Consider the following 71,830-nt stretch of genomic DNA (forward strand, 5'->3'; position numbering starts at 1 on the left):
GGTATTTATTTCTCATGTTTCACTTCTATGTGGTTTTTTCTTTTCTTAAGGTTTTGCCCTATTGTATTACAGGGTTTTGTTTCATTTCCACTGGTACAACCTTTCAAGTTGACAATCCATCTTCTCTTTTCTTTTAATTACAATTTCGATTTCCTATGTTTATTTTTTCATGCTTGAGTTTTGAAGTTGTTATATATATATATATATATATATATATATATATATATATATATATATATATATATATATATATATATATATATATATAAACATTGCATTCCCTCTTCTTAAGGGTCTCTCATTTATAAGAAGAAGAAAACATGTGATGTTTTATTTCACATGTTTTTTTGTGGAATTGAGCGTTGGAATGCCATATTTTATATGAACGATTTTAATTTTATCCATTAGGCATGCATTAGTAACTTTAATGCCACCATTGGTGTACATGAGCATAAACGTGCTCATTTACCTGCTAAAAACCCTATGTTATAATTACTCTAGTAGTCAGACTCCAATAACCTAATTCACTTCCAATCATAGGAAGCAAGTTCACTTGGTCCAATGTCAGAAAAGGTAACTAATACACTAAAAAAATTGTATAGAGCCATCTACAATCAACTGTGTCTCTCTTCTCGTCACATCATTTCTTGTTCCAAAATTAGCAATGCACATGTTCCTCTATGTCAAATTTTTGAGAATATGGTCTCAACATAAACATTGTGTTAAAATCATTCAAAATGTCTAGAAAATCAAGTCTTTGGATCCACCATGTACATTCTTAGCAATCAACTAAAAATGTTGAAATGTGAGCTAAAAACTTGGGACAAAAATTGTTGTTGGATTGTTTTACAATAATGTGGCCAGAGCTACTGAAAAAATTGACCCCAATCAGATAAAATCAACATCAATGGTCCTAATGCCACAAGCAATGATCAAGAAAGACATGCCAAAATTGAACTTGATAAGGCTTATCGAAGGAAACAGAAAAAACTTCCACATAACTGCAATAATCAAGCAAGCATATAAGAAAATAGCTTCTTTAAGAGTCAATAATGCGATCATCTTTGATCCTACCCACAATGCAAACCATGTGGTCGACCATTCTTTAAGCCTTTTGCCAACTTAATCATTTGATTGGACAATGATATGATCGAGGATTCAATTTCAAATATCCTAAATGAGGACATCAATAACATGCTCACTTTCATGCCTTATAATGATGACATTCAAAGTGTTGTATTTGCTTTGTACAAGGATAGCTTCCCTAGTCCTAATGGCAATTAAGGCACTTTTTAAAAATGCTCTTGGTCTACAATCAAGAAGGATTTACAATATTGTCTTAGAATTATTTTCAACCAATATATTTCATTAAAATTTCAACTTCAATACGTGGTAGTTCTTCCAAAATCTTTTGATGATGACTCTTTCTCTCATTCCAGCTCAATTGCTAAGGCCAACTTCAAATTTAAAATTATTACCACGATTTTGGAAGATAGTCTAACACAAATTATTTCAATCACCATTTTAAAAGAGCAAAGAGAATTTATTCAAAATAGAAAAATAAAGGAAAATATTTTCCTAACTTCTAAGGTCATCATCTTGCTTCTCCACAAGTATTATCATAGTAATCTTGCTATCAAGGTTGATATTGAAAAATCTTTTGATACAATGGATTGACATTTCTTAATTTAATTTCTTAAAATTATTGGTTTTTTTTCCTGCTTTCTATGATTGGATTTCCACAGTTCACAAATAAACTATGCTTTCTATTTTAGTCAATGGTAAGTAGAAGGTCTTCTTTTCTTGATCTATAGAAGTTAGGCGATGAGATCTCAATTCCTTTTTTTTTTTGCAATTTTGAGGAAGTCGTACTAGAGGAATATCAAATTTGGTTGATTCAAGCATGCAAAAAACAATCAGAGGTACAACAATTATGAATGATCCATCTCATATTCTCTATGTCGATGATGTAATGTTGTATTGAACTAGCTTGCCTTCCAACATCTTTGTCTTATCTGACTTCTTTGCCAAGTATGATCATATTTTATTAGGGCTACATGTCAATCCTTACGCTGTATCCAAATGCCAGTCCATATTCAACCATATTGTTTTTTCCCTTGGATTAACCATAACCACCCTTCCTTTCATATACCTTAGAGTACTAATTTTTAAAAGGAGACCTAAAGCTTCCAATTTCTAATATATCATTGATAATATCAAGTCAAGCTTGATTATTGAAAAGTAACTCTTCTTTATTTTGATAGCTGACTGCAATTAATCAAGAGCATTATTCAAAACATGCTTATATGTTCCATCATAATTTACTCTTGTCATGTTAGTCTTCTTAAGGACCTTGACAAGATTTTGAGGAATTTCATAAGGATAGGAGATATGCATAGCAAAAAGCATGCCATAGTTGCTTGGAATACTGTGTCTACCCCTATTGGAGAAGAAAGGCTCGATTTGAGATTAATTTCTAAACTTAATAAAGTTTCTAAACTAAAACTGTGTTGGGAACTAATAAGTTCTTCAATGCTTTGGGGTGAGTTTTTAAGAAATAGAATCTTAAGAGAAAAATCTTGCATCAAATATCTCATTTTGTCTTCCATATGGAGAGGCATCAAACTATTATGGATAACTCTAGATGGTTAGTTGGCACGTGAAATATAATCAAATTCTGGCTTCATGATTGGGCTAATGGAAATCTTGACCTTCTTTTTAACTTACCTCGTGACATCCTCCGCAACATACATTCAAGAGTTCAAGACTACATTCTCAACTAAAAACGACAAGTATCCTCAAACCTTCAAATCTTGTTCTCTTTTCTCTCCTTCCACTATAACAAAGCATTGGAAAAAAATTATATGGAATAAGACAATTCATTCTTCTTGCTCTCCCATGGCGTGAAAGTTGATACATAAGAAAATCCCAGCATATGAGAACCTCGAGACCTTAGGTTACTACACGTCATCTATGTGCAGCCTATGCAATTGTAATGAAGAAATTTCTATCTATTTTTTATGCAATGTCATGTTGCATTCAAATTTTAGACTTTAATACAATCCGCCGTCAATAATACAATTGATCTCACATTAGTTATCTCCATTCTTTAAACTACCAAGTGAGACTGGAACCCTTAATGTTCATTTGCCACATCTGCCATCATCTTCATTATCAACAACATTAGAAAATATCAAAATGAAATCACGTTGTAAAATTCCAATTTCAACTTTAACCAACATCATTACCCCTACCTCCTGCATAGGTAGCATAACTAAGTTTTATTTGAGCTCTTCAATAGCTAATTTTATGATCCTTAAACGCTTCAAGGTAAATGTTCATCCCAAAGCTCCCAAAATAATTGAAATCATTTGACATCCTCCTTTCTTTAATTGGATCAAGTGCAACACAAATGATCTTACATATGGTTGACATGGGCATTCTTTTTGTGCAAGTATCTTCAAGAACAAAGAAGGTGATTCTATTGATTGTTTTGCATCTCCTCTTGGTATCCAAAATGCTTTATATGTGTGAGATATTGGATCGAACTCTAGTATGGTCGAAGGGTAGCTTCTTTATACTTATTTTGATGTGACGTGTAGAACTTTTCTATACACCTATACTTAGGGATGGCAAAAAAACCCATACCCACGGGTATCCGCTGATAAAATCCGTCACGGTCACGGGTTGGATAGCTTATCGGATATCCACGAGTATTATAAACGGATATTTAGTTACCCGTTTACTTACGGGTACGGATACGAATTTGATGGTATCCATATTCGCGGGTATCCATATCCGTTAATAGTGATTAAAATTACTTAATTATCCTTTTAAAATTAGTATACTTGAATATCTTTTTAATATCAATTAGTATACTTAAATATTCTTTTAACATTTTTTCACATTCTACATCAATGTTCATTATAAGATGCTTTTGAATTTAATATAGTAAATGTATAACACATACTTTTCTATTAATAAAAAGATAAATTTTCTATTCAATATATAGAAAATTAGTAAATTTCAATTAAAAAAAGTATCCATGGGTATCCATAAATACCCGCGGATATTTAAAATATCACGGATACCCACCCGGCAGATATCCACACGGGTATGGAGCGGATATGGATACCATTTTTATTAAACGGATGGGTAGCGGAAGACTAGTATCCGTATCCATGGGTATCCATTGCCATCCCTACCTATACTATTTTAATTTTTTTATCTAAGAATTTGTATCCATATTTTTTTTCTTAATACATTTATATTTCAAAAACAAAATTTTTTCAGCGGCTTTTCATGAACATGTAAGAAACTAATAAGAGTAGTAACAATTGTCTATTAAAATAGAAGGTCATAAGTATTTTTATAATTTAGTTTAAAGCTAAATAAATCATGATTAAGATTTGATTTACTTAAATTGTTTTTTTTAATTTTTTTTTAATTTTTAGGAGAATGAGGCCCTAGTAATTTAGAAATCGTGTCAAGAGGTACGAACATTGACCAAACATTATTCCTATAAGAAATCGAATTCGATATTCTTTAAACCGAACCTTCGTTCTTTAGCAGAAACTCGTTTACCACTACCACACAAATCCAAATTAATTTTTTTCAATAAGTTAAGCCCAATCATTTATTATTCAATCGTTTATATATTTGACAAAGTCATTCAATCATAAATCCTAAAACCAAACTAAAAATTAAACTTAGTATCTTTTAAAAAAAACTAATATTTACTTCAATTTATGTCACAGTATTGATCGGAAGAGTCAGAATAGTTGGGCCAGCATCAACGACGTGATCTTCGGTAGTGGTTGGAAAAAATAAGGTTGTATTTACGAGATACTCCGATGACAAAGTAAAAATGAGAACAAAGGTACAACCGAAAGTATAAGTTTGAGAGAAAGTTTTCAATTATCTTGTATTCTCGGTGGAGAGAGCTATTTATATGTTCTCCTTAGAGTTAACTATTGGGCCCGATATCTTGGACTAGAAGTGATTCTATGGGTGGATTGAGTCAATTCTGACATTGAGCTAGTCGAACAAGAAATTTTTTATATTAACCATAGAAAGTCAAACTAAAACATTAAATATATAATAATCATTTTTCATTTATTTTTAATTTTCATATTCACAATTTTTTTATTTATATCATTAAAAAATTTGTACTACAATTGTTATATTTAATCAACATCATTCATAATTATTTATTTTAATAATAAAAATACATAAAATAAATATTAAATAATTCAGATTACTTTGAACAAATTGTTTAAAAAACATCAAAATATATTTTATTTAAAATGTAAAAAATAAGTCAAAAGAAAAATAACGTGGAAAAACAAGATGTATTGTTTATAAATTATTTTTTTCAGTATAATAAATTAATAGTCAAAATTTTATTTTTCTAAAATTTCTTAGATATGGTAATGTTAATATTTTTTTAAAATACAAATAAGTAAAATGTCGTGAACGTTCCAACAATAATATTCATACATAGTTATCCATTCAATCAATTGGCTGAACCTAATAATTTTGTTAACAAACAAATTTTTATTCAATATATAGTAATTATCGAAAAAAGATAATAATTTAATTAAAAATATTTTAAATACGTAAAAAGTGACTAGATACGCACAATAAAATATTAAATTACCTCTTCAAGATTAAAAAATCAGAGAAACCGAAGAAGACGAAGAGATCGAGCAAAAACCAGCTTAAAAATGAGTAGAAATTCAAAAGCCCCTTCCCTCTCGAGTGAGAATTGGATTAAAAATATCACTATAAAAAGGAGAAAAAAAAACCTTATTATTACATAATTTTCAACTCAAAAAAAAAAAAAAAACTGAGAAAAAGAAAATGGCGCAGTTTCCCTGCGACTCTAATGGCGTTTGCATGGTATGCAAACAGAAGCCTCTAGAAACCGAAACTCTCCACTGCATAACATGCGTAACTCCATGGCATTTTACATGTTTACCCCTCGCTCCAACCACTATCGTCGATTGGGAATGTCCCGATTGCTCTCAACCGAACCTCGCCGCCGATTCGCTTGCTCCGTCCATCGCCGGCGATCTCGTTTCCTCAATTCGCGCCATCGAGAACGATCCGTCGCTCACCGATGAAGAGAAAGCGAAGAAACGCCAAGAACTCGTTGGTGGATCTTCTACTGAAAGTGAAACCATCAATAGAGGATGTAATGATTCTATTGATATCTTCGATGGAAGCCTCAATTGTTCCGTTTGCGTGCAGTTACTGGAGAGACCTGTCACTGTGAGTTTCTTTCGTTTCATGAGTTTTTTTTTTTGTTCTTTCTATTCACCGATTCAAATTACTAATTATTTTTCTCAATTTTGTTAAATTATTATTTGAAACTGAGTTTTTGTTTGTTGTTTTTGTTGTTGTTGTTGATGATGATGATGATGATGATAATGATGATGAAGACTCCGTGCGGGCACAATTTTTGTTTGAAGTGTTTTGAGAAATGTATTAGGCAAGGAAAGAACACCTGTTCGAATTGTAGGACTCCAATTCCGGCGAAGATGGCAAGTAATCCACGAATTAATTCACAGTTAGCGATAGCGATTCGTAATGCGAAGCTAGCGAGATCGGAGGGTGGTGTTGGAGGGAGTGGCGGTTCGAAAGTTTATCACACTGTTCATAATGATGAGCTTCCTGATACTGCTTACACTACGGAGAGAGCAAAGAAAACAGGGAAGGCGAATGCTTGTAGTGGGAAGATATTTGTGACGATTGCTAAAGATCATTTTGGGCCGATTGTTGCTGAGAATGATCCAACGAGGAACCGTGGGGTTCTTGTTGGTGATTCGTGGGAGGATAGGATGGAATGTAGGCAATGGGGGGCTCATTTACCTCATGTTGCTGGGATTGCAGGTCAGAGTAATCATGGTGCTCAATCCGTGGCTCTTTCTGGTGGATATGTTGATGATGAGGATCATGGTGAGTGGTTTCTTTATACTGGAAGTGGTGGAAGAGATCTCAGTGGTAACAAACGTACCAATAAGGATCAGTCTTTTGATCAGAAGTTTGAGAGTTATAATGAGGCTTTGAGAGTCAGTTGTCGAAAAGGTTATCCTGTTCGTGTTGTTAGGTCCGTTTTTGTTGATTGATTGATTCCTTATTTAATGTGATGTTTTGTCTTGGATTTTGTTTATGGATCTGTTTATTTGGTTCAGGTCCCACAAGGAGAAACGTTCCTCTTATGCACCTGAAAAAGGGGTGAGATACGACGGCGTTTATAGAATTGAGAAATGCTGGCGCAAAATTGGAATACAAGTAAGTATCATTATTGGTTTTAATAACCAATCATTGAATTTATTCAACTTAGTACACTGAGTTAGACCTAATCGAGCATCATTTGTTTAAACTTTATTATTGACTGGGATTCTTTCTGTGATAGGGTCATAAGGTTTGCAGGTATTTGTTTGTGAGGTGTGACAATGAGCCAGCTCCATGGACAAGGTTGGTTTTAGTTCCTCGATTTTTATATTTCCTTTTTTTTTTGTGTGTGTGTACTAATGCATGTGGGAGTATAGAACTTGACCACTTTCATTCATTTTGTTGATCTGCAGTGATTTATCTGGAGACCGTCCCCGTTCACTACCTATAATTGAGGAATTTAAGGGTGCAATTGATATTACTGAAAGAAAGGGTGATCCGTCATGGGACTTTGATGTAAGTTGTATATGTCTGTTTTTCTTAAAAATTTCTTGATGTGTTGGTGTTTCTTTCACTTTTGTTTATTACATTTGTTCATTGTTTTCTAGGCATTATTTTTCTACTTAGTAAGATATGATACTCACGATAATTAAGTCTAGATTTTGGGAAAATTATTTTTCTCCCTTCCAACTTTGCTGTTCTACAGATTTTGGAAGGTCTCAGTGTGTGTATTTGTCTAAATTTCAGGAGAAAAAGGGCTGCTGGTTGTGGAAGAAGGCCCCACCACTAAGTAAGAAAACAAGCAAAAGGGTGTCCTCCAAAAAAAGCAAGGATACGCTGTTAAAAGGTATATAATCCGTGATGATAACAATTAACCTTGCTTCCTTTTGTTAGATCATTGTTATTTGAAGCTGTTCTTGTTATAACACCATATAGAAGTGGACTCGTTAAGTTAATACAGTGTTGCCTCCGTGCTCAATATTTTTGCAGATTTTGGTTGCAATATATGTCACAAAGTGTTGTCTTCACCTCTTACTACTCCTTGTGCTCACAACTTCTGCAAAGCTTGCCTGGAGGATGCCTTTTCTGGCCAAAGCTATATCAGACAGAGGGCATCTCAAAGTGGACGCTCTTTGCGGACACGCAAGAACATTATGAAATGTCCTACTTGTTCAGCTGATATAGCTGATTATCTTCAGAATCCACAGGTACTATTGCACATTTGTTAAAATAGATGTTTATGAAGAAAACTGCTTGATTTCAGTGTGAAGTGAGTTTTCTTTGTGACCAAACTTTGTAGTGAGTGTTATTAGCCTTTTTATCTACTTTTGCATTTCATTGCTTAGCAGTAATGTGATCAATAATTATATTGTTATCAGGATTTATATTTGCTCAATGGATTATTATTCTCCAAATTGAACCCTCGAATTTCTTTTAACTGTATTCCTAATTTACTATGAAATGACTAGTATTCCTAATTTACCATGAAACTGTAATGTAATTCATTATGGAATTTAGTGTTTATTATGATGTTTTAGGTACTTAATATTGACAGTGTGTGTGCATTTGATATTGTTCAAAGTTTTGTTGCAAATCACTAGGTACTCTTAAAATATTATTGACAGTGTAGTGTCTATGCATTTGATAGTGTTTGTGATGTTTTGTTGCAAATATTCAGTGAAATAGACTAACAACTGTAATTGCAATTTATTCAATTTGAAGTGTTGTTTGCTCTAAGATAATAAGAGTCTTGTTTTGTTTATTTATGTTTTTTGATAGGTTAACAGGGAGATGATGGGTGTCATTGAATCACTCCAGCGACAGACTGAGCAGCAGATGGAGGAGAGTTCTGAAGAATTAAGTGCTAAAAGTGATGAAAATCTCACGCCGGATGAGGAGATGGAGGAGGTTTCAAATCCCTGTGATTCAGGTGAAAAAGTCTTGATGGAGATTAACAATGATTTGGATCCTCCAAAGAAGGAGAGGAAAGTTGCCGGTGGCAAGGTTGTGGTGAACTTGGAGGAACATATTGATGATGCAGTAGTAGAAAGCGAATCAATGGATTTTGATTAAAGGATGATGTTCTTTTAATACCAGTTTGGATGTCCATCAAGTCGATCAAAATCACGTTGAAAAACCACTTCAACTCAAAAGCTTCAAATAGTTGCTTCATTATATTCATTTTTCTTTTTGCATTGGGATGTGGTTTCTTAAACGTGATTTGGTAAATCCAAAACAAAGATGCTTATTTTAGTTTTTGGCTAACATGAAACTTACTAGTATTCGAGGCATGAAACTTACAAAAATGTTTTTCAGAACTGTTGAAAACTTGTATAAATGAAAATTACACATTTGTAAATGGTGTTCAATAGTCAGAGTTGTGTCATCACCGATTTCTTTTTCTTTATTGAAATTTCCTTCTTCACTGCCCTTTACTCCATTTTCAATGTCATTCTGATAATTATTTTAAAACTCTGAAGCATCAAACTCTCATTCATCTTATTGTTGTGACAATTCAAACATACATCCTCTTCAAAAATCACATCTTAGATAATAGTGATTTTTTTAGAAATTGGAACATGCAAGATGTAGCCTTTCATTCATTACTTACTCCCAACAAAACGTATTTCTTGTTATTGTCATCTAACTTAATTATTTTTTCTGGTTTGGAACATGTGCATGAATCACACATCTAAAAATATGAAAGCAATAAATTCTTGACAACACACCACTTCGGGCCTCTTGAGAAGTTTTATTTTGCACATTGGTGCTAAGACATCTATTGAGAATTGGGAGTATGGACACTCCATTTTACATTTTCATAGCCCCAACATTTTAGGACCCATTTCTCAGCCAACATAGAGCACACCGTCTTCATTATCATGCCAACTTAGAGCACACCGTGTTCATTATCATCATATTTTCCTTTTCATTAAGCCCGTTTTATTGAGGAGTGTATGTTGTAGTCAAATACCTTGCAATTTGAAAAATTATACAAATTCTTTGAACCACCTCGATCCGTCATCAAAGGAAAATGTAGTATATGCAGCAACCACATTTTCAAAACAAGCTTTAAAACTAGTGAACATTGCAAAAACATTTGTTGTTTCATGTAAGAAGTAAGTCCAAGTATTAAAGTAAAATCATCTACAAAACTTATTTCATGCTCTCTTCAAACATTTGTTTAGGCATAAAATCTCTGTTACTTTCCGGTCAAATATTTTGTATAAAATTTTATAAAATTTCAAGTGAAGATTATCTAGGGTGATCATAACCTAATTGAACATTAAACCCGTACAAGTATGAGTTCGAGATTTAAAAGTTTGATTGGATCGAACCCAGGTCAGACCGGTATGTAAATTTATATATAGAAATATACATTTTATAATAATTAAATAATTACTAAAGAAAAAGCAAGATAATATTATAACTTCAAACAGATAAAAATTAAACTTAATTATATAATATTCTTAAATTAACATATAAGATATCACTTTTTCAATTAAATAAAAAACTGTATAAAATTACATATATATTTTTCAGTTTTTTTCTCTTCAAGGTGAGAGTTTATAATCTTTTGTTATGAATTAATAAGTAATCAAAGTATTAAAATTATGTTGATAATATATATAAATATACTGAGGTGTCTGCCATATTTAAAAAAATATATTTAAAGTATCTACAATATAAGAAAGATTGATGGTCTGGAAATTCCAATTTTGCCCTGCTGTCTCACAAATGCTCCACGTGGATAGCTTTATCAAGTTTCCCTTCAATTTGCTTATGCCATATCCTCCACGTCTTCTAACTTTCGTTCCTCTTTTTTAATTTTGAAATTCAAATTTTGAATCTTGCTTCTTTAGCTTTTAGGGTTTCAAGTTTTCTTCTTTCTATATCCACTCTGTGTACTGTTCTTTCTCTTCTTCCAATCAAAAATCTCCAAATTAATTTTCTCTTTTCTCTTTTACGAACCTTTTCTCGAAACTTCTCCTGATTCTTCGTTTTTTCTCTTTTACTCATGTTTGTTCATTTTTGTTATTGAGTTTTGAACTGCTTCGATTTTGATTTAGTATTTGTTGTTTCAGGTTGATGATGTTGGCTCACACGGAAGAGGGAAGATTCGTCGGTGGTGGTGAGATTTACGGGTTTGGTTGACATCAGTGTTTATCTTCCTCGCAAACTTGTGGCGGTCTTTTTCTTCCTCACAAACTTAATCATCTTCTTTACAAGGTTTGTGATGTCAGATATGTACTTTTGTTCTCATTTTTTGTTTATATTAATTGATATTTTATTTGTGCAGATTTTAGGGTTCCTTCCTCTTTCACATTTGACCCACCAGGTGTTCGATAAAATTCTGCATTGAACGTAGAGAAACTACTTTGACACAAAATGGTTTATGTGTGACTTTCCCATTTAGGTTTTCTTATTAACTTATTCTCTTTTATTTGATCTGTTTAGGTTTTGAAATTTGGGAACAAACAACAACTATATATGCATGGTGATCATGTGATTTTTAATGTTGAAGAAAATTGGCAAATGGCTAAGTTTTATAGCAACAAGGTACTCTTGATGCTTTTTTATTTTCTTGGGCAACTTTCATGATAGTTCTTGCTTTAGTTTAAACCATATTTTCTTAAAATTCATAATAAGTTAAATAACCATGAAGTTAATAACCATGAGGTTGGATTGAATCAGAATATTTTTTATGTTTGAATATTTGATTTCCCCCCTTTTTCTTTGGGCAGGGACATACAGCTGGTCTTTTCAATTTGGGAAATACCCGTTATATGAACTCAACATTGTAATGCCTCTATTCTGGTCCAGTTTTCAAGTGTGGGATACCTGGATCGGTGTTTGTCTCTCTTTTCTCATGCTTTTTATTTTCAACAGGATCCTTACAAAGGCATATTAAGGGGTGAAAACTCTAATGCCGATAATTTCTTCTGATTTTCAAGAAATTCTAAGTTCAATGAAATTTGTTTATGGATATTGTTTTATGATTTCACCGTTTTTGTTGATTTGATGATTTGAAAATATTGATGTTGGCTTTGAATGGTTTGTTATTCCAGCGTGTGTGGAGCAACCGTAACATTGTAAACACCGTCGTGGATTGATGAAGAAGCACAACAGCTTTCTTATTGACAAAAGCATTTAGCTAACATTGTGCCTCTGGATTATTGGCCTTGACAAGAGTGGGAAGCCGAAGAGTCATCCATATATCAGCCGGTTTTATGATGTTCTTATATGTATTTGGTATGATAGACTAGAATCTCCGCACTATTTCATGATTTTACAATCTGTGCAACTTGATGCTTTTATTATCTTTACTTAATAATATCTCATGCTGCATAATTTCGCTTTGAATCAGGAAAATTTGGGGTCGTTTTTGCTTCTATACCTTTGCCAATCATAGCAACGTTATATTGTATATTTTTCGGTTACGTCTGTAAGTTATCTCGAATGAATTGTTTATGTCGTTAAGATTTACAATTATATGATTGTAAGCATATAAAACTTGACATTTAATAAGGATTTATATAACTTGGGAATGTGCAGCTTCAGCTGGTCTTTGTTTTCTCCAATTCTGCAACCTCAACAGTTTCTGAACCAAATTTGTGTTAGGCTTCTCATTGTTCCTTATGTGTAGGTTTTGAAAAGAGAAATTCATATCAACGAGCTTCAGTGGTAAGCGTATTGCATGTTCAAGACACTCGCGTGCTGCACAAAGAGGTAATTTTCCCACTTGGTTATTCTTTGCGACTTTGACTTATTGTTTGAAAAGTCCAATCTCAATTAATGTAGGGAGTCATCCATAGAGAAATCATGCTATGGCTGTGGATGTTTCTACTGCGGCGGCAGCTGATGCTGCAGTGGCTGCTGCACAGGTTGTTGTTGTTGTGATCCGTTTGACTTCTAGTACGAACGAGAGTTATAGAAGTATTGAAGATGCTGCTGCTGTTAAAATTCAATGCCTCTATCAATCACACTTATTAAGAAGTTAGTTTTATGGGTAATGATTTCCTTATTTCATAATTGGATTGTTGTTATAGTATTTGGCTTGTCTGTTTAACAATCCATATGCTTTAAACCTAATGTTTGGCACTCCTAGCATTAGGTTTGAATGATAGTTTTGAAACCAATAGAATAATGATTTGTTCCTCAGATTTGTGAGGTTCGGTGAGTCATTTGTCTTGCACTTTATATTTTCCACTTCATATTATTTGAACCTGATTATTAGTAACTATTATCTTCTTTAAAAGTGTGTGTTAGTAAATTTCGCCTACTATCAAATATCAAGCACAAAAATGGTTCGGTCAGTGTATCACTTCTGACTGAACACCGACGGAAAGTGTATCACTCTCAACCGCATTGGCGAACCTTAACCCTTCCTACTGCTAAGTTATTATATCAAACCTTTGATATCTTCATTGATATTTTTTTCTGAATTTTTGAGAATTTGATGTTTCAAGGATGAGAGATTTCGAAGGAGGAGAAGTATGAGGAGTCATCATATCATACTTTCTACAATTCTCGGTTAGGCAACGCAATTGCAGACTAAATAAAACGCCCATAGATGTCTCCGTAAAGACATGACAACCACAATTGCAACATCTGAATTATTACATTTGTACTAATAATACTTTTGCTTTGTTTGCTTCAGTCATTCGGTCCAAGAATCCAGAGTTTCTGATCCGTGAGAAGGTCGGTAAGAGTTCAAGTTGTAGCCAAACATACAACGATCGAGTTAACAGGACGAGTTAGGCCAGGTTTGCTGTAAGAAGTTTTATGTATTCTCACTGACCTCAAATGCAACGTCGTAGTGGCCGAAGTTTGGACTAACAATTCAAGAATGTCAGTAGTTTACATCACCGACGACGCGGCAGGATTGTCGATAGACAATCATGACCGCCATGCCAAAATTAACCATCTCCTACTAAATGTCTTGATAGTGCTTAGACCAAAATATTAGAAGCCTCAAACATTCTTTGACAGTCATCTCCAACTAATGCTTCTGGTGAGGGTACTGAAACAAAAAATCAATGACTCCTCCTCCATCATAGGGATGTTAGAAGAGTCTGAATATGAATTGACGCATTTGTGGTGATCATGGAGAATGAATATCACGGGCATGCTATTAAGCTTAGGTAACATCCTTCCTCCTCCTCATCAACGAAAACCATCTATAGCTCATCCTTCCTCCCGTATGGACCGACTAATACACTGGTAGTATATCATTACACTTAATATTTTGCACTTGCACCTTTTCCAGGCATCATAATATGTTTTTGAAGGACAAAATGTAGCCTTAATTTTTTGTAACCGTATAACTCTATTTATACTGATAGTACTATGACAATATACGGACTCATATTATCTGCTTCATGTGAACTACAAATAGATAATGACTTTATGTGGTAGGGTTTCTTCCTAACTTAATACTATGTCGTATTCCTTAATAAGAGACCTGTAAGAGTAACTACTTTTTAATGTTTACTAAGATGTTTAAAATATGGCTTAGTGTCAAAATAACATCATGTTTTCTTATAGTTTCAACTTTTCAAGAGATGCACACAATAAATTTCATGGATGAAGATAACACCAATTGATTTACTTCACAATAAATTTGGTTTTATGTATATTAAAAAGTATATGGGATGCTTGATGTTATGCTTATTATTGTCCAAGGATCAATGGACCTGTTGTGCATCTGGTATGTTTGTGGACTGTTATGACAGTTTTAGAAACTGATATAGGGCTTTCTTTGGATAGACACTACTTGCAGGTATGGTTTTGGTTTACACAGTTTATGTATTTGGCTTGTATGGTTTATAGGGCTGGTATGTAGTTTGTTGGATTGCTTTGTGGTACCTTATAATAACAAACACTCCTACACCCTCTTATTCGAAAGAGATTTTATTGCAATGTCTTTAGCTTTGAAAGACTAAAATGAAGCACAAGTTTAAGTTGCACTTGAGAGAGGCATTCCTGCCATATCAGCTCGGGTCGACTTAGCCGCGGCGTTTTGGTTTTGTGGAATGAAAGTCGCATTTTCTATTAATCCATTCTATTAGTTATTTATATTTTGATTTGGAACACTTTCAGGTTTGGCTATTGATGAAGTTTGAAATTTTAAGACTTTCAAAGTGCTTTTATAGAGTTATTTGTGTTGCCTGTTGAGATTTCAAATTGCTACTGAGATAGCCATTGGACTCCTTTTCCTTCACCTGACTAAACCTGAACCGATAAAGCACTGTAACTTGAAACCTGTAAACATTTTGCTTGACGGAAACTATGTGAGCAATATTGGTGATGCTGGTTTGTCAAGGATTGTTCCTCCTTCTGTCCAAGACAGTCACTTAGTATCGCATGAATTCTACAATTTCTACAAATCAAGTAAATCATTTGATTTAATTAGTTATATAATAATAATATAACATTGACAATATCAAATTAATATTGATACTTGGTTTCTGTATTTTTTTGTAGAAACCGTAGTAAGGTAACTACTAATATCTTCATGAACCACATCTCCAAACTTAGGCAAGTTACGACTATCGATGGCACGTTTACTCATATTCGCATTGGCGAGTTTGATCATGCGGGTAATTGTTCTGATTTTAACCATAGTTCTACATCTTTGAACCATGGAAGATTTGAGAGGATGGAACCATCTAATACAGTGAGAGTTGTTGATTTGAGTGTTGTTTCGGATTCGGGTTATCGTAATTCGGGTGTTCGTGTAAAGGCTTCAAGGCTTCAAGTGCAGTCTACATGTTTGTGAAATTGTCTTTCAAATGAAAATACTATTAAATTATAGGCAAACAGTTCATATGATGTTCTGCTTCCATTTCTATAAGGTTTTTGACCCACCTTGCTGCTGGTCTCAAGGTATATATTTATATCATAACCTTGGATTCGTTTGTGAGTGGTTAGTATTGGCTCAATCATATATATAGTTTAAATGTTTAAAAAGGTGTTTGCTTCAATTTCCTTTTAAACTGAATGTTGTTACTTACTTGCTTTTTAGAATAGAACTTTGCATCTTTTACCTCTCTCCTGAAATATTACATTGCCAGTTGGGAATCCACCTACACTGAAAGTATTACTTTACATCTTTTTGTTTCTGTGCTTGTCTTTCTTGGAACTTCAGGGTTTTTGGGAATCCACCTACACTGTTCACTAATTGTTTGATAGTTTTACATTGCCAATTGCCTAATATCAAGTTCAAGGAGTTGTTTTTGATCTTCCAGATGACATTGCTAAAGATTTACTTGAGAAGGACATACCATATGTAAATACAATTTCCAAAGCCGCTAAGGTAAATTAAAATTAAAAACGGTTACTAATATTTTAATTTGTTTGTGTGAATTGCATGTGTCATAATAGTGTTCTTCCCAACCAAAATATCCTTATTTGGCATCAATTAGTCGCATTACTGATTATATTAAAATGTGTTACATTTGGTACTTTGTATTCAGTTACCTCCTTTGTAAGATGATGGACCTCCAAGTAATTTCTACGGGATATTTTCTGATAGAGAACGAAGTAACCGAAGAGGTTCTTGGGATGGTATAGGTTTTAGATCCTCACGGTGATGGGGTGGAGGCGAAGCTCTAATGATGACTTTTGTGACTCAAGGAGGGGTGGCAGAGACGATACTTTGGTGAATTAAGGAGGGGTGGTAGAAGTAGTTTAAATCTGGCAACAGTTGGTCCAAACGAGAAAGAAGCATCCCGAATGATTGGCTAATTGGAGGCAACCAATCAAGCAGGTCTCTATCATCACCAAACAGGTTATAATAAATAATAATAATAATAATAATAATAATAATGATTCTTTTTATTGTTGTCTGTAATTTCTCTACCAATTTAAGCCACTTAATGAGCCTTATCTGCTTGATATCAAGTTTATGTTTAACCGGTCTGAATTTTAAAATGCATTGCAGAAGCTTTGGAGGGGTATTATCTATGCTTAATTTTATTGGAGGAAATGTTATGCTTCATTATCTGTTCTTTTTTTACCTTTTAACAATGTATAACTGATCTGTTATCTATGCTTGATTTTAACTTTTGTCGATTTTCTTATTTTCTAAGTTCTTTAACATACTTTAACTCTTTCCATTAATCATGAAGTAATGTGCACATTCCATAAATAATTCAAGTTTGTATTAAACTGATTGTTTAATCTTTAAAAAGTTGTAGCCCATTTGCATATCCTGAAAGCTAGGCAAATATGCTCGCCTCTCAAATAGAAGTGAAAAAACTCTAAAAGTGAGAGCAGCTGCTTTTTGCAAAAAATTGCAGTATTAAAGGTAATATTGTGATCATTGATCAATATATGGGTTGAGGAGGTGCTTTACAACTGAAATTGAATTTTTTCAGTTTACTTCTTATTTATCTTTTTCCTTTTATTTTTGTTTGATTTGAAGCTTGCCATTAACTCCTATGTTTGGTTGAACTTGAAAGAGATGCTAAGCTAGAGCAAGAAGGGATGCTTGAAGATGTATTTGGAATCACAAGAAACTCATTAAAGGACACAAATGTTTCTTCCATGAGATACTTATCCCTCACCCTCAATTAACATGTACATATTGCCTTTAATCAAGATGAATGCTCATGATGATGACAATTCTTCAGCATGTAAAACTGATGTTACGCCTTGAACTCCTGTTGGGATTTCTTTTCTTCCCTATATAATATGTTGTGAATGTTATATTCGTTTATTTTTATAGGTTGTTGTTATGTTACAAATGAGTGAGTGGAATGAGTGAAAGAATGTTTTTGTTGCCTATTTTTAGTCGTGGATGGTTTTCTTTCAATTCACTGTCAATTGTTTCATAACGTGCTATCCCATTGTTGGCTTAATAACTTATTCATTATCCATAGTAAAAATATATTTCTCATACCTTGAAATATGTAAGTACACTTAAATTTAAATAAGTTTTTATAATATCTTATAAATACAATTAATATTTTTAATTATGTGATATAAAACAATATTTTTAAGGCTTTGTTAATTTTTATTATTTTTTGTCTTGGATGGATAATTTATTAGTCATAACATGCTTAATCTCCCTTTTCACTCTAACCGTAATATAGTAGACTGCGAAGATAATAGTGATATTGATAAAAAAATAATTATATTGTTTTAATAAATATATAATATTTTATTTTTTTTGTTATTCTATTTATCTATATATAAATATAACTTATTATAAAGGAAATCTAATTTTACTATTTTTAACATGGGTCTATGGTTTGAGGTATATAAAGTGTACAATTGATTAAAATATTGATTATTAACGGGACAAAGTTAATGATCAAAATAATTTTTTATTAATTATACATTTAATTATTATTTCTTCACGGGTAACCAAATATATTTTTAAAAAAATATATATCTGAAACAAATGCGCGTCCCGTACCAGAACCCGTGCAGACGCACGGATATCTCAGCATGTGCAGCATTGTTAACAATAATTATAGTTGTCGCAACGTAACTTATCAAAACATTATTTCTCAGCTTCTCTGGATTGTCAACCCGTGCGACTACGACCACATGCAAAGGAAAATAAAACTCCAAATCTTCAGTAACCGTAAGTTTTCAACATCACGATTGCTATAAGAAGATGTTTCGGAATAGAAAACCTTACAATAACAACAACGCATCGACTGATATACGACTACGACTGAAGAAGATCGTACCTTGATTTGTTTGTCTTAACCGTAGCTGGAGATCGGTTGGATGTCATTTCTTTCAATGAGCCACTTGCGATTTTATTGTTTGCACAGGGACTGATGGAGTTATACCGATTATTATCTTTGTTTGCTCTTAAAAAAAACGTTTTCCAACTAATGAACGGTAAGTTTCCCAAGTCCTTCTCATAACTATTTTTTATTTCCAAATCATTTATTTAATTATAACCGCTTCTTAATTTTTTAGATATTTTTTTAACCACTTACTTAATAATTTTACTAATCTGTTATTATTATTATTTTTTGGGTAACCCTCACATTGTTATCACAAGTTATATTTATTTTAAATACTTCAATATATATATATATATATATATATATATATATATATATATATATATATATATATATATATATATAACTCCCCCATAATATCTGGTATGCAAGTATCATCTTTGGGACAGTGATTTTTTTACTCGATATTTACTTTTAAAAAATATCCAGCTTAACTGTTTTTTTACTTATACTATCAATTTTTTTGTTTTACTAATTTTTATATAATAAATATATTATAATATCAAGTGGGGACTTAAAATAAATGCGCGTCCCGTACCAGAACCCGTGCAAACGCACGGGTTAGTTACTAGTTAAACACAAAATATATCCAAAGAGAGCAGAAAGTGGTGAGTTGATCGCGAAAATGAAGAAAGAGAATGCAGAAGCAGTCCTCAATTGCATTGACTTCTCCAACGACAATATCCAACAATCCGTTAATTTACTCAAACAGGTATAAATCTAAAACAACTCATTACTCTTGTCTCCACTTCGATTTTATACATAAAAGAACCAATTCTCATAATTTTTTTCTTTTGTATTTTTCGCTCCAATTTTCAACTAAAAAGTCTTGCACCGATTCTGGGTTTTTCTATATTATCAACCATGGAATCAGCCAGGAGTTTATGGACCAGGTTTTTGATCAGAGCAAGAAATTTTTCAGTCTTCCACTCAACGAGAAGATGAAGGTTCTCCGAAACGATAAGAGTAGGGGATACACTCCTCTTCTCGATGAAATCCTTGACCCTCAGAACCAGTTACATGGTGATTTTAAAGAAGGTTATTATATTGGAGTTGAAGCTACTGATCCACTTGATCACAAACCTTTTCATGGCCCAAACTTATGGCCTGCATCAGGTGATAATTAGTTGATTCTATGTTTCTTTGGTTGAACAATAAATTTTTGGTTTCTCATCAATTATGATATGTCTATGTTCGGTTAGATGTTCTCCCGGGATGGAGGGAGACTATGGAAGAATACCAACGCCGAGCATTGTAAGTTTTGCTTTACTTGTGATTTAGATCAATTTATTTAGGGTCGATGTCATGTCTGGTGTTCGTATCTGTGTATGTGCTTTATAGCTTGTTATATTGGTTAACATCTTATTAAGTATTTGTTCATTCATTGTTTGTTTATGGTTTTTAATGAGGTATTTAGAGAAGTGGGGAAAGCAGTTGCAAAGATAATAGCTCTTGCACTTGATTTGGATGCTAATTTTTTCGATAAACCAGAAACCCTAGGAGACCCCATTGCAATTGTGCGTTTGCTACACTATCAAGGTATATTGAATTAACCGTTTTTGTGTGCCTTAATACATCGCAACTTCGACTACTGGATTCATGATTCATTGTTTGTTGTCATGTCATGAAGATAAGATCTCAGATCCGTCGCAAGGTTTATACGCAGCTGGAGCTCATACCGATTATGGTCTGATTACTTTGTTAGCAACCGATGATGTCCCGGGTCTTCAAGTAAGAATACAACACATTTTTCTGTTTCTGCTATAACACTAAAATTTCACCTATAATTGAAGACTATGTTTCGCAGATATGCAAAAATAAGGAAGCTGAACCTCAGATATGGGAGGATGTGAAACCACTAAAAGGGTTAGTCTTTATGATTGCTTCTTGCAACATATTCATTATTACTATTGACATTTCTCTTTTATAATATTGTCTCCATTGAAATTTTACATCATTTATACTGTATGTTTTGCAGAGCATTTATAGTTAATCTTGGAGACATGTTGGAGCGCTGGAGCAACTGTACTTTCAAGTGAGAAACTTTTTCAATGCAGCTATATTGCTATTCAGGGTTTTAAAAAACGGTCCGCAACCGCGAAAATGGTTGCGACAAAACGGTATAGGAAGGTGCTGATACCGATACCTTTATCATTGTTTCTATATTAAAGAACAAATTATGGTTAATTCACACTATAACGACCGCAATCATTGTCGCGACCACGACCGTTAAATATTAGTACTTTTTCAGTTCATCCTTTTTAATTTATAGTGTTCATTGCAAAATTCATAATTTACTTTACACTTAAACTCAGGTCAACATTGCACAGAGTTATAGGAAATGGTCAAGAGAGATATTCTGTAAGCTTGATTTTTAAGCCATCTCTTAAAACCGAGTTCAATTTTCTAATGCTACCTCTCCATGCTGCTTTCTACAATTTTTAACGTACTAAACTTGTAAAAACACAATGATGTTTTACTTGTTTCTGTATTGTTTATTTACAGATTGCATATTTCTTGGAGCCTGGTCATGATTGTCTAGTGGAATGCTTGCCAACCTGCAAATCAGATGCAAATCCTCCTAAGTAAATGAACACTATTGTCTGATTTAACAACATGTACAATGATCTTTCTTTTTAGCATTCTTTATGAGTCTTACTTACATCATTGCTTATATGTGTTTTCAGATTTGCTCCTATCTATTACCGGGACTACTTGAGTCAGCGCTATAAGGAAACACATGCTGATCTGCTGGTATATGATAAACAACAATCCTGAGCATATGTGATTGGGCACCAATTACATTTGAGCTGGTAGATTAGAGATGTTGATTAATCCTAAGAATAATAGGTCCACCATGTAGAGGGTGTTTAAGAGAAAGAAAAAGAGGGTCAAGGGGTATGAGAAAAGGGTGCTGCCTACTCTTGAGGTTGTTATAAGAAGTGAGTGGAGAGAATAATGGGTAATGTGGAATATTTTCAGTTGAAAATTTTAGACTCAAACATTATTCTATGTCTAGGCTGGGTCAGTCTTCTAGAGAGTCTATCTCAATATTTCACAATTCCATTTTGCTTTCACATTCTAATTTCAAATTTATGACCTCTTTCTCTATTCTATCGGTATGATTCATAATTTTAAAATTCAGACTATTTCAGTCGGTCCAACCGATAAAAACCATAAACTATGCTTATCACTAGTCTGGTTGTATTATTTGACCGTTTATTTAACTAAACTGGCTCTTAAACAGGCGGACTCGTGAAAACCAGTTGGTCATCTTAACATGAGGATATGTTCGGTCTCTGCCTCTTGTCTCCCGACCATTATAAGATGAGGCGGTACCCATTATTATTGTGATCATCGGTCATATTAGCGGTCTTACCGGATTGAAGAGGACACCCCTATAACAATAAATATGAGACTCTAATCATCTAATCATAATCCTAAAACACCATGCGTTTCGATCTTACCACATTGCTAGCATAACTCCTAACAAGGACCAATCCCTCTGATGTAACAAGAACATACAACTGAGAATATGACACGATCGATACCAATGGAAGAAAGCCAGGTCATATCCACAATTCTAGGCACAATTGACACATTATGATGCAATGGCGAGACCCTACAAACACAGGTAGAAGGAATCCAACAAGAACGGTTATTGAGGACAAATTTGACGACGGTCATCTTTTTTTAATAGAAGTTTAACGTCAGAGACTTACGCTAAAAGAAAACCAACCGTTAAATACTTCATCCAAAAAAAAATAAAATCTAAGGACTAAAACCAAAAATCAAAAGATTATTTAAGCCATGTTTGTTTTCATGGTATACTTTTAATTCAGAATCAATTTATCATATATAATATGGCTATTACACATGGTATGATAGGCCATGGTAAACCAAACCAAGTTGTCACTGCAAACAACTTTACATATATTGCTTTCTCAAGCCTTTTCTTTGGGGAATTTGTTACAAACATTAAAATGAAATAAGGATATCCATAATGGATAAAAAACATTGGTTCAAGTAAAGCATAATATCGTTTATTTTTGCACAAACATAAACAGACACGATACACAAAAACACCCTTAACAGACCCAAAAGCTTCAGAGTCAGTAGTAAATTGCTTCTGTTCATCGATAGTTGCGATATAAAGGCGAATACATGCAACTCTCGGCATACTTGACAAGATCCTGAGGACGAGGAAGATGCGTAGCCAAACCTGCAATGAAAGTTGCAGCAATTTTTTTTAGTTTAAAAGGAAAAAACATGTCTCCGACCGAGATATTTTAACTCGTGTGAATGAATAAGTTTGAGTTCAGACCTAGTTCATATGCCTTGGCCGCAACATTTGCAGCGATGTTGGCTGATATTTTTCTGATATTAGAGAAAGGTGGATAAGTCAAGCCCTTTTTGTAGTTCTCTTCGGTCACTTGCTTCGCCAACGCTTCGGCTGCACCATTAATGAGAACATTAATATTAAGAATACAAGTTTGTCGGATGTATCGTGAAAAATTTGTCTAATAACTTACATGCTGCTAGAAGCATGTCATCGTGTACTCGGATTGCTCCTGACATAACTAAACCCAAACCAAAGCCTGGGAAAATGTATGCATTGTTGGCCTGTATTGACAAGGAATGAATCATATATAAATGATTTGATTGAAATTTGAAAATGAGAAATTGTAATGAATGCGAAGGAGATTTTAGAACCTGGCCAGAATAATAAACTTTGCCTTTGTATTCAACAGGATCGAATGGACTCCCGCTAGCGAAGATTGCACGACCCTTTTTTCGTGAATGAGCAAACAGATTGTGAAAGTTAATATTGTAAATATATAAGAGCATATGAAGCATAACTTGGACCGACAAAAATATAGAGGAAAAAATACGGTCGTCTGCTATTTTACCTCGCTCCATTGGTATGCCTCTTCAGCTGTACACTCAGACTGTGAGGTTGGATTGGAAAGAGCCAAAATGAGAGGAATCTGCAAGCCACACATGATGGAGATATAGTTTAAAACTTTCTATTCGAAAGTTATATAAATAAATACTCGTTGTTATCAAAGCCGTCTCAAGTTTTTAAGGTTCCTGTGTAGGCTAGCTATAGTTCAACCATGACAGCAATTAGAGGCATTGTTTAACCATGTTTTAACAATGACAAAGATTTATGAGGCACTATTGAGATACGGTTTAAACGTGACAAATTTTAGGCCCTCAGATGGCCCTGCTCGTTCGTTATAATAGTGTGAAATAAGATTTTACCTTATTGTTTGCTGTCATAGCTTCAACTACTTCCTTTGTAAATGTTTTTCCTACTCCGGATGATCCAATCAGAACTGTAGGCTTGATCACCTGAAAGTGTATGATGATTATATAAGCTCGTGTCTAAACGAAACCTATTGTAAGTCACGAAAAAGACATGTTTTGATACCTTAACGGCCTCAATGAGAGTGCTAACAGGTTCATGTTCATGAGCCCAAGGCTTCTTGAAGTGTTGAAGTGAATTCGCCCGCGAACTAACAATTAAACCCTGTAAGAGAAGAAGTAAGAACTTTAGAACGAATGAATTTTCAAAATAATAAACTTATCGTGTTTTTCACTACCTTTGAATCTACTAGCCATATCTTCTTACGACTCTCTTCAATAGGTGCTTTAGTCTGCAGCAGAAATAATAGGAATAAATAGAAGAACATGACCGATTAAAATCTAAAATTAGCTTCATAATCTTGGATTACTAATATATAAACAATTAATAGTTGATTCACCTGCTTTGACATCTCAAGAGCGATTAGCTCTGCTATGCCAGTTCCTGCCTGAAAATGTAACCAAAACTGAGTTCGACAACTAATGTAGGGAAAACAGATTATAGTCTTACTTCAGAAGCTTGAATAACACTTATCAAGTACAACTAAGAGGAAAAACAGATTATGAATTTATGATCGTACTTCTCCAGCACCGAGGAAGAGGAATTTATGCTCAGGTAGGGTACCACCGATGAGCTTCAAGGCTGCTACAACTCCAGCTAGAACAACAGATGCAGTCCCCTAAGAAAAATGCATTACTTAATAGTAAAAGAAATCATAAAATTGAAGAAATACATGCTAGTTGTTGTGAAAAGTAATACCTGTATATCGTCGTTGAAAACTAGATGAGTTGTACCGTATTTTGCAAGCAACTCAAAAGCATTGTGATTTGCAAAATCTTCAAACTGAACCAATCATTCAAAATAATCAGACACACAAGAAGAAGAGAGTAAAATAGGTTCAATAGCTGCATAATCTAAGGTTGAAATATATAACAACCTGAACAAGAACTTTTTCGCCGTAGTTTTGCTTCACTGCAGACATGAACTCATGCAGAAGGTCATAGTACTCCTAAGAAGACACCAACAGAGTAGCCTCATAAAAATACAAGTTGAATAATGCAGATTATATATGCTAATACAATAAAACGATTTTAAGCCAACCTTCCCAGTTGCTCTCTTTTGTCTAAGGCCAATGTAAAACTCATCATTAAGTAATTTCTCGTTATTTGTCCCCACATCAATCGTAATCGGTAAACACTAGCCACCAGAAAGGAAAAAAAAGGATATTAAGAAGAATGAACAGCAAAAATGCAAGATACAATGATAAAGTGAAAAGAGAATTAGATCGAAAATGCTTACTGCTGAAGGACGAACTCCTCCTAGTGCCGAGTACAAAGCCAGTTTCCCAACAGGAATTCCCATACCCTGAAGCACATACAGCCCAATTAAATCTAGTTTACCATAAAATCACCGCGAATCACAAGGTCTTAAGAGTTTGATTTTAATCTTGTTGAGAAATACCTGGCATCCGAGATCGCCGAGTCCCAAAATCCGTTCACCATCTGTTACAACAATAACCTGAATACTCCTCTCTGGCCAGTTTTTCAAAACCTCAAGAATTTTTCCCCTGCAAAAAGTCAACAACAGATGTATATAAGCCTGCAATGAATGCCATCCTTAAAAATTGTATACAAACGGAAAAATGAAATCATACTTTTCTTTCAAACTAATGTAAAGACCCTGAGGACGCTTGAATATGCTCCCATATTTCTGGCAAGCCTCGCCAACAACCGGAGTATATACAATCGGGAGTAATTCTTCAACGTTGTCGATAAGAAGTTTATAAAACAATCTTTCATTCCTCTCCTGTTGACCACAACAACAACAACAACATGTTACATTTCAACTTTCATATCCTCATTTTATATAAGTATCGCAAGTCATCATGTATTCGCAATGATCATATATGTAAATACCATTACGCATTGCAGAGGATACGATCACATGAGTAATACTAATAGCACATGACGAACAAAACAATAACAAAAATGATGTTGTTAATATGATGCAACAATGATGAGTTGGAGAGTGAATGCATGCCTGAAGGTCCATCATGGCTTGGTACTTTTGCAAGGGAACCTCATATTGGCGGATGTTATGCATCAGTTTCTTCTCCTGTAAAAAATACACAATACAATTGAGAACCAAACAAAGGAAACGAAAACAAGATCTTCAAATGTAGAAAATGCAAATAAACAAAACCTGAAGTTGCTGGGAGCTAACAACAGGAGGTAAGAGGCCGCGCAAATAGTGTGCATCCCTCTCTTTCTCATTGAAAGCCAGCCCTTTATTGTATTGTGGATCTCTCAGCAAAGAGTACCCACTGCAGTGTAAACAAACACAGACACAAATTCAAAACAGACAAATGAACACATGTTTATAAGCGAAGACAGTCATCGTCCTACTATATTTCTTAACATGGTATCACAGTCAAAGTCAGGTTTAAGATCCACTGGACCACCTATTATCATCAGAGTCTCTCTAGTCCAAGAAATTATCATAATTTGAGGGTGTAAACGAGTTTATAAACTGTTTGACTAAATTTTATCATGGCTTAAAAGTCAATAATTATTATCATATAAGGTGAATAACGAACACAAGACTTAGTCCAGTAGAAGTAATTGAAGTTTAGAGTGATGATGAGTGTACCTGGCAACAGAGAAAGTCCAAGGGGTAACTAGTTGATCTTCGGTAGCACGATCCTCGCCGTAGATATCCTCAACACCACCACTTACGCAGGATCTTGGGCTGAGGTCCAGCACCGACTCACCATCTCTGAAGGACTTAAGCGTACTCTCCATCTTTGATCACAACACAACAATAGTTTCTGATATTTTCTTTGATCACAAAATTCACAATAATATATATTGCACTCCAATTATGAAAGCGAACCTAAAGTCAAGATATATAGATAGAGTTTCAAAGATAATATTGTTATTATTATGCAAGTGTGTCGTTTTCTATTTGAAGAAAAATCAACAAAGTGAGTGCACTACTAATCCACTTCGCTTTATTTGCATTATTAGATAATATTATAATACAATACTAATGATCGGTTAGAGCTTCTTATTTTAAAAAAAGAAAAAAAAGGCACGTAACGATGATTCATCTTCATCTGGCTGCTTCGGATGTAATGAGTGATGAGAGTTAAATATTAAAATATCCTTAAAAAAAAAGTTGGTCTGTTTATTGCGACAGATCAAAGAAAATATATATATATATATATATATATATATATATATATATATATATATATATATATATATATATATATATATATATATATATATATATATATATATATATATATATATATATATATATATATATATATATATATAGAGGAGGGATCAAATTACACCCGAAGAGTTACACCACGAGTTACACTCGTTCAATAACTACATCTCGAATTAATATTTTTTAAATTCAACCGTTGGATTCAAACATAATATCATATAGATCATACCTATAAAGTTTGAGCTTAATCTATAATGATTTACTATGTCATTGAATTACATCAAAATTAACGTTATATAAAAGCTCATTTTGACGTTAATCTTTGGATATCTTGATGATATAGTAAATCATTATAGATTAAGCTCAAACTTTATAGGTATGATCTATATGATATTATGTTTGAATCCAACGGTTGAATTTAAAAAATATTAATTTGAGATATAGTTATTAAACGAGTGTAACTCGTGGTGTAACTCTTCGGGTGTAATTTGATCCCTCCTCATATATATATATATATATATATATATATATATATATATATATATATATATATATATATATATATATATATATATATATATATATATATATATATATATATATATATATATATATATATAAAGGAAAATTATTACCTTTTCTAAAAATAAAAAAGAAAAGTTGAAAAGACACGAGGTTTGTCTCTATGTGCATATGTGTGTGTGGAAAGTGGCCTTATCTCCTCTATGCTGTCACCACCATACATTCAAAACACTCGTGATTGTTCTGTGTCGTGACCAGATAGTTAAAAAAACACGTTTTAATTTATGACTTTAGAATTGATAGAATGAAATAGATGATTAAAATGTGCGTAGAATTAATGTATTTCATATGGTCACTCTAAATTTACTAACATAGTGAACTTGTTGTTTAGATGAGACTCCACTTATAACATTCCAAGATGATTTCTTTTTTCTTCAACTAATTGTTATGAAGGGAAACTTTTTCCCTTATTTGTGGAATTATTAACTACTTTACTAATGTAAACAATTCAGTTTGCTCTTATTCGATTGCATTTGTACTGGCCAAACCCTTCCTCGCACCACTAAAAAAATGGTATTTACTGTCGGCCATTTTCCAATGCTACATCAAGTTCAACATCGACTTAGCGTTGGTGTTGGGGGCAGCTAAATGACTCGAAGGTAACACGTTAGCGTCGGTAAAAGAAAGTCTTGCCTAAGGTAGCCATGATCAAATTGAGACTAACTTGAAGCCAACGCTAAAAAGGAAAATAAAAAATCAACAAAAATTTAATAGTGTGGGTAAGGCTGAGACTAAAGTCAAACTTCAAAAGTCAACAAATCATATTTAACGGAGATTTAACCGACGCTAAAGTAAAATTATTCGTAATAATAGTAACATGTTTTTCATTATTTTATTTTATTATGACATTTACTTCTATTCAATGTGTTTACTTATTTCAATAATTTCCACGCCTAGCGAGTATTGCAATTTTAATAAGTGTGTTGTTTTTCATTAAAAAAATACTCCTCCCGTTTTTTATTATAAGTCGTTTTGGAAAAAATATTTGTATTTAAATATAAGTCGCTTTACAATTCCAATGAATAATTAATGCTATTTTTCCTATTATATCCTTAAATATTTATTATTCTCTCCTTTCAATTATATAAATTTACCTTCCATATGTCATTAATGAAGGGTAATTTTGTAAAAACCTTCGTAATTTCTCATTTTTATACAACAATTATTATTTTTCTTAAACTGTGTGAAAAGTCTAAAACGACTTATAATAAAAAACGGAGGGAGTAACACATATCAAAATAAGTAAAATTAATTTAACTATTTCCCCAATTATTTCAATGAATACACTTATTTGTTTTTTTCTCACACTTATTTGTTACTTAAGTTTCCCTTATTCAACAATTTCATGCTAAATTTATAAGGTCTTGCTAACGAGTGCTCATAGAGCACTCTTTAAGCATATTAAATAAAGAAAATATTCTTTATAAAAGTTATGATTTCAATTTTCAATGCATTGAGTGCACACATTTTTAAAAAAATTTACCACTTTAATCACTTAAAAAGTGCCTCAAGAACACTGGTTAGCATTTTCCAATTTATAATTGGAATTAAGTAAGTAATCCTTATAATTTTTTTTTATCACAAGTAATCTTTATTTTTTTTGTTGGATCATATAATTTAATGGTCAGAAATCATTTTTTTAAAAATGAATATTTGATGTTTCTGCATATCTACCAACTGAATTGTTTACGAAATATATCTATATAATTTTATGGTGACTATTTATGAAAATGGTTCATTAGAATTTTTTTTGTTACATTATAAAAAAAATTATGGTGTAACATTATTGTTTTTAATATCTTGTCAATAAATGAAGGTAACAATACATTTTTGAGTTTGTCAAGAAATTAAAAGGAAAAAAAGAAAGAAACAGAAATTAAAGGGTGAGAGGAACTAGGAGTAAACGTTTATTTGTAACATAATATATTTTAAAATAATGGTGTCCAATCCTTGGGCAAGCAGAAACAAATTGATTCAATGCACTTTTTGGAATAAGGAGGGAGACACCAATTAGATGGACAATCTATGTCTCTTGTACAATCCCAATCTGCCAAGTCAAATAACAATAAAGAAATATTATAAAATTTTAATAAAATATTGTATATGCTAAAAAAAATGAAGAAAAACAAGGTTCAAAATTACTTACCATTATAAAATTTTAATGAAATATTGTATATGCTAAAAAAAAATGAAGAAAAACAAGGTTCAAAATTACTTACCAACGCTCTTTACAATAAGAAATAGAGATAGAAAAATTATCAAAAGAAAATTAAATTTGAAAATTTGATCCATATTTTTCCTTTTTTACTTGTAATACTAATAATTAAATCTTCTTTCAACACTTTATATGTAAAATTTGTCATTTTTTAATTTCAATTGAATACCTTTTAGCTCTTAAGAGTTGTGAGAAATCATATATAAATTAGAGATTTTGTTAAATGTCTCTAAGATATATATAAAAGTGTTTTATTTATTCTTTATATGGGTTAGATATTCACTTAACCTATATAAATATCTCAAATAAGAATCTTGATGCTCATCAAAGATTCATTTATTTTTAATTTTTAATTTTTATATTATCTTTTCATGATAGACAAAGACAAAAATCTTAAAATAATAATAATATAGATAAATAATGGAAAGATATTTAAGAAAAACAAATCACATTTACACGTAAGGTAAGAGTTCCATAATAAATTTATTTGATGGAAAAACTATAGGATCAAATTGTAACACCCTAAACCTTAAAATATAATACTTGATATTTGTAGTTGATTATTGAAGTTAATTTAAGAATAACAATACAATTTTTAAAAATATTTTAATTAACGTAAAAATATCAGAAATTTATACAAAACTTAAAATCAAGTGTTTAGAAAAATTCACAATAATAAAAATTGACTTTGTACTTGAAAAAAATACAATATTGTGACCTCGCCTATGTAGGATAAACAAATTTCCTATCTGTATAAATATGAGAATACGTGAATGGACTGTTTTGACCATTGGCTTGCGTAGTTATAGTCATTAGGCTTGCTTTGGCCATCGAACTTTCGTTACGTAGTTATTGCCCTTAAATATCTTGTCTTTTTCATATATGAGACTTGATTGCGAATCAAACTTTCATGGTGCCTTATTGTTATGTTAGTTATGTAATCATGGTTGTTACTATTATGTTGTTATGTCAGCGACTCAACCTCTAACAAATAAAAATATTTTCTTATGATGTTGAATTTTTTGTTCAGAAAAGAATTTCCTTTTTCTAAAATGGAAATATTTTCTTTTTGTTCGGAAACTTCTTTCTCTAGCTTACCATACTCTTCAACTTCATATTCATGAACCTTCTGAAGGTTCTTGAATTTTTGTTGAAGCCTCTGATACCCATTCAGAGATTTAGATACATAATTCTAATTCAGCACGAGAAAGTTCAGAGAATACCTATTCTGAGTCAGACTCGGTTTCTGTTGTATATCAATCTGATGTTGTAGCCATGAATGCTACATTGGCATGCTCCTCAAGAGTTATGAGAGAGCTGGCCAGCTCCTCAAGAGTTATGTTGTTCAGATCCTTAGATATCTTCAGTGCAGTAACCATAGGTCTCCATTTCTTGGGTAGACTTCGGATGATCTTCTTAGCATGATCATCAGCAGTATAACATTTGTCCATAACCTTGAGTCATTCTACCAAGGTTTGAAACTTTGAGAACATATTCTCAACAGTTTCTTCTTCTTCCATCTTAAAAGAATCGTATTTCTGAATTAAGGTCAGAGCCTTAGTTTCCTTAACTTGAGCATTGACTTCATGTGTCATTCTTAAATAATCAAGAATGTCTTTTGTTGTATCTTTCTTAGTGATTTTCTCATACTCATTGTAAGATATAACATTGAGAATGATGGTTCTAACTTTGTGATGATTCTTGAACTCACGTTTCTGTTTATCATCCATTCTGTTTCTAGGAATGGGAATACCAATAGCAGAAACAGGTTCTTCATAACCATTCATGACAATCTCCCAGAGATCTATATCATAGTCTAGAAAGAAACTTTCTAGTCTATCTTTCCAACAGTCAATTCTCTCTCCATCAAAGACAGGAAGTTTAGCATTGTAACTATATCTTTCGTTTGTGTGTGCAGTGGCAGCCATAGAAGTTTTTTTCACACCTGACCTCTCTACACGGTTAAGTGTTTGATTAGAAAATCAATAATAAAGTCGGAGCTCTGATATCAATGGAAGGTTGAGAAAAACACAAGAAATGGGGGGTTTGAATTGGATTTTCTAAAAAACTTTTTCTTTTAGATAAACTATTCACCAAAACCAATGAGATAGACAAGATAAGAAAGATGATTGACACTTTTACTTTATACAAGTTCACCTTAGAAAAGGTTAATCTTGTTCACCCACCAAGGTGATTTCACCTTCAAAAAGTACTTAATCCACTAATATTATAGATTACAAATAACCTCTAAGAGTCTAGAAAGACACTTTAGACCTCTCAAGTATTCAGACTAACAACCTAGTCACTTGAGGAAAACAAATCTCAACAAATTTACAATAGAAAGTGTTTACAAATAATGCTTCTAGATAAGCAAATGAAACAAAGTTTAAGAACAAATGTTAGCACAAATAATAAGAATTGCTATTGTTCTCTAGAGATTCTCTTAAAAATAGATTTCTGACAATAGAATGTTTAGAATAGTATCTCTCAAAATTTCTTTCTCTTTCTTTTCTTTTCTTTCATGTTGAAGTTATGTAGCAGTGGTTTAGCAGCTTGAGTAACGATTGAACTTTTTAATAATATTTACTCAAAGGTGAGTGTCCCTCTATATATAGTCTCAAAAGTAGACTGTTGAGAAGGACAAGATGTCGCTTTCTTTGCCAACTGATGTAACGACTCAAATATGATCGTGGGGGACAAAGAACACATAAAAATTGGGTTCGTATATACGTCCTTGAAGTAGTGGTGAAGGTAGTGTACTATTGTACCATTATGCTTCTAGTGCAAGTTTCTGATCTTTTCTTTAAAAAAATATACTTCTAATCTAAAGTAATAATAACATAGAAGAGATCAAGTAACGTGATTATCCCAAGAGTATTTGAGTCTTCAGAGTCAAAACTTAGTGTTCAGAGTTTGAACGCATCAGCTTATCTGAATGACAAATATTACTTTCTAAGTTGGAAGCAAAAGCTTATATGAGCTTGAAATCTTAACTTCTGATCTGGAAAAGTAGCTTATCTTAGAAACACTTGAAAATCCTTTTATGGTGAACATTCAACATTCTTCAGAACTGCTGATGTTACTTTTAGAAAGGATGAATAGTTCTTCTGAGGTGTGCTAGCGTTGATTATGATGATCTTCTTAGATATCATTCCAAAATTAATCAAAATATTTTATCTGCACACTTAAAAAACTATTATAGTACAAAATTGTTACATATAAAATATATACGTTGTAATCATCAAAACTAGAGATTAAATGCATAACCAAATCTTGTTTTGACACTCTATTCCTGGGCAACAAGTATAATTCGGTCAAATAGAGTTTGTGAGTTGTATTAGTGTTTTATCCTTTTGCCTTGTAATTGGTCAAAAACTTGGGTAAGTTCTCGAGGGAAAGTGACAGGGGTCTTAGATTTATGGGGAGTGTTAAATTGAAATTCATGTGTTTTATTATGAAAAAAGACATTGAACTAAGAGAGTTCAAATTATACCAATTTGTACTTTTGACTATTAAGAGTGAATTTCCTTTCATTAGATTGATGTCCTCTAGATATAGGTGATGTTGCACTGAACTGGGTTACTAGTTCTTGTGTTATTTACTTTCTTAACTTTATCTTTCCTGTTACACATACTTATTATCATACAGATTATTCCAATATTGTGTCTGACATCTTGTCGTCAACAAAACAGAAATACATTCATGATTGATCTATTATTTTTTTAAGCAATTCCATTTTGCTGAATAGTGTATGGTGGCACTACTTCATGAACTATTCCTTCTTGATCATAAAATATACCATAATCATTTTAGACATATTCACCTCTACCATTTGTCCTAAATGTTTTTATTTTGTGATCACTTTGTCTCTCTACCATGGACTCAAATCTTTTGAACACTTCTAACACTTTATTTTTTCTTTTTAATCAGATATGTCCATAATTTTCTACTGAAATCATCAATAAAGGTGATAAAGTATCTTTTACCTCCAACTAGATCCACCTGCATAGGTCCACATACATTAGAGTACACCACCTCAAGTTGACACTTAAATTTGCTTTTCGCATATTTTCTAAAATTGTGTCTATGTTGTTTAGCTTGCACATATTCTTCATACACTTCTTATGACATATGAAACCTTGGTAATTACGAGACCATGCCATTTCTCTGCATAACATTAGAATCTATGAAATTGAGATATCAAAGCCTATAGTGCCAAATCCATTTCTCTCTACTAGTATTTGTTGTTAAGTACTTAAGCTCCATCACATTGTGCTCAATCTTGAAAGTTCTATTATTTTACATGGGAGCTTTAAGAATCAAACTACTATTTGAATTTAGAACTTTCAACATCTTTTCTTTCATATAATTCTTGTAATTCTTTTCAAGTAATGATCTATGATTAACATATTACATTTAATTCCAAGAATGCACGACACATCTAAAACTAATGAATGCTCACCATTCTTTCTTTTTATTGATACATCACCAATTCCCTTAACTTCTAGAATACTATTGTCTGCAAATTTCACCATGTTTTTAATAGCATGATTGATTTTCTCAAACCAATTTTTCTTTCAGTCATGTGAGTTGAGAACCTTGAGTCAAGATACCATTGATCACCATATTCTACTACTTCTTTGGTAGTCACCATCACGATTGTGTTTTCAACATCATTTTCTTGTCTTGCAAGTTTTGTTTCATCTTCTTGTGAATCCTTCTTGTTAGCATAGCATTTATCAACAAAATGCCCATACTATTGTCAATTGTAACACTGGATATTACTTTTGTCAAAAAATTTCTTGCCTCCACTTTCTCTATAGCTTCTACCACCTCTGTAGCCATTATTTAATCCACCACAGTTACTATTCATGCTTTAACTCTTTTGAATTGTTGACTCGTTGAGATTTTGAGATTCCCTTTCACCATTTTTGTGATAGTTCCCTCTGCCTCTATTTTCATACCACTTCCCCTTTCCTTTCTTATATTTGTTATTGAACTGTCTTTGTATTGCAATCACTTCTGCTTTTTCCTTATCAGTACTTCTATCATCCGTTCTTTGTTCACCTGCTTCAAAAAAAGTTTGCAATTCTTCTTTGCTCTTCTTTGAAAGATATTTAGATTCTTCTATTGCCATATAAGAGTGTTATCAAATCTTGGTCTTAGAGACCTCATAATTTTGCCAACCACATTTTGCTAATTGACTAATTCTTCACAGGTCTTGATTTGATTCATGAATATTGTGGTTCTTGTTACAAAGCCGTTGATAATTTCTTTCTCCTCCATTTGAATCAATTCCAGTTCTCTTTTATGAGTTTGTAGCCTCACCACTCTGGCTTTATCTACTCCTGCATTTGATTTCTCCTGAATTTTTCAGGCTTGTTATGAAGATTCATAATCTCCAACCGTCTCAAAATTATCTGCATTAACACATTGATGAATCGAATACAAAGCCTTGAAATCTATTGCCTTGGCTTCCTTTTGCACAACCTTCTGTCTATCAGTGGCATCATTACCAATTAGATCAACATCGTCCCTGATCACTTCAAGAACATCATAGTAACCAAACCCCCATTTGAAATTGAAATCATCGGTGCACAAGATTGGAATTTCAAACCAAACTCTTTGTGCCAAATGTTAGAATAAGAGTCAGTTTTTCACACACTAATCGAATACTCTTCGAGAACGAGAGAAGCAGAGTAGAGAATGAAGGATTGGTGTAAGAATTAATTTTCCTCTAATTGCATTATAAATGATATGTGATTATATATAGTACTTTATTACAAACTTACACACATCAAGTAACTAATTGGACAAAAACAAAATTATAATAAACTAATTCTAAGACTCTTAACTAACATAGCAAATAACTAATTGCTTTTTATGCAAGCTACACTTCCACAATCATACTTGAATTAAACTCACAACAGATAGCAAGGAAAAAATATTACTATGCAAGTGGAAATTAAGAAAAATAATTAATTGTATGGTGACTCATAAGTAGCTGTTGATCTGTTTTTGTCTATTGAGTTGTTTATAGAAGTTTGTTAATGAATTCTTCAGCTGCCATGTCCACTTGATAGCTGTCTACTTCATCTTGGACCAGATAAGGCGAATCAGTAACTCTTAGTTCTCTCCCATTAGGGTTCTTTCCAAAACCAGGCAATGTATCCAAAGAAGAATTTTTCACAACCTCCACCTTTTCATTGTTATTATTATTATTCATGATGAAAAGATCTTTGTATCGCCGGCGCGGCTAGAGTGGTGGAGAGGGTTGACAGGAGTGTTGCTGCAGCTGAATTCGTATTCGAATGGAGAGATGAATGAGTCGTTGTCGGAGCGACATGTGAAGGAGGAATAATATAATTGGCGATTCATCATGAGAGTATTGATGAAGTCTTTCCCAGCAAGTTTTCCACGTTTGAGAATCAAATTGAGATGCATCATTGTTTTTGTCTTGGCTATCATAAACAATAATACACGTACCATTTTCCATAGCTTTTTTGCTACCTCCCTTTGCCTTGCTTCAATTTACATATAGAATGTTTTTTTGGTATTGATGGAGTTTGAGGGAAGTTGGAAGCTATTTATATTTTAATTTAATTTGTTAAATAATATTTAAAATACTTTTTTAGAAGAATATATATTTGTATATTAAGGGACGAGGAATAAGTGGTTGAAATTGTGTTAAGCATTATTACATGGAAGTTGAGTTGCATTGTTGTAGAAGGTCTCTATGAATTGATGGTACCTCATATTTAATTTCTAAATCAATAGGTTGTTAGTATAATTAATAATTGGGAAGATGATTTGGGTGGTGCTATGCTCTTGAGGTCAAGGATTAACATTTGCCGTATAGAACAAGCAACTAAATGATTCATATAAATATAATCACAACCACCTAATATTAACTTACCCGCCATTTTCATAATCCACATTTTTACTGATAAATACAAAGATTTTGAGGTAAACGTGACCACTAACACAAAAAAATTGTAAACGTGACAATACATTTAAAATTTAAAAATTCATAAATTTGAGCTGAAAATATATAAATAAAGCTTTGTTCTAGACTGCTTATAAGGTATTATGAAAAGGTTTAACTAATAAGAGGAATAGGTTTTTTTTTTATAAGCAAATAAGAGGATTAGGTATTCCCTCTTTCTTACCTACAACAAGCAAATTTTCATCAAAAAATATCATTCACCATTTAAATCGATTACCATTTAAATCGATTAGATGATTGTTTGTATAATACGTCACACTCAACGTAGATGGATCTAACCACTCCCATTATGTAAGGGAGAAAACACATCATTCTTAAATATTCGAATTCATTCTCACTCTCACATTTTTATTCATTTTTTCATTAACTTGAGTGTTAGAGTGCTAATTTTATAAATGAATCATTTTTCACAGTACCGAAAGCAAGCCCACCAAAACAAAATAGTACTTTATTTTTTATTCCATCAAAATAATTAAATTATTTTTCATTAAAATTAATTAAATTATTTTATATTCATTAAAATTTTATTTTTTATTTTTTGAGTAAAAATCATAAATCAATTTTTAAAAAACATCAAAATAATAAATCAATTTTTAAAAAACATCAAAATAATGAATATTATTAAATGTTATTTTGTGATAACCGTTAATTGATTTTGAATTGTCTTTTAAAAATTGAACAAAATCGCACGTGTATATTGTAATATTTATTTATTTTATTATTAGTATAATATATTATATTAATCTATTATTCATTGGGTTTAATTTATTTTAATAATATTTATTAATTTAATTTATTTTTATTTTTTATTTTGTTATTTGATTCAAACATATTTGATAGTTGGTATTTTGTAATATTAATTTTAATATATTATATTAAAAATACTATTTTACCACACTTTATGATATTAATATTAACAAAAATATTTTTTAATTTAAAAATTGAAAAACAAATTTAAATTAAGTCAAATCAAATTAAATTAACTCGTTTAATTGCTCTTTTTGAATAATTTTTATTATATTAAATATGAATAGAAATTCAAATTAATCATTCAAAACTAAACTGCAAATGCAAATATACTATTATTTATATTAGATATTAGATAAGGAGCATTCCGATACTTTAAATTTAATTAATTATCGGTACCCTCGTTAAATTAAATCAAATTATTTATTGTATATTATTTTTAAAATTATAATATAATTAAATTTTTTAATTAATTTAGACTAAAATACTTGTACCCAATTTCTTATCAAGAATTTGTCTAAAATCTAAATATTAACCTAAAAACTGATAACAACTAATGTAGCGCAAATACCTCCTATTTAGAATTGTGTTGTGCATTACATGGAAGTAGAGTTGCATTGTATTTGAATGACGAGTCCTCATATTTAATTACTAAACCAATCAATTGTTAGTATAACTAATCATTAGAGAAATGATTTGGATGGTGCCTCGCTCTTGCGGTCATGTATATTTCATCATAAATGGCACAGTTTTAAACAGATTTGATGCCTCAAATAACAAGAGAACCGTAATCATCTTGCAATCTCTTTCACTACAATCCTAAGAGAGACATGACGATTCCAACCAAAATAATTAATTGTATCCAACCAAAAAACTATAACTTCTTGCTTGTCGCATGTTTGTTTGTTGTGCACCACTGGATTTTGATTATCCTTAGAAAAAACACACATTCAAGCCCATCCTATCCCAAGTCCCAAGTTGTATATTAATGCATCGTGTATCATTATCATTATCATACAGTTGCAAGCACTCCATTCCAAATAGAATATTTAGGTATTTACTTTCACAACATAGTTGTAATCATGAATCATAAAAATAGCAATGACTACTTTTATCAACGTGGCATTCTCATATAGTATTTTATACGTATTAGGAAGATCCTAAAGTCCCACATTGGTTGGAGATAAAGCATTGAAAGAGTATATATAGAGGGACACTCCTTACCTTACCAACCGATTTAAATCGATTTTTTAAGAATGAGTTAGCTCAAACTCTAATAATACGAATTAGTCAAACATAAATCATATTCACCTATCTAGGTCGTTATGTCACTTGTTACATCTTTAGTAATAAGAGTTAATAATTTATATTCATATTATTGGTTGTAATGGTACATTTTTTAGCTTTCAATTCATTTTCATTTATTTTATATTATTATATTTCTTTTGTAAACAAAACTATCATCTTTCATCATCTCTAAAAATGAAGAAATTAGAAAGAAAAAAATCAATTATAATCAACCACCTCTTTCTACCATTAAAATTGAAGATTTTCCTCGTTCTCTTTTGATTATATGAATCTCTCTTAGTATTGAGCTATAGACACTTCTCCTTGCTTTTCATTCTCAATCTTGCTCTATTTCTACTTTGAATGTCTTAAACTACTTCTCTTCCTCGTTGTCAATAACATGTTCAATTAATCAACTTAATATAATCAACACTAGTAGTAAAATTAATTGATTATCATTATTCTGATTCTGATTTTGATTTTGATTGAGAGAGAGAGAGAGTCTCCCTCGGAGGCTATATATGTCTTGACCATTGGAGAAGGAACCAGCGATGAGGATTAGGGAGCTAGCAAGGGGAAGCGAAAATACATTTCCGCTATCACTAGAGGGGCACCCCGTGGTGAATATCTCGTCCAAGGGAACAATGAAGAGAAATATTGATGAGATGCTAGGCGTCCATAAGAAGGATGGGTGCACGCCAACCGAAAACCCCTAACAGATCAATGCTAGGGTTCTGGGACTGCAAGAAGATCGAAAGAACTGCTACGATTGGGCTTTTCTTTATTTCTCGAATTTTGATCGACGGTGGTAGCTCATGCGACAAAATGTACTCCAAATTGTTTGAGAAGATGGGCCCCGATAGGAGAAATTTGTAGTCGTGTGAAGGGTCATATTTTGAGGCGCTTAACAGTACAACGACCGGACCGTCAGCTCGAATAATGTAGGTTTTGTCTAACGCAAGGTGCATGTTCTATATTAGTAAGGTGGGATGGGATAATTGTAATATCCAATTGCTAAAACATTGGGTCAAACTTAACTAAACAAATTATAATAAGATTATATACATTTAGAAGCAGGGGTTCGGAATTATCCATACGATGGATTAGAATAATTAGTTATTCACCCATCTGATAATATCCGAGAATTGTATTGGATACAATTGAAAGAAGTTCCTACCTAAATAACTGAGTTTTGTGTAATCATCCTAACGCTGACTTAAAGCGAAGTGAAATATGGAGTACATTGAGTAGATGAAATTTATATAAGAGGGATGGGACGTTCGTACCGTCAGCTCGAAATTCCTTTTGATCCCTTGCAAAAGTGTTTACAATTACATCCTTGAAAAAACTCTTCGTAGCCACCATGGAGGATGTGGCCTCACTGGTCTACCTGAAGCTCAAATTCCATAACCTTCATGGAGAATCGACCACAACCAATGATGATCTGGAAGGGGTAAAAGGATAAATCAAACACTCCAGCAAGACCAATGAGAGAGAAATTCCATGGAAATCAATGTAGCATGCTTAATCGGTCAGCTCTGAAGCTTGAACATCAGACCTCCCAAAAGTGGCTGATCCAAAAAGAAGAAGGAGAACGAGAATAAGCGGCGATTATCCCACCTGGTTATGTTTTCAAATTTGCATTTGATGTACTCTTTGGAATAATTAATTTGGCTACAACTTCGAATTTGCATTTAATGTTGCTTTTAGGATAATCAATTTTCTCACAAATGTATAACGAACTCCCAATTATAATGAAGAAATTGCAAATTTTGAATACATATTTCCTTTGTGGTTGTGTAAGGGATCGAGTCACAACACAAAAACTAAAGGGTGTTATCGTAAACTCCACGAGCGTGCGACCACAACATTCAAAATCCCATAGCAAAACACAATAAAAGAAAGTGGAAAAACCACTAAAAATAAAAATAAAGATCAACCCCCTCTAGTATCTAGCCACTATAGAGGCCACAATGGATTGGCCAATCACCGATCTCTGACCACATTTTCACCTGGGCGAGGGTACCGACCTTTGGGCGAGTATGGCCGCATAGACGTCCAAAAAACTTTGAGGGAATATCTCAAAAGTTCGCTCATAATCCGAAGTAAGGTACTTAGGATTAAATGAATATGCCATAAACAGGTAAAAATAACACCATATATATTTCATTTCAATTATACTTTACAACAAAAAAGGGGAAGGATTGCTAGCCCATAAGGGATAAGACCTTCCCACCTATGAGCATCTGGTCCGATCGAATTTGATCCCTTTAATGCACCGAGGATGGTGAAAATACTCTACTTTCTATAAACCATTCTCAAAGGACTCCAAACTAGCGGCGACATTAGACGTAGAGCACTTAGTTAAATGTTGAACCAGAGAGGCATTCTCAAGATGCATTGCTTCTGGATCTCTCTAAACCGTGGAAAGGGACGCCTAAATAAATGATAAAGTAGCCTAGTTAGAAGCTATATATTTATCCTTCATTGATGCACCCCTCACCAAAAGAGTTATCTAGCCGATGAGAGATCCAAGAAAATCGAGAGTGCGTAAATCATCACCTACCCCGGAAAGAGAAGCGGAAGCTTTCTGTATTTCTTTCAGGTACGTATCCCACTAGAGCATCAAGCTACCTAGCAGTTGTTTCTATTTGTTTTTTATTCAAACAAGAAAGCGTCCCAACGGTCGGCCCCATTAATGGTCAGAGCAACAGATGCAAGCCGAGTATAATGCACCAAAGTCGATAATTCCTCCTCAAGATCACGCCTGGTCAGGTTGTCTAAGTAGGAAAAATCTTCTTCTAAGGGAGATGCCTGGTGTTCTTTAGGAGAGCGGGGGCGTGGCTTTGTCAAATGCGCAGGAGTCGGAGGACCCGAAGCATGCAACATCCTCTAAGGATCAATCAAAACAACAACATTATGAAAGTACAACATTATGAGAGTCATTATGAAAGTGACTCCTCGAGAATCATATGATGACTTACTAAAGAAATTAAGCCATATCAACACTTCAGATCATGTATGCAAAACACTCAAGTGTTTCAGTTTCCAAATGTCATTATGAGAGTACCTTTGAAAAGACATTTAAACCACGGGGCGCATTAAAAGCGCAAATTACCAAGAAGGGGAAACGTCTTCTCTTAGTTTTCCAAGCAAGCTAAAAAAGTCATCGGCGAAAGAGACAAATACGACAAACCCTTGCACTTTCATACGGGGACAAGGGCTTGGGGATAATTGTTTCAGGCCGACTGAATTTACCATCGGCCGACCACTTAAAAGGAGTTATCATTCTTCTGAATTGCTCGCAATGTAGGAGGACTACCATGAGGATGAGTACATGCGATACAAATCCAAGATGCATTTCACGACTCCCTACATCACACGCCTAGCAAATAGCATTTCTTATAACCACCCCCTCTATATAAAGGATACACGCGAAGAATTTAGGTACACAATTTTAATTTCAAATTGCATTCACTCTTCTCCTTCATTTACTGACTGGAGTGTTGAAATGTTAACCTTACACGTCAGCTCCTCTTCCTCCATATCAGAAGCTCAAATCTACCATTACTCACTGCAACCACCATTCTCCATTTGTTTCTACTTCCGCAACAACCACCATTCTCCGATCGTTTCTACTTCTGCAACGGAACACACAGACAGTATCCTTTGCAAGAGTATTACAATTGACAAAAAAAAATCCTCACAAAATTTCACCCTAGTGCATATCCAGAGCTATATTCAAATATAGAACATGTGGTTCCTCGATAAATGAGATAACATAACATGATAGTAACGGATATATGCTTAAAGAACAATGTTCATTTTTAATCTCACTACACATGAAATTATTATAAACTTAAAAAGTAACTTCCACTTCAAAGTTATTTAAATCACATACCCACCTGATATCACTAAGGACAAGTGATCAATCAGTGTGAAGCTTAACTGATAGCAAAGAAAATTATTACTATGCAAGTGGAAATTAAGAAAATTATTTAATTGTATCATGACTCATAAGTAGCTATTGATCTGTTTTGTCTATTGAGTTGTTTATAGAAATTGTTAATGAATTCTTCAGCTGCCATGTCCACTTGATTGCTGTCCCCTTTATCTTGGACCAGAAAAGGCGAATCAGTAACTCTTAGTTGTCTCCCAACAGGGTTCTTTCCAAAACCAGGAAATGTATCCAAAGAAGAATTTTTCACAGCCTCCACCTTCTCATTATTCAACATCATGTCATTATTATTATTCATGATGAAAACATCTCCATATCGCTGACGCGGCCTCGAGAAGCGGCGGCTAGAGTGGTGGAGAGGAGTGTTGCTGCAGCTGAATTCGAATTCCAATGGAGATATGAAGGAGTTACCGTTGCCGCAGGAGCGACAAGTGAAGGAGGAATAATATAATTGGCGGTTCATGATGAGAGTGTTGATGAAGTCTTTCCCAGCAAGTTTTCCACGTTTGAGAATCAAGTTAAGATGTATCTTGGCTATGCCTTTTGTTATCATGAAGAATAATACACGTACCATTTTCCATAGCTTTTTTGCTACAACCCCTTTCCTTGCTTCAATTTCCATATTCTAAGACTACGATGATGATGAGAATGGTTATAGAATGTGTTTTGGTATTCGATGGGGTTTGAGGGGAGTTGGAAGCTATTTATATATTAAATTACTAAATAATCTTCAAAACACTCATTAGAAGAACATTTGTATTATAAAATACATGGTGGAAATTGTGTTGTTAATTACATTGAAGTTGAGTTGCATTGTAGTAGAAGGTCTCCACGAATTGATGGTTCCTTATATTGAATCAATTGTTAGTATAATTAATTAATTTTGGTGGTGATGCGGTCAAGGATTAGCATTTGCCGTATAGACTAAGGTATAGCATTTGCGGTCAAGGAATAGCCCATATAATCTCAGCCGCGTAACCTTAAGTTACCCATCAATTTCCTTAGCATATGATGATAATAGTATCCAAAGAATTTTGAGGTAAATGTAGGAAAATGCCAAAAGTGTTACGTCACTGCATTAAAATTTTAAAAAACGATAGTTTTGCAGGTATTTTAAAATGACAATTAGAAATTGATTCTAAGTCGATGCTTGGATAGTGTATAAGATCAGTTTTGTATTTCTAAGCACTCTTCAAATTGTTTGAGTCTATATGTAAAAATATTTAGGATAATTAAGTTTATTTCGAGTTTGCGGAAGACATATGAAAATTCGGATGTAGGAAAAAATAAATTTGTAATAAACAACGAAAGAGATAAATAACTGCCAACCCCTACCATTTGGGCGAGTTTTGGGTTTCCCCCTATTAAATTTTTTTTTAAGGTTGCCCCCTTATAAAACTCAGATTACAAACCCACTAACCCCTAAACTCATGTTTCGCTAACTTGGTCCAGTATAATCCCTGTTGACATTTTATTATTTGTTGACATGGAAATAATTTGTTTAGTTTTGTTGCCAAGTCATACAGATTTCAAAGTTTCCAATATACATTCAGATTTCCCCCCGTGAATGTTAGGGTTACTATTTCGTGGAAGAATGCGATTTGGGGACCACGGCGATTTGGGTTCCGGTTTGCCGAAGACGACGAGGAAGACGATGTAGAAGAAGACGGAGACAATGCAGAAGAAGACGGAGACAATGCAGAAGAAGACGAAGACGACGCAGAAGAAGAAAACGAAGACGAAAGTGAAGACGATGGCTGAGAACGGCGGTGACGATGGGGAACACAGTCAGGTTAGTTTCAATATCTTGTTATACTGGATATTGAAGTGCCTATGAGTGGGCATTTGTTACCTACTTGGACTATGGATAAAAAATTTCAAGTCACACACTCCTATAGCAAACAACAGTTTATTGTAGATATAGCTAGAAAGTCTTGTACTTGTAACTTCTGGGAGTTAGTAGGCATACCTTGTAGGTTGTTGCAGCACTAAGCTTTAGACAACAGAATCCAGAATTGTTTGTAAATGAATGCTACTCTAGGGATAAATATGCTCAATCTTATGGGTTTGCTGTGAGCCCTATTAATGGACAGGAAATGTGGCCTGAGGTTGATACTGAGGATCTTTTACCCCCAAACTACAAGAAAGGTCCAGGCAGACCTAGGAAGCTGAGGATTAGGGAAACTGGTGAGGAAGGGGCTAGAAGAAGATTGCCTGGTGTATCTTATAGATGCACTAAATGTGATAAGGTTGGACACAATGTGAAATCTTGCAAGAGCAAGAAACAGCATCCTATTGGTTTGAAGAGAAAGGTAATGTAAATGATGTCTGGTGATTATTATATTTCTGATGAGTTTAAATTGTTTCTAATGCTTAGTGTTTTCATTGCATGTAGCAGAAGAAGGTTAAGTCTGGTGTAAGTGCAGCTGAAACAAGTGCTAGTGTTGATGTCCCAAGTCAAACTGAAGCTGAAACTGGTGTAGACGCAGCTGAAACAGGTGCAAGTGTTGATGTCCCAAGTCAAAATGAACATGTCCCAAGTCAAACTGAACCTGTGCCAAGTCAAATTGAACCTGTCCCAAGTCAAACTGAACCTGTCCCAAGTCAAACTGAAGTTATCCCAAGTGAAAATCATGCAACATAGACTACCTATTCTGCCGATGTATTTGGAGACATCACTGATGAGATGCTTTCAAGTATACTAGACATCAGTCAAAATGTGTAAACAAGCTCTGGCAAAAGTGTACCAAACAAGATCAAGAAGGGCAAAGCTAAGATCAAGCAAGATTCCATCCCAAAGAGAAAGAGACAAAGTGAAAGGGTCAAACTTTTCTGGTTTAAAAAACCAATCATTGGACCAGGTGCAAAGGATCAACCTATCACTTTAAGTGAAGAAGAGGATTGCAATGGAACTCAAGGTGCAAGGAAGTTTGCTAAGAAGACTAAGAAGAAGTCTATTTATGATCTTTAGTGATTACTAGTAACTTTTTATTTATTGGCTGTTATTTTGGTGCACACTTTTGGTGCATTATTTTGAATTGCACACTTTTGAATTGCACACTTTTGGTGCATTATTTTGTAATGACAATATCTAGCTTTTGGTGCAATATTTTGTAATGACAATTGCACACTTTTGGTGCACTAATTAATGAATATGTATAATCTTCAGTTTAATACCAGTCATCAAATGTTTCATCAACTTTGGTTACAACATAAATCAACAATTTCATTCATCAAATTGTAACTAAACTCGTACATCAAATGTTTGACAGATGAAAGTAAATAAACTTCAACCTACATAAAATTGACAATTACATCAACGTGTACATAAATGCAAAAAACAACCAAGAAAAAACAAGTGCCATCTTCAGCTTAACAGCAGTCTTCATCTCTACTTTAACCTTCAATTTTGCCTTCAATAATTTCTTCAAAACTTTTTGTAACTCCTTTTCTGTTTTGTCACAGATTTTACAAACCCCTTGAATATTAGCATTCCATTTTAGTGAGTCTCCATATTCATCATCCCATATAAACAAACCGCAACTATTCTCATTCTGCATAAACTAAAAACCCAACACCCAGTGATTATCAACATTCGGGAGAAGAAAGAAACAGGTTAAAGAAATCTGGAAATTCAAACTCAAACTTACCCCAGCATTGCGACACTTCCAGAACTTCCGATTTAGGTTTTGAGCTGTCGACGAAATCCACATCTTCATAGCTAGGTCACAGCCGCATCTGGGTGGACCCGTAAATGTATTGCTTGTGCTGCTTCTAATCGATTTTCTACAAGACATGATCCTTTGAACAATGATGGCTGCAGTTGGGACAATGGAGAAGAGCAAGAAAGCTGAAGTACAACAATTGAAGCATGCAAGAACGATGAAGAAGAAAATTTTGGGAAATCTGTAACCTAATTTTCCAATTAACAAAGTTATATAATTTAATTCCATGTCACCAAATAATTAAAATGCCAACAGGGATCATACTTGGCCAAGTCAGCATAACATGAGTTTAGGGGTTAGTGGTATTGACATCTGAGTTTTTTAAGGGGGCAACCTTTAAAAAAAAATTAATAGGGGGGAAACCCAAAACTCGCCCAAATGGCAGGGGGTGACAACTATTTATCCTGCAATGAAAAGGAGAGTTTAAACTACATTTTTTCTGAATCCAAAAGTCTATTTATAGATTAAATTGTGTAGTTTCAATTGAGCAAACAAAGTATCCAATTGGGATGAATTTGATCAAATAAAGTGGAGAGATGCTTAAAACATGACAGTTGATGATAAGAATATCTCTCTTGAAGTTTAAACCATTTAGCTTTCAAGAATAATCAATTGACTCAAGGTCGGTCCTCAAAACCCTAGCTTTAGGAGATGTGTGGATGCACTTTATTCAAATTCAACCACCTATAATGCACAAAGTTTTAAGAGAGAAAGATATCTTTTGTATTTTTGATAGTGTATCATAACAAAGAAGTATTCAAAAATTTAAACAACCATGGGTGCAAACACGGTAGAAATATTAAGCAAACAAAGTATACAATTGTTAGGGTTTGAGACCAGCAAATAAGAAAGTGTTATAATCGTACCCAGAAATAAAGGAGAGAAAATTGGAGGAGAGATTGTAAAGGTTGAAGGAAGCTCGTACATAAGTTAAAGGAGAGTGTGTAGCTGAAGGAAGCTTGAGAAACAAATCTTGCACAAGAGAGGAAAGAGAAGCTCATCTGATTGCGTACACGGTAGAGTTTGGGGAAAGAATCGAGAAGAAGAAGGAGGAGAAAGAAGCCTGGGCGACAATTGCGTACACAAAGTAGGGTTTTTTTCTATTTCCAAATTATCACAATCGGAGTCTAGACATCCACTGCATGGAATACACTTAACAGATTTACAATAATCTTTCTCAATGATTCATTTTTCTCGGTTACTACTCTATATAAGTCTAGAACTCGGGACAAGCACGAATGGAGGTTATTCCCGAATACACGATTGGTTCATCAGTTCCCATGTGGCTACATCACAACCTTCATGGAATTATACACCATTTCATGTGACTATCACAAATCATAATATATTACTAAGTGTTTCCATACAAGTTATAGTTCAATTCACAATTAGATCATCGTTAACATTTCATGCCATCCGACATTTTTTGTAAATGGGACAATCCATTTCTAGCAACTACTCGCTCATGAATGCACACCGAAGCACCTCTTACATTTGAACATTGCAACCTAAGTCATTTTCATAACCTAAGTTATATTTCTAATTCATCCACCTAGTTATACACTTAGGTTTTCCTCACTCATCATGTTAAATTTTTTATCATAATATCACATAATCAACACATCCAATAAATCATATTATAGTTCACAACATGCACAAACACATCTTAATATAGTTCATAAACATACATAATAGTTTATCACCAAAATCCTACCAATAATTGGGATACTAACCACTAATTGTTTGTGTTATGCATGAATAAGTATGTGAATGATTAAATATTGATAATTGTTAGTTGGTACTATTGTATGCTACTAACTATATGTTGATTGGGTACATGCATGACTAAGTTTATGAATAATTGCATGATTGTCTGTTTGATTTAGAGCAACTGAATTGATTATGTGTAGGCATCTGTTCTAATGCTACTGACTTCTGCTGGTGCTTAACTCTGGTGATTATAAGATGGTTGTTGTTGTTGTTATTGATTGTATGCTTTGATAAGTCTGGTGCTTTTAGTGGTTGTCACTTGTTCTGGTCTGAATAAGTTCTATATCTTGAAGAGTTGTTTTTCCACAATTTGCCAAAGGGGGAGATTGAAGTTCCTTGTGGATTAGCTCTTTTGATTGCTGCATTTTACAAAACAACAACATAGAGAAGTGTTCAAAGAGTTCAATATTATGCGAGATTGCTTAAGTTGTATGGAGGTGTAGAAGGGACACATGTTGGACACGATGACACAGCATGTTGGTACGACATTTAGGCCTTGCGTAACAGGTCAATATTGTTGTGTTTTGGAAGATTCTCTAGTCAAAGTTTAGATCATATTTTATTGCAATTGGTTTACCAATATGATTAGGTGATTTATTTGACAACTGGAAGAATATTAATTCATATTTAAATGGATATTTAAATTTGAATTTAAATTGAAACAAAACATATCTTATTGGAGAGATTTATGGAATAAATAATATCCAACCGATTTAGCGTTATTTCTTGACGAAATCAAATTAAATATCCATGAAGAAAAGCCCATAATCATTATGATATATAAGGAGCTCAGACCTGCAATAGAATTCAAGCATTCACGTTGAAGATTTTAGCGTGTTGGGTTTACAAGAGTCCTTGTTATTTTATGTACACCGCACTATGTTTCAGTAACTTGGCATAGTTATAGGTTTGTCTAGTTGAGTTGCAAGATTAAACATCACTAATAGTTTTGATTGAAGTTGATCATTAGGGGTTAGCGTTTGAGAGAAAAAGAAAGTGAGAGGGTGTATAATATTTAGGGAGAGTCCTAAATAGAAAGTTATTGGGTAGTGTTAGGAAAAGGAATTGAACAACATAAGGTTTATTGTTGCTTGTAAGACTAATTATACTAAACTACTAATATCGAATTTCCTTTCTGGGTTGGAAGTCAATATTCCAAACAAAGGTGCAGGTTGCATTGAATTGGGTTACCAACTGATGGTTTTATTTATTGTTTTTCTGCTCCATCATCTTGTACAAGTTAATTATGGTGATTCTAGTTTAACTTGCCGAACTAGTTTCCAGGACATCGTGTGCGATATATGTCCTCTGAATAACAGATTTTCAGGAAGGAATATGTCTCCTTGTGCCATCTCTCAACAAAGATTGTCAATAACTGGCCATTGAGCATGGTAAGCAAACAGTCCACCGGTGGAAGGAGAACGCACTCCTCAACTATCGCCTTCACTTCTAGTGGCATCACGACATCAGAGAACTTCTTTAGCTTCAACCCATGGGTGGGCACCTTAAGCGGAATATTGTCTTGTAACAAACTAAGTAAAAAAGGATAAGTTAATTTCAAAGTATCACTAATAAATAAAGTCACATCATCGGCATATCATATACATACATCTCCCTGCCATAATTTGAAGGTCACGTGATCCGCCTATTTTTTTAGTACACAAGTGTCATTGGGGCCACCAAGAAAACCTCCATCTGTGTGTACATAAGATTCTGTTGAAGCATGAGCAGTGACATATGCCTCAATAATAGAAGTAACCTTCATATCATCAATAGTTAGCGCCTTAATAGCCGTATGCGGAGCACGTGCCTTAATAATTGTCTCCGGAGTAACCTCTATAGTAGTTATTGCCCCTACCTTAGAGGGATGGGGCACCTCTGCCATCTTAGAAGTATGGGGAACCTCTGTCTCTAGCAGATTGGGCACATCTGTATCTGTCACCATCTACACATCTTAAACCGATGCCTGAACATCAACCGACTCATCCCCATCATCTCTCATCCATCAAAAGCAAATCTAGATCCTCTACATCAGATAATGCAAGGTGTATGAAACTAAGCTTTATCAGCCAGCCACCTCCTGTGAGAACCGATCAGTGGCTCTCTTCTGCCTGGAGATGTGAGTCCTCAAAGTTTCCTCCCCTCTCTCGAGCCCTCACAACAACACCTTTATCACGTTGTCGACCAGCAATCGTATCATTTATGCCTCTGGTCTTCACTGAAAAAATAAAACAATTTTTTTAGCCTACCAGATTTTTCAAAAAATTTAGAAATTATTAACTTTGCGGATTTTTCCCAAATATGCGGTAACCTCTGTCTCTGTCGTCTCAAAAGTATGAGGGAATCTCTGTCTCTGTCGGATGAGGCACATCTGTATCTGCCACCATTTGTGTGTCATCCTAAACTGGTTCCTGAACATTAATTGGTTCATCCTCGTCATCTCTCGTCCATCAGAAGCAAATCTAGATCCTCTACATCGGATAATGTGTGGTGTACTAAACTAAGCTTGATCCGCCTGCCACCTCATGTGAGAACCGGTCGGTGCCTCTCTCCTTACCCGGAGATGCGAGTCTTCAAAGTCTCCTCCCCTTTCTCGAGCCCTCGCAGAAACACCTCTATCACGTTGTCGACCAGCAATCGTACCGTTTGTGCCTTTGATTTCCACTGAAAAAATAAAAGAAAAAAAATTAACCTACCTGATTTTTCAAAAAATCCAGAAATTATGAACTCTTTGGATTTTTCCAAATATGCGGCAATGAAACATACCTTACCGTATTTTTCAAAAAATATTGTAAAACAATTTCCGGATTTTTGAAATGTCCGGTTGAACGTATGCAATTTTACCAGTTTTTTGAAAAATTCGAAAACATTTATGCATTTTTACTACATTTTTCAAAAAAAAAATCAAAAAAGTTATGCGTTTTTACCAGATCATTTGAAAAATCTGGTTGAACGTATGAATTTTTATCAAATTTTTGCAAATATGTGGTAAAACATCATGAAAATTCGAAAAAAAATCTTTTAAAATAAGGTTAAAAAATCATACTTGCTTATCAACAATAGCAAATATTTTTTTGTATCTTAAATATCAGAAAAATTATAGAGTTTTTGTAAAGATTCAAAATTCTCCAATATTTTTTATGAAAGAAAATATAAAATTGTGCAGGACTAATATAATAAAAACATAGGAATTGTGGGAGTGTCAAATATAATTTAGAGGAGAGTAAGAAGAAACCTCGAAAAAATGACCTGTCGGCCCACCATCCGGCTCAAGTACCTAGTAAGGCCAAAAACAATTTTTTTTTATAACAAAAAAGTTGATGGTTTATAAGTACCACCAACTTGTTTACAAAGCAACCTACACCCGTTCAACCAACAAGTGTCAACTGAGCTACCCCACCCACCTCAAGCCAAAAACAATATTTGCATAGAAAAATCTCTAATGACAATGTAAACGACAATATTCTGTATTATTATCAAAAATAAATAAAATTTTATTTTTTATTATAAAAAAATACCAAAAATACTACTTTAAAATGGTGATTAAGATTTTAAGTTGAAAAAAGTAGAAAGACCAACATTTAAACTTTTAAAATAATAAAAAGAGTTGAGCAGAATTTATTTTGATGATCCGTCCAATACTCTTCCCTTCAAACCAACTTATAATTTAGAAAATACACATATATTTGAACATTGAGAAGATCATTGGAAGGTGACGAGCTGAATAATTAAGAGTTTTTGTATAAGGGGCGAGGAATTTAAAAGTAGTTGAAATTGTGTTGTGCATTACATGGAAATTGAGTTGCATTGTAGTAGGGAGGTCTCCATGAATTGATAGGAGCTCATATTTATTCAATAAATCTAGAAGTAAACATTTCTAAACCGAGTATATTTCTACATAAATGCTCCAATTAAACAGAATTTATGAATCAAAGGACAAGAGATCCATAATCATCTTACAATCCATTTCTTTCACTACAATACTAAGAGAGACATGTTAATCAATCATCATTCACAAACTGCATTTTCATTTCCATTTTCATCTCTTTTCTTTCTTTGCTCCTTAGTTTCAGTTTGCTAGATTGCTTTGGGTCCCCTAGTTTAAACCGCAACATGTTCCAAAATAATTGAAAAACTGACTCAAACATTGTCAATCAACATAAACTACCACACATTTGAACCAGACGAACCATAAAACTTGGCAAAATCTCAGTGCAGTTGCATTTCTATGCCAAAGTAAACTCTAAACTCTCAACAGTTTATCAGAGGTTCAATAACATGTTGTATTGTATTAACTTATTAAATATTACAGGTAGAATTACAGGAATAAGTTAAAATAACATGTCATACAACACATGTCCTGAGTCCTGACCAATAAATGAAAAAATATTCCAGCAGACTCCTCAGAAATACCTAGTGATTCTGAACATCAGAAGTAAGCATCCAAGAAATTGAAATTCAAAGAAAATCAGAAACACTTAGAGTTAGCTTGAACTTCAATGATAAGACTAAAACATGTTCAGGGACTTGTAATTGTTGTTGAAATCGTCTTCGAAGTGATGAGGGGTCCCTGATGATGGGTGATAGTGATCCGTAGTCTTAGAAGATGTTCCTGGGGCTGTGTAATACGGCATGGATGATTTAGCTGATGATCCGTATGATATATCCATGGCATTGGAGGAGTTGGTTCAGACAGTGGATGCTGTTACCCTAACCATTTTTTCAATCACTTTCTATGTCTGACTCATCACGTCTTGAAGTTTTTCGAGCTGTTCTAGCACCAATCATTATATTTGCCAATTCTTGAATAGAACATGATGTACTCTGTCTCATCTTATTCGCAAGAATTTCAATGTTATCCAAAAGCCCTAAGCCCAAGAGCCGATTCCTTAGCATTTCGATGGTAGTAACATAAGGTGGTATTCCTTCATCAACCATCATCTCAAAGTACTTACATGCCTCCTCTAGCTTTCCATTCTTCTTACAAAGACCATGAATCATAACGGAGTATGTCGAGACAGAAGGATAAAATTTCCTATCCCCCATGGTTTCCCAAACTTCAGTTGCCTTGTCAAACCTTCCTATCCTAATCAGTAACTTCAGCACCATGTTATATGTGTGCCGGTCAGGAAGACAATCATCTTTTTCCATTCTAGATATCAACTTTAGAGCCCTATTGACCTCACAATTATCACAATGGTAGGCTTGTATTGCATTATAACTCCAAGTGTCGGGTTTTAATCCGCTATAAATCATTTCATCCAACAACTGATACGCTTCTTCCAGCTTTTTATTCTTACAAAGCCGCTTTATAAGATAGTTATATGTAAACACGTTTGGAAAAAGGTTACATCTTCTCATTTTATCAAGAGCCCCAAAAGCCAAATGCACATTATCTGCATCACAGTATGCACGAATGAATATCGAGTAAGTAAACGCATCTGGCTCAACACTCTTCGACAACACATTGTTAAAAAAATCCATAGCTTCATCCACATGGCCTCCCTTGCAAAGGGCATCTAACATATTATTATAAGCAAGCAAATCCACATCACATCCTTGCTCAAGCATTTCTTCAAACAGCTCGCGGGCCTTCCCCGAATCACCAACCTTACCCCATCCAGAAATCAGAATGCTGTAAGTTTTAGCTGTTAACGAGAACCGGCTCTTGGTTTGATCGAAAAACTGTTGAGCCTGCTTGACATGTTTCTTCTTGCATAAAGTGAACAAAAGCAAATCAAAATCAATAATACTAGGCTTGATTCCAAATTCATCCATTCTAGCAAAAGACCGAATAGCACCGTCGGGCAAATCAGCTCGGCTATACGCAGTGAAAACAATCCAGAAAATCTCATTAGTGATTTCACAACTAGAAGACTCTCTCATTTCCAAAAGAAAATCCCAAAGTATAGCAAATTGTTTAGACCTTCCTAAGATTTCTACCAAAATATGGAAGCTTTCGACACTATGTTCGAAACCCGGAATTGATTTAGCCCAAAGAAAGAATCTGTGGGCTGAAAAGCCAAGGTGGTTGCATCTTTTCAAAACCTGTTCAACTAAATCAGTGGAAACATGTGATGAAAATGGAGTGAGGGAGTGGTGTAGATCATTGTGAGGGTGACGGTGATCACTGACTATACGAGATATCTCATTGACGAGTTCAGGTAGTATTGGGGTAGAAACTTGTGGGGTTGGGAAAGATTGAAGGAACTTGTGTTGAATAAGAGGGAAAATGTAAGAGGTTAAGGTTTTATGCTTAGAGAAGAGTGATTGAAAAGCCATTTTGGAGATTATTGATTACGGAACTGTGAAGGATTCGTTCAGTACTTTGTTCAAACAGCTTCAGTGCGATATTAGTTGTTGGTGAAAATGTGGAGTTGGAAGAAGTGAAAGTTGAAAACTTAGAACTAAAATGAAACACATGAGTTTAAGATTTAGGTTTCGTTTGAGTCATAGATTACAATGGTTTGAGAAATACTGACCTTTATTATTAGCTCCATACATTGTCGCCATTCTCGAGAACCTCTTTAGAGGAGTGAAATGTGGACTCAAATTCTTCTTTTTCCACTCAAAATAGATGGAATAGAATATTCAATTTTTGAATTTGTGTCCATTGGCCAATTTGGTTTTCCAATTCACCTTTTCGGGGATAACTTTTCTACCCATCACAAAAAGTTGGGTAGTGTACTTTCAACCAATCATATGATTCCATCTCATTTAACATATTTAATTATTTATTAAAATACTATAAATGTTTGTTGTTTTCAAAGCATTTTACAAAGGAGGTAACCTTATCCAACTTTTTGAGTTGGATAGATAAGAATTCACCTTTTCAAAATAGCTTTAAAAATCTCTCAATTTGCTTAGGTATGATTGGATTTGATAGAAAACGATGAAATAGACTGTATATAATTAGATTTGTCTTATTTTTTGTTTTAGCCTCTATATTTTTTTGATAGACATTATTTTTATTTGATTTTATAGTATACAACTCTCTGTTGCGAAAATACTAACATGACAAACGTTGCTACTGTGATTTTATTTTTTTTCTAGTTTAAATTAATGAATCAAATAGTAACGTGGATTATGTAGTTGGGTGGTATTAAAAAAAAAGGATAAAATCCAAAAGAAATTGTTATTTCAAAATCATATTCTTCTTTCTCATTCTTTCATTTATGCACTTTCTTCTTCTTTCCTCCATTTTTGCACATTGAAGCATGTTTAACTCCTCTGTTGGGAATTTAATCTTGTTTTAAATCCTAGAATGTGCTTGAAATAGATCAATCCGGATGTTCATGTCCAACTCCAATGAAAACTCTAAAAGGAGATATTGTTAATGTGCAAATTCGAGGATAAGTTTGAGTTCAACTTAGGATTTGCTGGGATGTTTTAAATTCGGAGGAATCCTGGGCTTCTATTCTTCATCGTCGGATTTTTATAAATAACAGGGTCCGAAAATCTCATATATCCTCTTCTTTATGGACTAGTGCCAAAGGGGAATATGCAAACTTATCTGATAATTCTATCTGGCTGCTTGGCAACGGGAAGGATATCCGGTTTTGGTTCGACATCTGGTGCGGCACCACCCCTCTGTTCTTAGATTCTGTCCACTCCTCTTTTAATGACAAGCTTATGGTGAAGGATTTTATAGAGAACAACTCCTGGAATCTCTCTTCTTGCCCTATTTCGGATGCTGTTAAAGTTAGAATTCTCAATACCCATATACCTTTCGATATACGGCCGGACAAGCGTATTTGGAAGCACGACTCGTCGGGTGTTTTGACTCTTAAACCTGCTTACTCTTTCAAAAGGTCAGTCGGGGTTAAGGTAGATTGGCATCAGTTTTTGTGGTCCAAATATATTCCTCCGTCCAAATCTTTTACTGCTTGGAGATTATTACTGCGGAAGCTGCCTACGGATGAACAGCTCATGAAATGCAATTTTTCCATGTCGTCGAAGTGCTCTCTGTGTGGTATTGTTGATGAGTCAGATCAACACTTGTTTTTTGATTGTCTATACGCAGCTACTCTTTGGTCTTGGTTGCGGACTGCTCTACAAACGAACTCTACCATCTCTTGCTGGAGTGACATATGGAGAATATCCAATTTTCATTGGTCTAAAAGCTGTAAGTTTGTTTTTAATGTGGCAACTCTGTTTATCATCAATGCGATTTGGTTAGCTCGGAACAACACTAGATTCAAAGAGAAATTTATCACTGTTTCTTCTTCAATTGCTTATATTTCGTCTGCTGTTTCTATTGCCGGAGAAATCTTTTCCGAGCTCGGTCATATTAGCATAACAGATTTTGTGTTACTTAAGTTGTTCAAAATCAATATCAAGCCTCCGAACGCTCCAAAGATTATTGAAGTTTTCTGGAAGTCGCCTCCTCGCAATTGGATTAAGATTAATTGTGATGGTGCGTCTATTGTTAATCCTGGTCCATCGGCTTGTGGTGGTATAGTTAGGAACCACGAGGGTAACTTTTTGGGAGCTTTCGCTTATTTTTTGGGTTTTTCCAACTCTCTCATTGCCGAACTTACAGGTGATATGTGTGCAATTGAGTTCGCCAATGAGAAGGGTTGGAACCATCTCTGGTTGGAAACAGATTCTACGGCGGTGGTCTGTGCTTTCAATCCTCCTTTTGCGGTCCCCTGGCAAATTCGTAATAGGTGGCTTAACTGTGTCCATATTACTAGTAATATGTCTTTTGTAGTCTCTCACATATACAGAGAAGGGAATAGCTGTGCAGACTCCCTTGCTAACTTAGGTCTTACTATCACTGACTCGGCTTATTATAGCTCGATTCCTCTATTCTTGAGGGCAGATTTTGTAAAGAATAGGCTTGGTCTGCCTTTCTTTAGGTTCTCTTCTTGATCAAGAGGGTTTTGGTTCGGTCCCCCCTCTCTCGTTTTGTACTGTTTCTTTTTCATTAATATAATCTTATTTAAAAAAAATTATTGTATATTGTTCAGGTAATTTTCTTTGTCCAAATTTATAGGCAGTGTGAGTTGTTGTAAGCTCTTTATATGGGATGATGAACTTGAGGTCATCCTTCATATGTTTGCAACATATCAAGTGAATCCATAATCTCAATTGCTTGCAATTGCTCAGAGGTTTTTGGACATTTAAAAGAACAGGGTCAAGTTGTTTAAGACTTTGCTGATTGTCTTTTGGATATTGTTCTTTGCATACTTAAAGATTTATACTTGATGTTTGTAAAATGGTTTTGAATGTAATAATTGAAACTTGTATCTTTTTGTGTTTAGTCGCTGTAAGTTTGGGAGTTTATGACTTTCGTCTCTCTAATGGTTCCTTAATGAATGAAGTAGAATATTTTGTAAGAATTACAGAACTGTTATGTATGTAATGCACAAATTGCATTCAAAGGTGTCTACTTGATGAATTGTAAAGTGCTTGAATGTAATAATTTAATGTTAGTATGTAATTGGTTTTAGTCCTTATAAGTTTAAATTTACTTTTACTTTTCGTCCTTGTACCTTAATAAATGACCTTAATGTATGATCTTAATGAATTGAGATAACAAGAATTGCAAAACCTATATAGGTTGAAAGACATAATTTAAACTTGTCTAACATAACCAAAATGCATATAAACCCAAAAGGCATAGCCAAAAGATAGAGGTTTAAGGTTGGAGAAGGATGTTGAAGATGGAGGTTGGAGATAGAGGTTAGGGGTTGAATATGGAGGTTGAAGATGGAGGTTGGAGGTTGAAGATGAATGTTGGAGATAGAGGTTTGAGGTTGAAAATGGAGGTTGAAGATACTGGTTGAAGGTGGAGGTTAGAGATAAAGGTTAGAGGTTAAAGATGGATGTTAGAGATAGAATTTTAATAGAATAGATTGACACATTTTGTTTTGCGAGTTGATTTCGTATATTAGGTTAAATTCTAATCAATATCAAATTATAAGTCACCAAGTGTTTATATTCACGCATTAAATTCATATTCACGCACGAAGTATAATAATATTATGTATAAGAGGGTGTAATGAGAAAATTTCAAAGTTTATACTAGTTTAAGATAAAATTCGAATAGAATTTATATAAAACTATACTATTTTCGACTTTAAAAGGCACATTTGCTCGACTTTAAAAGACACATTTGTAGTGATAAATTAATAAAATTAGTCAAATTTCAATTTTTTAAAATATTTTATTTTAAATTTTGTTTTCTTTCGGAAAAAGACAAAATGATAAAAAAAAAGTGTATTTAAAATATACATTAATATATCTATCGCATAAGAAAATTCATTGTTCTGGAAAAGACATTAATGCCCTTATTGCTTCTAAGCTTGACAAGTGGATGTCTTCTTCATCTAGATTTCAATTGTTTTGTTCTCTACTCATTACTTATTGTTTTTCTTATAAACTTTTGATCAACTCATAAAGTGACTTTTTGGTTTTGGTCTTGGTAATCACATCCCTTTTTCCAACTCCACACTCTTCCTTTCAAATCACTACTTTCTTGGTTACAACTTCTACTTCTTTTCTTCTTCTTTTTTTTATTTTATTTTGGGAATAAAGTTAGATTTCCTCTTTTTATTGTAGGTGTATATAAAACGTAGATCTTCTCTTTTCTTTTGATTTTGGAGCATAAAGTTAGATTTCTATTATCTTGCTTATTGGCTTTAAAATTATATTATATTCATATTAATTAATTAATCTATGTATTAACCATATAATATTTTTTTGTGATAATGAAAGATATTATGAGATGCATTAGTCATTAATATAAAATATTATTTTTCTTACATTAAATATTTAATATTATTTTTTATTCATAATATTTTTTATTAAGTTTTTTTAATTACAACATTTTAGGATAAGAACGTATTTTATTAGTTTTTTAATGGTGAAATATGATAATAGGATGGATAAGGAAGTATAGGGCGGCGTGTTAGAAAATAGTGGGTTGTGTGTGAAAGAAGTTTGTTAAATAAACTTGTTTATCACAATGTAAGACAAAACATGTATGATACATTATTTCTAATGTAGTAAAAAAACAAAATAATATTTATATACATACAGAAATACATTTGTGCTTAAAATATTTTTATATACAACAACAACTTTATTATTGATTCAAATATTTTTATAAATAATGTCAAAACAAAAATAATATTTATAAACGGGGAAAAACATATTGTTTATTAAAATATTATCATATACAAAATTATATTATTGTAATAAGTGGTAACAACTTTACTATTGATTCAAATATTGAATAATTTTTCACACTTAAAAACATTTATCTTTGCATATTAACGGAAACCTGAAGTTACTGATTACAGTATTGCATATTAACGGAAACCTAAAGTTATTGATTATTTGTATTGAATATTAACGGAAACATGAAGTTATTGATCACAATATGGAATATCAACGGGAACCTGAAATTACTGATTAAAATATTGAATATTAACGGAAACATGAAGTTACTGATCAAAATAGTGAATATTAACGGAAACATGAAGTTACTGATCACAATATTGCATATTAACGGGAACTTGAAGTTACTAATCACAATATTGCATATTAATGAGAACCTAAAGTTACTGATAATTTGTATGGAATATTAACGGGAACATAAAGTTACTGATCACAATATTGAATTTTAACGGGAACTTAAAGTTACTGATTAAAATATTGAATATTAACGGGAACATGAAGTTACTCATCAAATAGTGAATATTAATGGGAATATGAAGTTACTGATGACAATATTGCATATTAACGGGAGCATGAAGTTACTGATTATTTGTATTGAATATTAACTGGAACATGAAGTTACTGATCACAATATTGAATATTAATGGGAACCTGAAGTTACTGATTAAAATATTGAATATTAAAGGGAACATGAAGTTACTGATCAAAATAGTGAATATTAACGGTAACATGAAGTTACTGATCACAATATTGAATATTAACGGGAACCTGAAGTTACTAATTAAATATTGAATATTAACAGGAACATGAAGTTACTGATCACACAATATTGAATATTAACGGGAACCTGAAGTTATTGATTCAAATATTGAATATTAACGGGAACATGAAGTTACTGATCACAATATTGAATATTAACGGAAACTTGAACTTACTGATCACAATATTGAATATTAACGGGAACATGAAGATATTTATCAAAATATTAAATGTTAACGGTTTTTTCTATACATTTTTTCTATTAAAAAAAATACATCTAAAACAACTGCGCGTCCCATATCAGAACTCGTGCGAACCCACGGATTTGTTATTTTTGTTATTACTAGTTTATAAAATAATGTCTCCTAACATCTTCCGGAGGAAATTTCTCTTCATTCCATGGGAAAAATCTCCTCATCTCTGGACCCAAATGGGGGAGGAAACCTCAGTTAGTGTGGTAAGCTACACTACAAATATATTTATATCAATCCAGCGACATTTACCCATATGTCCAAGTTTTTCAAATGAATAATTAATGCACCATTTCAGTTCAAATCTGAGTTTAGGTTGGTTAATATTTAATATTTAAAATTTGATCAATCCCCTTACAACTAAATATTATTACGTTACACAAACAAATACATATTATTTTAGTGCATTATTGAGGCATAAAAAAAGCCCAGTCGTTGACTTGCATTTGCTTGTTGATATTTTAAGATTATACCTAATGCGTGAACACTCGTGGGTCACCACTCTCATGCAATAATCTTAATTTATCCTTGGAGACTTCATTTTCCACTCTTGCTTGCCTAATGCGTGACGATATTCTTACAATTTGTTTGATTTACAGGATAATAGTAAGATATAATAATTAAAGTTTAATAGAGATGCACCTAATAGAAATTCATCATTTTATTATATTATATCACCAATTTAAAATTTTTAATTAGATTAAATAAAATACGCAACAGTTATTAATTATCAGTATAAAATTAATTTATACTATCAATATAGTATGTATTATATTTTTTTAATAAAAACTAAATATCTTATATGGAAATTGTAAAGATCAATCTTTTGAATTGAGGAAGATCACAATAGTTAATAAAATTATTTCAAAAAAAAGGATAAACACTATATTTTATTTTAATTTAATATTTTTAAAATAAATTTCAATTTAATATTTAATAACATAATATGATATGATAAGAAAATTTTGAGATTATGTTTATTTGGTGTAAGAAAATTCTCACAACTGTCAATTTAAAATAATACACACATTCAATTAAAAATTTTAAATTTATCCAATCATATAAATATTTTTTTAGAAAAAATTTTAATTTAGTAAAATACATGTGTCTTTCATTGGATAACAATACATATTCCTTTTTCTCTTAATGTGAATTATTATTTTAAATTTAAATTGATTAAAAATCAGCATGATGGAATAAGAAAATAAATTAAATATAATTTAAAATATAAAAAATTAAAAGTAGATAGGATATTATTATCCTCTATATACAGCAATGTTAAATTATTTTAATGAATAATATATATAACTGTCATATAATATCATATCACTATTAAATGTTTATTAAATACATAAATTGATAAACAATGTTATAATGTTTATTTATTCTTTTTTATCGCTGTATATTTTATCATGTGCATCAAACGGTTGTGGAGAATGAAAACAAAAAAGCAAACTCTATCAAGAAAAAACCGCTACATTTGGGAACTTCAACGACCCTCTTGAACTTTCAAACTATGAAATTTTCTTCATGATTTTGGTCAAAAGAATAATCTAAAACCATAAAAAGACCAAACATAATTAAGAGAAAACACTGAAAAAGCAAGAACAGGAGAAGAGACAAAAGGTAAACTTGCTCCTTAAGAATCCACTTCTTGCTCTTTATGTTTTTCTTTCAGTTAATTTTTATTCTTCAATTTCCCAACTATCTTCATGGCCACACTTGGTTCTTGGAATTTTGTTTTTTCTTCATGATAGTTGAGAGTTGTTGGAAATCATATTTGTCTATTGGTTTGATGATTATTGGTATTTACGTTTGGTTTGTTGGCCTTGTTTGTTTTTATCTTATTATTAATTCATTCATGTATATATAGTTGGTTGGAATATTCTAGCCTCTTGTTCTTGTTGAAATTGCAAAACTTAGTATATATACTAGAATCAACATATATGTTTAGAATCCTCGCAATATTTCATATTTTGAGGATGTTGATTTAATGCAGAAGAATGGAGTATCAATCTTTTGGAAGGTGCCAAAAACCAAAAGGGTCAAACATAAAACAGGTATTGAAGTTGATGTTAGTTTTGGTGTTTTCTGGTTGGTTGCTGTATCAGATCAAGCAGACAGAAACAAAGAATTATGGTGGTCAAACCAAGCTTGTTGCAGGATGTGGTGGAGTTAAATTGTTGGGACGGAAAGGGATGTCGACGCGATTGGATGAAAGATCTCTTCCTGAATCAAGAAAGGTTGATTCTGTAGGAGAAGCTAGGGGAATGGATCATGTATCTGATGGAGCCGTAGATGCTGGCGTAATAATGGAGGAAATAGATGAGGTTCAAAGTTATCGTGATGAAAATGGTGTTCCACCCGACAGTAATGAAGACACCGAAATTAAAGAGGTGAAAAACGAGATGCATGAAAATGTTGCAGTGACTGCTGCAAATGCTGGTGTAATAATGGAGGAAATAGATGTAGTCCAAAGCTATCATGATGAAAATGGTGTTCCACCCGACAGCAATGAAGGCACCGAAATTAAAGAGGATGAAAACGAGATGTATGAAAATGTGGTGGCGAGTACTGCTAATGTTGGTGTAATAATGGAGGAAATAGATGAAGCCCAAAGCTTTCATGATGAAAATGGTGTTCCGCCCGAGAGTAATGAAGAAAACATTTCAACTTTTAGCGAGGTAAATTGGCTTAAAAAGATCAATATTCGTGATGTCACAAATGGAGAAGATAATGATGTCGAAATGAAATTGGAAGGATCGATGAACGCTACTCAAGACAGCGAAGAAATAAATATGGGAACTACTACTTATGTTGATACTTCAGGTTCACAATCAAGAAATATTTGGAGATAGCTTGGTTTAAAGAGATTGTAAATATGTTTATCATCGTTGTAAACAAAAGGTTATAGATGCCAGAAAAAGTTGTAAGAAGGTGTAAGTCCTAGGATCAGAGGATGTATTTTTTCTATAAATCATGAACATATATGATGTAATCTTCCTCTCAGAATTTTAAGGTACAGTACAGATTCTTTTTCTCTAAGAACACTAGCTGTAAACAAAGGATGCATATTTCAATACATGCATAAACTACAGATACAATTGATTGTAAAATTTATGCTAAAATAACTAATGTTGAATCTTCAATCTGATTTTGTTGTGATGCTATAGGCAGGAACCTTGGCAAAACTTTCTTCTTTCATGAAGAATCTTATTCTCTCGACTTCCTTCCATAAGCCTTTATTGGCATAGATATTCGACAAAACGACGTACACACCTTCATTCGAAGGTTCCAATGCTATCAAATGCTCGGCTACCCACTCTGCCATATCCACATTCCCATATTTCTCACAAGCACCCATCAAACACCCCCATACTACCGAATTTGGCTTCATAGGCATCTCTTCCACCATTCTCCTGGCATCGTCGAACAATCCCGCCCGACCTAGTAAATCTACCATACATCCAAAATGTTGCAGTTGGGGTGTTATGCCATAAACATTCTTCATCATATCAAAGTAAAATCTTCCTTCTTGAACAGTCCCTCCGTGCACACAAGCACTAAGCACTCCAATAAAAGTGACATAATTAGGCTTCACACCCGACTCCCTCATACAATGAAAGCAATCAAGCGCCTCCTTTACATGTCCATGCATTGCATAACCCACAATCATCGATGTCCACGACGACACATTCCATCCCTCCATCTCTGCAAAAACTTTATAAGCCAAGTCCATCCGCCCACACTTTCCATACATATCAATCATCGAATTCAGCATTAAAACATCAGTCTTCTCATTAGCTTTAGCTTGAAAAACAAATTTATGCAATTGCAGTGCCAGGTACAAATCGCCAATACTTCCACAAGCCGATGTAACACTAACCATAGTAATTCCATCCGGTTCAAATCCATTTTTCCTCATATTAAGAAACACGTGGATAGCATCCATGGCAAGTCCACCTTGTGATAACCCACCAATTATCCCATTCCAAGAACCAAGCTTTGGGTCAGGATTTTCATCAAACACCTTACGCGCACTATCAAAATCACCAGCTTTACAATACAAATTTATAAACCCAGTTTCACAATACTCATTGGATTGAAGCCCAAGCTTTATACCATTCGAATGAACCTGTTTACCAAGCTCAATTGCAAAGGATTGGCACACTGCCTTAAGAACAATCGGAAGAGTATATCGGTCGGGTAAAACCCCGGCCCGCGACATCGAAACATAGATACGAAGCGCGTTTTGAGGTGATTCTAGCCTAGTGTAAGACCTGATGATGTTGTTCCAATTGAAAGAAGCGGGATTGGATTCCAAAAAGCGCGTTTGGAGAATGTGGGCGTATATTTGGTTCAATTGTTGTATATGAGTGGTTTTAGACAAGAGCGTAGCAATGAATGTAACTGGGTCGTTGCCGTTGGTAATAGGTGGTTGGGTGGCGGTGGCGGTGGCGGTGGCGGTGGCGGAAGCGTTTGCGGCGGAGAAACAACGACGGCATGTGAAGGACAACAATCGGGACATGAGCTACCGTTGGTTGCTTGAACCATGATCGCACTGCCAGTGGCATGACATGACGTGACAATGAGAATGTAAGTTTCAATGGGCTTCCTATCTAATGGGCCGGTGAAATTCTTTGTAAAACTTTTCTTTTCTCACCCTTAAACTTCTCAAAAAATAATAATAACTGAAATTGACTAAAATACTTTTCAAACTTTAAAATTCATAATTGTACTTTGTAGAGTTATCTCAGGTGTTTACGGTATTTGGAAGATACGTAGAACTAGTTTACACTGAGTAGTGAGAAGTTATGTATGTGTTTTTAGAATAATTAGAGAGAATTCTCCTTAGTTCCAAGGTTGGGGTATTCATAAGAGCTTTTGTGGGTGGATAAAAGAGGAAGTGAAGTTCATTTCCTTCGCCTTTCACCTCAATTTGCTCAGTGAGGGGTGATTCCTTCCCCATTAATAGGGAGGAGGATTTTGCCACTTCATTTTGCTGCCTTTTAGATTAGTGTGTGTGCGTCATGTGTTTAACCCATTGAATTGAGAACGAGACGTGAATTGGACCAGACATCTCAACCTAAGCCCCAACAAGGCGTCTTAGCTCTTCTTTGGGTGACCTAGAGCCCATGTTTAAGTAGTTTGTCATAATGTGTTGGTCAATCGTCTAGTGTTTAAGCAGTTAGTTTATATTGCACAATCACAGATCCTCATTCTTAGGGCATAGTAAAATCATACAAGTACAAGTCCTTCAAGTACGAGACCTTGGAAAATATGAAGTGATTTAAGTCGAGTATTTTATGGCCTTCAAGTTTCCATGCTTAGGATGACCGCAGAGGATAATCCCTCGAGCATAACTTGTGGCAAGACTTTAGAGTCAAGTTCTTCATGCGAGACTTTTGATTCGAGTATCTCAAGAGAGACTTTTGAGTCGAGTCTCTCTTATCATACTTTTGTGTCGAGTCCCTAAAGCGAGACAATTTGTAAAGGTAAGTTTAACCAACTCTTAGGCCCTTACTTTTGTAGTATTTGTTTTGTCGTTCCTCTAGAGGGGTTCGGTAACATCACCCTTCAGAGCTTTATTAATGAGAACATTTAAACCTTGTGGCAGTTTGTCTTCTTTGATTCAAATTTCTTTATTTGTAATCTTAATTAGTTTTGAGGCATATTCCTTTATGTCACCCTGATTGAGTACATATCCCTCGTGGGCTAGCCTTGCGTGGGGTGAGTCCCTCAAACATTACTCATGGCCGAGCTGTGTCTACTTTCGTGAGGATTCCAATACTAAGTTAAATGATAAGATGACAAGGATCCTTCAGTGAAGGTCTAACATATAATCACCCAATAGAGCGACAAGGATCCTTTAATAAAGGTCCGCCATATAACTACCACGTAAGGCGACAAAGATCCTTCAATAAAAGTACAACATATAATTGTCTCGTAGGATGGTAAGGATCCTTAAATGAAAGTCCGACATACAACTATCTCACAGGACGGCAAAGATCCTCCAATAAAAGTCTAACATATAATTACACTGTATGGCGACAAATATCCTTCTTTGAAGTTCCTACAATACAATGTGTGATATGCCAGGCCACATTCGTTTCTTATAAGGCATTTTGAAAGTTGCATTTTTATTCTTCTTAAATGATTCCAAAAACTCACAAAGTGATGGATCCAAGAACAATAATAGGGAGTTGACTCGGTGGCCAGTTAACTTAGTGAAACTAATTTAATGTGTAAGACAAACTCCACCAACATTTTACAAGAAAATTTCTCCATTTTCCTCTTAAAAAATGGCTCTACCACAACTTTTGACACAATTGAGATCAAGAAAAACTTATGCGTCGTTATTGAAGGCGATTTGGGATGGGGACCATCGTAGAAGACAGTGATATGATATAGAAGGCGGTGGAGCTGGTTTTGACATGAAAGGGCGAAACACCGACACTATCCTCCTTATTCTCTCCATGAAGACGACATCACGTAGGTTGAGCTGGAGACTCATGTCAGTTTTACCGAGCCACACGATTGACGCAAATTGTACTTACTAAAAAAGTACAATAATGTAGACATGCGTTTGTATGGCTATTTCATGTGTTTAGGGTATTTGGACAATACGTAGGGCTAGCTCACCTAGATGGGTGAAAATATTTGTATGTGTGTTTCTAGGATAATTCGAGAGAGCCCTCGTAATTTCTAAGGCTGTGGTATTTATAAATTATATATCACAAATTAGGCTCACGTCCATTCATATATCACAAATTAGATAATTATGAAAAATTAATATATCATAATAATATTAAGAGTTAAAATATTTTTAAATTTTCTTAATATATTATTTATATTTGTGATGAAACAAAGTGAATTAGATTAAGAGTATGTTCATCTTTGCAGATCAATCATAAATCACTTATAGTTTAAGATGAATTAAAAAAATGCAATCGTTTTAGATTAAAACCTCAAAAAGTTATTAAACAATATTAAGGATGTATAAATATAGAAATAATAGGGGACAAAAATAGAGATAATAAATGGTTGTAATATATTATATTTTAAAAAAATAATTAGTTACCCGTGCAGACCAATTATAAATCGCTTATAACTTAAGATGAATTAAAAAAATTTATGCAATTCTGAAGCAGTCTAGTAAAGTTCGAAACTTGAAAAATGTGTTCGCAAATTTTATATTTGACCGAAAAATGAATTAACCGGTCTATTAGTAAAACCAAAACTTTATTTTAAGTAAGAGAAGATTAGTTGCCTAAAATTTTGAAAAAGTCGGAACAAAATTGGGGTATGACAGGAGCTAGTGTTCTGTGCAAGAATGGGACGATAATTAGATAAGTTGAATTAACATTACTTCATAGTGGAGCTTTGATTCTTATGCAGCTGGCGAATCTAACCTCCAACGCTCTAGTTAGTGTATGAAGTGAACAATAAAATTTTAAATGGAAGTGAAGGTACCTGTAAATGGCACGCTTATTTGCTTTTACAGGGGAGTTTCTTGGTACTTGAAATGTGAGAGGAAATCGTGGAATATGGATGACCACATGATAAATCTGGCGGTGTCCCCTGGATTCTTGGGAGAAGTCACGCGAATGAGTTAGGCTTATCCCTTGTATCTCTGCCATGCTCTTGGCATAAGCCTCACATTTTACTAGGCCTTACTGGCTGACTTAAAACACCCATCAAAAGCTTTATTTAGAGTTTGACCTGATCTTTTTAAAAGTCAACTTGGACTATTAATATCCAATTTTTTTAAAAGTTTATACATGTTTTTTTCTTCCATTTTTCGCAACATACTTAATGTATATATAAACATGAGTTATACACAATATAAAACAACAAAATCCAAATATAAATTAATATCTAAATAAAAACATATGTATAATATATAAGATAACATTTAAATAGACTGGTCTAACAGGTCTAATAGGTTTTTCTATAAGCCTTAGCCCAATCTATTTAAATTAATAGGCATTTTTAAAATATTTGAGCATATTCTTTTTATCAAACGAGTTAGATTGAATCGAATTTTAAGTAAATCGGGTCATATACCCTTGAGGGGCGACCCGACCTATTATTACCTAACTATGACAATGGACATAGTTTGGGCAGAGTACTATAATATTGGTCCTCATATCCGTTTGGACACCAACGTTTATACTCATATGCGTACCCTATGAGTACATAAGTACCCATACTCATACCTGTTCACTTATATTTCTAATAAAAAATAATCGATCTATTATAGTTTATGATGTTATTTTAAGATTTTAACAACATTAACAAATTCAAGGATCTCATTGTTGAGTTAAGAAATAAACAATGATTTATATTAAAATACGTACAAGTCTAATAACGATGTATTTAATAAAATTAATATATTAATATGTGTACATAGTAACAAAAATAAAAATATTTAAATATATATTGTGCATGTATGAGGTGAGTATTAAGATACTCGTACCTGCCCCCATACTTGCTTATTTTAGTGGGTTATTGCTCATGCTCATGACTGAATGCATTTCACAGGTTATTATCTTACACGTTATATATAGTTTTTACAAATATCGATTTGGGACAGGTCTAATTGCTAGGGGTGTTTGCGATGCGGTTTAGATCAATTTTAAAGCAAAAACTCATCTGATTCAAAGATACATTTATTTACAGGTCAGTTCGATTTTAGATCCTTATTTAGAAAAATACGATCCAATCCAATATAATTCCATGTGAGAATGAATATGAACCATTAGATTTTAAAATAAATGATGGAGATTCTGTGTCTTTGTTTTTTTCTCTCTCCTCCATCATTTATTTTAATAATGGAGGAGAGAAAAAAAAAAGATTGACACATAATCTCTACCATTTATTTTAAAATCTAATAGTTCAGATTCATTCTCATGTTCTCATATAAAAATGTCATTCTCATATGATAGTTCAAATTCATCGTCATTTTTTCCTTCTTCGTTAGCGTAACATCCATGGTCGCGGCTCCCTTTAACGCTTCCAGCTGACCCTGCTGAACCAGCAAGACTTGCATCTTCTTCTCCATGCTTACCGCACTAGTTTATTGCATCATTAAGTGCCACAAACCGAAATCATTCACACTGGTGAATTTATCAATCTCATATTTCGTTGACTGCATCTTCTTCTCCATGCTCACCGCACTAGTTTATTGTAACAAAGTGTCGTTAAGAATAAACCAAATTATGAGAAAAATTGAGTTTCTTGAACAAACACAAGAAACCCTATTAAGTCTTCACGAAAGAGAGAGAAGAGGGAAGAGTAAGAAGAAAATCATAATTGGTTTTAACTGTTTTACTATTCACTTACTCAATAAGGGTTCAAAGATTACAAGTGAATAACAACAACCAACATCTCTCAACAACTTGAGATAGTTAGTCTATTTATAGACTACTAAGCTAACTTAAACTTCAAGTTAACTTAAATAATTGAGATAAGTATTTTAACTACTGCATGTTTTAGAGTACTTCGACTACAACATGTTGGACTTCGACGTCAACATGTGAACAAACTTCGACATCATATTTAATCTCCGTCACACCAAGAAGCTACCCTTATTTAGACTAGAGTTTGATCCAAAATCTCACAATATAATAATATATTAAAAATTAATATGATAAAATGAGAATGATCAATTATATTTAAAATAAGTTAAATTAAAAATAAATAGATTAAAATGAACTAATAAATAATATTAAAAAATGTGTATCAATGACCAATAAATCAACATAATATATCATACTAATAAAAAAATAAATAAGTATTAAAATATATATACACGCGGTTCAGTTTGGTTTAAATTAGTTTTGAAAAATCTATCGAAAAATCCATTTTGATATGAGCGCTTTTTACAAAATGAAATCGAAACACATCCAAAATTATTTAATTTTTTTGCAATTTTATTTTTTTAATAATGGATTTGTAATTTTTACTTCTATCGATTTGAATTTGAACACCCTATTAATTCCATCACTATTCATGCCCCTAGTATAAACTAAATGATTTATAAATAAATAAAAATAATCTAGAAACACAAGAGAAACAATATTACAGGTGACAAAGGGACATATCCGTCCATTTAGGCCTGCACCGTAAAAATCTGCAAAAAATAGACGCAACAGGACGAACAACATCGTTAAAGATGTGTCTCTAAAACCTTGATCCATCCAGTAAATAATGAGGATGAGGTGAAAATGCCTGCAACTTTGTACCTTTCTAAGTCTAAAATAATAAAATTTTATGCAAACGTCCATGCCTGCAAAAACTATAAAAAAAAAAAAAAAAACAGAGCAAAACAAGTGTTGACAAAACGGATAGGTCTAACGGAGCATACCCGTTTTGCCACCCTAAGGGTCTGTTTGGTTCAACGGAGGGGAGGGGAGGGGAGGGGAGGGAATTCAATAAAGGGGAGGGGAAGGGAGGGAAGGAGATGAGAGGTATTTTAATTAAAAGTATGTTTGGTTCAAACGAGGGGGAGGGAAGGGGAGAGAGAGAGAATTTTTAATTAAAAATATGTTTGGTTCAGGAGGGAAGGGGTAAGATTTTAAAACTAATTTACCTTTTAACCCTTAAAATAGTATAACACTCATGCTAAATCAAATAAAAACAATGTGATATTCTTAATTTTTTTTGTCAATTCATAAACAATATAGATAATCAAACACAAAATATTTACTATTTCAAATACTTTAAAATATATTAAAGCATAAATAAAATATTGATAAATTTCATACAATAATCATATGATACATG

At 33.3% G+C, this 71,830-nt stretch overlaps 7 protein-coding genes, 2 long non-coding RNA genes and 1 pseudogene across 26 annotated transcripts; 4 read left to right on the forward strand and 6 right to left on the reverse strand.

Annotated features, from left to right (window-relative positions):
* Positions 1-5,701: 5,701 nt before the first annotated feature.
* Positions 5,702-9,655, forward strand: LOC131603829 (E3 ubiquitin-protein ligase ORTHRUS 2-like). Its single transcript, XM_058876264.1, has 8 exons — positions 5,702-6,273; positions 6,444-7,111; positions 7,197-7,296; positions 7,421-7,482; positions 7,593-7,695; positions 7,927-8,026; positions 8,170-8,387; positions 8,959-9,655. The coding sequence occupies exons 1-8, from the start codon at positions 5,863-5,865 to the stop codon at positions 9,250-9,252; spliced, it is 1,956 nt and encodes a 651-aa protein (XP_058732247.1). The 5' UTR covers positions 5,702-5,862; the 3' UTR covers positions 9,253-9,655.
* A 1,293-nt stretch (positions 9,656-10,948) lies between these two features.
* Positions 10,949-18,438, forward strand: LOC131603830 (uncharacterized). 18 transcript variants are annotated; one of them, XR_009284523.1, is made up of 15 exons: positions 10,949-11,084; positions 11,265-11,409; positions 11,480-11,544; positions 11,638-11,739; positions 11,925-12,094; positions 12,249-12,432; positions 12,548-12,625; positions 12,827-12,909; positions 12,982-13,189; positions 13,650-13,713; positions 13,841-15,573; positions 15,667-16,068; positions 16,431-16,498; positions 16,659-17,491; positions 17,609-18,314. It is a non-coding gene; the product is annotated as an uncharacterized LOC131603830 (long non-coding RNA). The 18 variants fall into 18 exon arrangements; XR_009284520.1 differs by having other exon boundaries at positions 12,982-13,713; positions 17,609-18,434; XR_009284525.1 differs by having other exon boundaries at positions 12,982-15,573; positions 16,659-16,951; positions 17,376-17,491; positions 17,609-18,315.
* Positions 18,439-19,504: 1,066 nt separating this feature from the next.
* LOC131603832 (2-oxoglutarate-Fe(II) type oxidoreductase hxnY-like) lies at positions 19,505-22,061 on the forward strand. The gene is made up of 10 exons (XM_058876267.1): positions 19,505-19,662; positions 19,778-20,066; positions 20,153-20,204; positions 20,368-20,489; positions 20,581-20,681; positions 20,758-20,816; positions 20,929-20,985; positions 21,266-21,311; positions 21,456-21,535; positions 21,638-22,061. Exons 1-10 carry the CDS (start codon positions 19,576-19,578, stop codon positions 21,726-21,728), a joined length of 984 nt encoding a protein of 327 aa, XP_058732250.1. The 5' UTR covers positions 19,505-19,575; the 3' UTR covers positions 21,729-22,061.
* A 784-nt stretch (positions 22,062-22,845) lies between these two features.
* Positions 22,846-27,277, reverse strand: LOC131603831 (NADP-dependent malic enzyme). Its single transcript, XM_058876266.1, has 19 exons — positions 26,968-27,277; positions 26,521-26,641; positions 26,359-26,433; positions 25,973-26,124; positions 25,780-25,885; positions 25,618-25,683; positions 25,420-25,515; positions 25,256-25,327; positions 25,078-25,161; positions 24,899-24,997; positions 24,719-24,766; positions 24,557-24,610; positions 24,385-24,483; positions 24,216-24,305; positions 23,861-23,938; positions 23,664-23,738; positions 23,483-23,573; positions 23,275-23,403; positions 22,846-23,172 (listed from the first exon to the last, which is right to left on the reverse strand). The coding sequence occupies exons 1-19, from the start codon at positions 27,117-27,119 to the stop codon at positions 23,084-23,086; spliced, it is 1,776 nt and encodes a 591-aa protein (XP_058732249.1). The 5' UTR covers positions 27,120-27,277; the 3' UTR covers positions 22,846-23,083.
* Positions 27,278-30,021: 2,744 nt separating this feature from the next.
* LOC131608178 (uncharacterized) lies at positions 30,022-30,600 on the reverse strand. Its single transcript, XR_009285521.1, has 2 exons — positions 30,357-30,600; positions 30,022-30,184 (listed from the first exon to the last, which is right to left on the reverse strand). It is a non-coding gene; the product is annotated as an uncharacterized LOC131608178 (long non-coding RNA).
* A 5,327-nt stretch (positions 30,601-35,927) lies between these two features.
* Positions 35,928-36,889, reverse strand: LOC131608179 (uncharacterized; annotated as a pseudogene).
* A 5,586-nt stretch (positions 36,890-42,475) lies between these two features.
* LOC131608180 (uncharacterized) lies at positions 42,476-44,241 on the reverse strand. Its single transcript, XM_058880106.1, has one exon. It carries the CDS (start codon positions 43,970-43,972, stop codon positions 43,400-43,402), a length of 573 nt encoding a protein of 190 aa, XP_058736089.1. The 5' UTR covers positions 43,973-44,241; the 3' UTR covers positions 42,476-43,399.
* Positions 44,242-52,540: 8,299 nt separating this feature from the next.
* LOC131603834 (pentatricopeptide repeat-containing protein At1g52640, mitochondrial) lies at positions 52,541-55,475 on the reverse strand. Its single transcript, XM_058876268.1, has one exon. It carries the CDS (start codon positions 55,125-55,127, stop codon positions 53,568-53,570), a length of 1,560 nt encoding a protein of 519 aa, XP_058732251.1. The 5' UTR covers positions 55,128-55,475; the 3' UTR covers positions 52,541-53,567.
* A 6,979-nt stretch (positions 55,476-62,454) lies between these two features.
* LOC131603836 (uncharacterized) lies at positions 62,455-64,054 on the forward strand. The gene is made up of 2 exons (XM_058876270.1): positions 62,455-62,668; positions 63,042-64,054. The coding sequence occupies exon 2, from the start codon at positions 63,046-63,048 to the stop codon at positions 63,898-63,900; it is 855 nt and encodes a 284-aa protein (XP_058732253.1). The 5' UTR covers positions 62,455-62,668; positions 63,042-63,045; the 3' UTR covers positions 63,901-64,054.
* Positions 63,983-65,647, reverse strand: LOC131603835 (pentatricopeptide repeat-containing protein At1g77170, mitochondrial). The gene has a single exon (XM_058876269.1). It carries the CDS (start codon positions 65,568-65,570, stop codon positions 64,188-64,190), a length of 1,383 nt encoding a protein of 460 aa, XP_058732252.1. The 5' UTR covers positions 65,571-65,647; the 3' UTR covers positions 63,983-64,187.
* Between the last annotated feature and the right edge of the window lie 6,183 nt (positions 65,648-71,830).

The sequence above is a fragment of the Vicia villosa genome, linkage group LG5, assembly GCF_029867415.1.
Source record: "Vicia villosa cultivar HV-30 ecotype Madison, WI linkage group LG5, Vvil1.0, whole genome shotgun sequence".
Taxonomy (NCBI): domain Eukaryota; kingdom Viridiplantae; phylum Streptophyta; class Magnoliopsida; order Fabales; family Fabaceae; genus Vicia; species Vicia villosa.

Coding starts and splice junctions, on each gene's coding strand:
- LOC131603832 (XM_058876267.1), top strand. CDS start 19,576: ATGAAGAAAGAGAATGCAGAAGCAGTCCTCAATTGCATTGACTTCTCC. Junction 20,817..20,928: donor GATGTGAAACCACTAAAAGG/GTTAGTCTTTAT, acceptor TATGTTTTGCAG/AGCATTTATAGTTAATCTTG. Junction 21,312..21,455: donor ATGGTCAAGAGAGATATTCT/GTAAGCTTGATT, acceptor GTTTATTTACAG/ATTGCATATTTCTTGGAGCC.
- LOC131603834 (XM_058876268.1), bottom strand. CDS start 55,127: ATGGCTTTTCAATCACTCTTCTCTAAGCATAAAACCTTAACCTCTTAC.
- LOC131603829 (XM_058876264.1), top strand. CDS start 5,863: ATGGCGCAGTTTCCCTGCGACTCTAATGGCGTTTGCATGGTATGCAAA. Junction 6,274..6,443: donor TACTGGAGAGACCTGTCACT/GTGAGTTTCTTT, acceptor ATGATGATGAAG/ACTCCGTGCGGGCACAATTT. Junction 8,388..8,958: donor ATTATCTTCAGAATCCACAG/GTACTATTGCAC, acceptor GTTTTTTGATAG/GTTAACAGGGAGATGATGGG.
- LOC131603836 (XM_058876270.1), top strand. CDS start 63,046: ATGGAGTATCAATCTTTTGGAAGGTGCCAAAAACCAAAAGGGTCAAAC.
- LOC131603831 (XM_058876266.1), bottom strand. CDS start 27,119: ATGGAGAGTACGCTTAAGTCCTTCAGAGATGGTGAGTCGGTGCTGGAC. Junction 26,434..26,520: donor TTAGCTCCCAGCAACTTCAG/GTTTTGTTTATT, acceptor TATTTTTTACAG/GAGAAGAAACTGATGCATAA. Junction 24,767..24,898: donor TCTTCCTCGGTGCTGGAGAA/GTACGATCATAA, acceptor TTACATTTTCAG/GCAGGAACTGGCATAGCAGA.
- LOC131608180 (XM_058880106.1), bottom strand. CDS start 43,972: ATGGAAATTGAAGCAAGGAAAGGGGTTGTAGCAAAAAAGCTATGGAAA.
- LOC131603835 (XM_058876269.1), bottom strand. CDS start 65,570: ATGTCCCGATTGTTGTCCTTCACATGCCGTCGTTGTTTCTCCGCCGCA.